Genomic DNA, 72,089 nt, shown 5'->3' on the forward strand with positions numbered 1-72,089 from the left:
AAATATTTAGAACGAAAAAATTAGATGAAATATTCCACCGAAATGTATTTTGAGTCGATTTACTTTTTAACTCAGTTTGCACAGTATAAAAAACGTGACCAAACGGAAAACTATCTTGTAACGGGTCGAAAAACATCTTCAGAATAAACTTCAATCCATTTCCTGCCGCAGTGTCGTCTGAGCAAACGATCGTGGTTTTTTTTTCTCATCTCATATAGTTCTCCAGTGGTTTTAAATTAGATTTTTATCATTCATCCAACATTGGCTCCGATTGGTTTAGCTGATAATAAAATATCCATCCAGCACAGACTCGGCAGAACTATTTTATATGGAAATGTGGCGTGGTTGTACGGTTTTCCGATTCGGTTTCCGTTCCGGGTGCGCTTTCCATCTAAGGCCGCCGAAAAGCCGCCAGTCCGAGTTTGCTCCTTCTTTGCCGTCCTTTGGTTGCGAATACAGAATTTCCGCCATTTAAGATATCATCACCTTCTTGCAATCTGCTTCGGATCTTTTTTTTATGCTCCTTTTTTATGTATTAACGCGATCCTTTCCTACCCCATTTCGGCCATTTTCATACAAAGCGCAGCCCCAAACTGTCGTCACATCTCGTTCTATGTCATGTCCACGGTTCGGGTTGGTTCGAAATCTGCCTTGGTATCATTTGTAGGCAAATCGTTGGAAACGCGCCAAAAAGGATGAAAATGAGCTAGTTTACTGATCCTGAGAATAGATGGGTCCTACTTTGAGTGTTAGCATACGCGTGGATGTGTTTGTGTGTGTTTGTGCATTTGGACGAGGGTTGTGTTTAAAATTATAACATGTTCGACTTCAATGGGAATAAAGTCTCTAAAGATTAGAAAATTTTGAATTTTTACTGATAAAATACAAGAAAAAATAAAAAACTAAAATTTAGCAAAATCCGTCAAAGAAAGAGCGAAATCAGAGCGAATTTGATAACTTTTTCTTATAGTTTTCAAAAACAAAACAAAATGTACAGAACATTTCTTTGCAATTTACACGGCGAAAGTAAAGAAACATCTCATACAAGCTGAAACGATATTGAACAACAGCAACAAAAAAATAATCCACGGGTAGTAACGGTCGTAAAAATAAATGTTATAATAAAAGTTTGTAATCTATCCATCCCGGGCACGAGCGAAACGGATCAGCGAGGGAAAAAGTTTCGCCGAGGTTATGTACTTATTGTTTCAGTGCCAAAGTTCATGCTTCCAAACAGCTTAAGCCATTTGAGGGGAAGCATTGCGAGCGTCGCCATTGAGATAATGTTGATAGTTTTCACACCTCTTGCCACTTTTTCCCGGCGAGCTTTGCGAAAGCTAATGTGGCCCCGTGGAGGCCGAAAAAACCCGATCGCTCGGGGTGTGGAAAGTTTTGCCGTACATGTAACGTAACCATAGCTGGAAGAGTCAACCAGCTTCGGTAGCACTTTCCTTTCCGAATGCCAAATCTGACGAGGATCAGTGCCACGCTGAGCCAAGTTTTCGCGAGCATGAGAAGGCATAAAAATTAACACTAACCACCATCGGAAACTTAAAGCCGGTCTTTGGGCAGCACGAGGACTTTCTTTCCTCGAGCATTGAAGAACTTTGAAGAGAATTTCTTCCAACCCGGTTCACTCGCAACTCGCAAACGCTATTTACATTGCCGAAAGAAAGCAAAAAACTACGCTCAAAGGGATTTGAGCAGAAACCGAGACACAACTCGAAAAGCTCGGTTGGTCGAATGTCTCAAGACTCCAGATTGGTATCGCTGTTCCTGATAAAGTTTTCGGCTTCGTGCCAGGAATAAGGCACGTTCTAGCTTCTTTCAAACCAGGTCTTTATACTCAGAGTGTTGTAATGAGTTCGCGAAATGAAATAAGATTTTAAAAACATCTAAACATACCTCTTGTAACCCGATGGGTTTTAGAAGGTTAGATTAGTGACCACTTGGTACCGACACGTGGTGAATGTACGTGTAATTATGAGGTGACGATATTGTATAGGGAATAGGAATGTTTGAATCAAATATCTTGACCGTTGATTTACCCTAGTGAAACCCTTTAGTTTGATGAGTGAAACAGAGAACTGAAATAACAAGCAAATGGAAGGTAATGCTCCTTCTTCCTTCTTCTTACTTCCACTTGCATATGCTTTCTTTTTCTAACAAGTTATTTTTTAGCTACTAATCATTTTTACGTACCTTGCTGTATTTCTACGATGGGGATATCCAAACTACAATAGTTTTAGCTTTCCAAATGCGCATGCAACGGTTCACTTCATGCTTTTATAGGTTCGAGAAAAAAGAGGACTCTGCGGGCTGTTTTAGAATGTGATTAATTTAATTTAAGGCTCATTCTGATGACGTCTTGTACAAGTGATAAGTCGTCAGTGAAAAAATTGGAAAAGAGAGTTCGATAGTTTCTACGAATAACGTAAGTTAAGTTAGTCACGGGTATAGGTATTGCAACATATGGTGCTACATTTCAAAATAATGGCAAAAAACAATGGGATTCAATAATGCTCTGATTTTAGGGCACTGCTCGTCTATAAAATTAAACCTTAAAATAACTTTATCACACTATCACGGCCTCGGACTAGCAGAGTTCACCCGGTGGGACTACCGATAACGATTTAGATTATGGATCTCACTTAAAAACTTATTTGGATCAAACTGTGTGATGAATGCTATGTCATATCTGCCTCGGAAATTTAATCGTTTTCGTTAAACCCTAGTGGAATGGAGCCGTGACGATATTTGAAACGTTGATCTACGGCTATGGACGTCTTTGTAAACTGTGCGATTAGATAGGAGTAAATCCAAAATATCTGTAAGTACGGCATCGGCCAAACAAGCTTTTTAACAAGGAGATCATTCGTGCTTGCCATATATTAGCTGTAACTAATGTTGATTTCAATACTAATACTATAAATGTTGAGGGCAATATGCTAGGAATTGATGCATTTTTTTTTTTTTGTAAAATATAAACTATTTATTTTATAAATAGATAAGGTGTACAAACAAAACTTTCTTATACTCTATAATCACAAATACAGTGCACACTTAAGGACATTTACATCGATCGCAGCATCATTGTTTCCAATGATGTGGATGATGTAGTTTGCAAACAAACGCAGGACAACCTTCCGCTGCGCAATGCTTATATTCCCAAGCACTGGGAATCGGAGACACTCGAAGGACGACTGACACCCTGGAGCTTCATTCCTGATGCACTGCTGCAGCAGGTCCCAGGCGGCAATAACGCGAGTGCAGGAGGTGAACATGTGTTCCAGGGTGTCACACTCAACACAGAACATGCAGGAAGCCGAAGGCGTGCGTCCCATACGCATAAGCAGTTCTCCGTGCGGGATCTTGCCATTCGCAAGCAAATATAAGCTGGATCTTTGCTCCGCTGTTAGTTTGCTTCGGTGGATGTTGTTCCACACCTTTTTCCAGGTTGCCTTCGGATGGGACTGAATCTTGGCTGGGGGTAGTCTGTTCACTTGCAACCTGCGGAGGGCCTTGGTGGATAGCTGTGTTTTTACCGTACATGGAGTGTACGCCAGTTGCTGGACAACACTGCGAAGGCACGGATACGTAGACGGTATCAATGTAATATCTGGGGGGTTTCCCGCACACAAGATGTGTTGGGCTCCAAATGAGAGGCTCTGATGTTCTGCAACATAGCGGTTTGTGAGTAGGGCTGCTGTCATCACGGCTGGGATGTGTAGGTTTAAGCCACCACGGTCTCGTGGCAGGGCCAGCTGCTGGAGCGAGACACGTATACCCCCAGATCCGTTCCAGAGGAGAGACCCGATCAAACTTGTCACCTTAGCTATGTCCATTGCGCGAGGGCCACAGACTGACGCAACAAACCATAGCTTAGGGAGCAAGAATGAGTTGAGCAGCGTTACCTTTTGCAGCAGGTTTAGATCTCTCACCCTGTGCAGCCATACCAACTGACGAAAGTGATTGATAACAGTATCCCAATTGTGGCCCGCTGTTTCCCGGATACTGTTAGAGAACAGAATTCCAAGTAAACGGAGCCGTTCTACGGTGTGCAGCCATGGCAGGTTGATTCTGTTCTCGGTTGTCACCATTCCGATGTCCAGAGCCGTGGTTTTAAGGACGTTTAACCTCGCTCCAGAAGTGACTCCAAAGGCCTCAATTGCTGCTCTCACCCGCTCGATTGTGGAAGGGGAAGTACTCACCACGGAGACGTCGTCAGCATACGCGTTGATCAGGTCGTCCTGATCGCAGCATATATCTTCGAGTCTCTTGATGAGGGGGTGAAGGTAGAGGATGAACAGGTGCATTGACAAGGGATCTCCTTGTCGCACGGAACGTTGGATGGGAAAGGCAGGTGATAGGGATCCATTTACAATGACACGGGACGAAGATTGCTCACCAATTTTCCTCAAAAGCCGCACTAGTGCGGGATTAAACCCTAACGAATCCATCGTTCCAAACAGGAAGCCCCTGTCAACACGGTCAAACGCCTGCGAGAGATCGAAAGAGACGAGTTTTGCACACTTCTTCTTCCGTTTGAGTTCGAATATTCTCTCCTTAACAGAGAGCACAGCTTGGAAGATATTGCAGGGTTTATTGCTACACTTCTGCGACGGTGAAATGATTTGCCACCTAGCAATAATCTTCTCGAGCCGCTGCTTCAGAATTCTGGAAAGCAGCTTGTAGTCAGTGTTAAGCAGAGAGATCGGACGGTACGAAGATAGTGTGCACCCATCTCCCCTTTTCCTCGCAAGCACTATGACCCCATCGACAAAGGCCGCCGGGAAACGACCGTTGAGAGCATCGTTGAGAATCAATATGATTTCTCTCCAAATTATCCCAAACGTTCGCTGATAAAATTCAATCGGAATTCCATCCGGCCCAGGAGACTTTCGAGGTTTCGATTTTTCAATTGCATGAAGGACATCACCATAGGTGATCTCATCCATGCAATCGTTGTTGATTTCGCAATCTTCGGGGATTACACGATGACAGGCAAAAGTATCGTCAACGTTTGTTGTCTCGTCGGTGTATAACTCCCTGTAGTACGTATGTATATAGTCTGCCAGTTGTTTTGGAGAGTCCAAAACAACGTTGTTGTCACACGTAAGTCTGGTGATCACGGTGCGCTCCCGCCTTCGTTTCTCAAGCTGAAAGGTGGAGAGGTTTTCCCCACACACCCTTGTTTCGTTAATCCTTGTAAAGTCCTCGGAGAAACGCCTCTGAAGGAGTAGCATTTCTCCTTTTATACGGTTGATATTGACCAACTCGATCGGATTGGAAAGATACCGACCGTATGAGGACTCTAACTTCGCATAGAGAATGTTATGCTGCAAGCGGAACATGGAGTATTTTTCATTCGTTTTCCATCGGAAGAACGATTTTATTTTTGGTTTGGCGAAATGAATCCACCATTCCATCCAGGAGCCAAAGCTCCTTCGCTGTTTTGTCCAATAGTTCCACTTACATCTAAACTCCTCCATGTTTTCGGCTGTCAAGATATGTGGCCGAAGTTGCCAATATCCATTTTGCCGCATGCGAGGTATGTTTGGAAGGCAGATGCGCACCGTGAGCGCCTTATGGTCCGAGAAAGACAATACGTGCATGTCTGTTGCACGCAGTTGATCCTTCATGTCCTTAGAGACGTAGCAGCGATCGATGCGAGAGCCCGAACCACGTGTGATGTGAGAGAACTCTACAAAGTTTCCTTTGAGAGCCTCCCAGCTGTCACACAACTGCATACTGTCAACAAAGTTTTGCAAAGTGAGACTCGTATTCCCCATACCCGTGGCGTCCTTGGACTTCAGCACGCAGTTGAAATCCCCTGCAAGGATGACCGGTCCCGGTGCATTCCGCAGGTAGTACGCCAACGAGCGGTTGAAAAAGAGTTCCCGCTCAGCTCTGTTTTGACTTCCCGAAGGAGCGTAAATGTTGCATAGCGTGGAAGAATTCTCAAGCCGGACGCAGATTAGTCGTGAGTCCAAGCTACGCTCGACGTGAGAAAATTTTAGGTTCACCCGCAAGGCGATCGCTGTACCTCTCCTTGTGTGGTCAATGTTTGTTACAACATTGTACCCAGGGAGCACTAAGTCTTTGACAGAAACTTCTTGTAGGAAGATTATGTCTGTGTCAAGAGTGCGTATGAAAGTTCGTAGTGCATCTAGTTTGGTGGAATTGGATATCGCATTGATGTTTATCGATGCGATCGTCACTGATGTCATCAACTCATCCATTTCCACCAAACTACTGTGCGTCCACTTCCATTACCCCTGTCGGTTTCGCTGCCGTGGCATTGGTCTTTTTGGGAGGACGACCTGGCTTACGCTTGATCGGTTCCTCCCCAGACTTGCACGACACGTCGCTGTCCGTCTGTTCGTCCGTCTTTCTCTTACCTGCCACTGTTTGCCAGGAAAGGGATGAAGGTGTAGCGGAAGGTGAAGGGACACGAGGGGCTTTGAACGTCGATGAGGCATCGGCGTCCACCTGAAGTCCGGCGTTGTCCATCTTGGTGCTGGTCGATGCTGCCGGTACGGTCAACGCACTTGCCCGGATGAAGGATGCTACTGCCGGGACGGTCCGTGTACTAGCCGCAACGCTAGTGGCCTGCATCGGGATGATCGTTGCTGGTGCGCCTATTGTCAGGCTCGAAGCACCGGCCGGTGCGCTCGCCGCGACGGTCGATGTGCTCGCCGCGACGGTCGATGTGCTCGTCGGGACTGTCGGTGCGCGGACGGCCGGTGCGCTCTCCGGGACGGTCGATGCGGGCGCCGGGATGATCGGTGTGCTCGATGGGATGAGCATTGTGCTTGCCGGATCGGTCGGTGTGCTCACCGGGTCGGTCGGTGCACGGACGGTTTGTGTGCTCGCCCGGGGGACTGTTGCTGGAGCAGGGTTTTCGGTGCCATTCTGCACCGCTGAGGCATACGACAGCCTCTCGTTGACGCTCGTCTTCTGAGCCACCAGTTTCCTGCCTTGGGTGCAGGTCATCCCATGGTGTGCAGCAAGACGGCATGTTCGACACGTTTGCTGCTGTCCCCGGTATGTTACCAGCGTCTCTTCCCCTCCAATCGAGACGTATGACGGCACCGGCTTAGACAAGACCGCTGTGACGTAGCGGTATCCGTCAGGGATTCCGGCACACGGGTATGGCTTCACCCATACTCCGGCTCGGATTGACCGGACTTCTCCGTAGCGAGCAAAGAAATCCGTAATGCATCTGTCCGTGATGTCCTCGGACAGGTCGTGGATTTTGATGACCACGGAATTGTCGACCATTACGATCGGGATCGGGAATTTCTTCCCGTCGCATTCGAGAGAATGCTTGCCGTCGTTCTCCTCGACGGTTCTTAGAGCAAGGCTCTGGTCCTTCACTCGGATGTGAAGGAAGTGGGATGCCGGCTTCGTCCGGATTGAAACGATTGAAGAGCTGCTTAGACCCAGCTTGGTCATGGCGAGGGTTGTGGCCTCCATCAAGGACGGCCTTTTGGGGAGCTTCGAGAAATCCACCCGCAGGGTGCTTCTCGAAGCAGCCATGATGTGGCTTGCTTTTGCACTTTTTTTTTTTAACACTCTGTTTTGGTAAAAGTGCGTCCGATCGCAACGAGTCTCGGAGAGGAACTGCATTTAATCTACCTTTTATTTAATTGATAGGAATTGATGAATTCAATGTACCAGCAAAACGGCGTATTCTGCAGTGCAAAACATTATCCCACTCCATCCCTGATGGTGTAGTTAGGTCATCACTCTATTTGAAAGCTACATCTTTGTCATAGTCCAATTCCTTCCATTCCAACCTGCAAAGATCTCTTCTTTCACACTTTACCAATAGGATACAATTTTCCGTGTTGTTTTTTAGGTCCGAAAAAAAATGTTATTCCTCAAGCTGTCTACTTGTGGCAGCATTGGCAGACTTTCACAAAGTTCAATTGAAAGTGAACTTAGTGTACAAGATTTGGGCGCTCCAGCGAAACTGATCGCGACGCTCTAAATTAAATCGTCCAAAAACTAACACCCAGAAAAGGGAGAAAGAAGAGTTTTGGTCGGATGTTGAAAAGGGATGATGTCACGCAAACGAGAGAGCGCAAGCGGCTCTATCAACGGGGGAGCTTAACATGAATGCGCTGTCGCTTTGTGTATACTCACAACGCACGTTTCTTCGTACCATAACAAAGGGTTGCGGGGAGGGTAGCTTCTAGGGGTTGGTTCTCGTTTCATCAAAGGTGGAATAAAACATGACAACATGACTCTCCGCCCGCTCTCTTAGTAACACTCTCGTGTCTGCTTACGCTCTTCAAATAGGTTGGTTTTGTTTTGAATATTCAATCGGATACGCAAAACTTATAAGCGATTGGAAAACCATGTTAGTGCTTTTGTGCTTCTTCTATTTTCGCCAGAATTTACTCCAGAACGGTTCTTGCTTCCAGCTGCCTGGACCTTCGTTAGTTAGCTTGAAGATGGATATGTCCTTACTCAATACAGCAACATGAAACCTAGTTATCACTTTTAAAAACTGCTACCAAATTTACAAGTTACCAAAATACCACTTCATTGCATGCTTTGGAATTTTTATGATCGTACCGATCGCCCAAACCTACTCTGCTCATCTGGTATTTCTCTCCCGCGATTCAACAACATCGTTATCACCTCGCCGCGCCTAGCCACATTTCAGCCTACCGCAACATATTCTTCTTCAACGAAAGTGGAAAATACTCGCGCTCTTTGCTTGCCGGGTGCGGCAACGCGCATACCTTTGTTTTCAGATGACGTCTTAGGCAAGCGCCGATTGGCTCGCGAAAATCGCGAAGAGCGCGATTTCGCCGTTGGGGCACATTTTAAGTCAGTCTCAAACCGGCTGTCGGAAGGAACGCTTCGTTCGTGAATCACGTTGCTTGTAAAAACCTGAATTAACCTGTTAAGTGTATCACAATTCTTGTGTAAACTTTGGGATAAAGCTAGCTTCTAGGAAGCTGCTGTAGTATTAATAGTGTGTTCAGCAAGTCAAAGGTAGTATGCCCAGTAGGTGAAACTAACGTAAAGCCGTAAGCTGCTGTAACATGTTCTTTTCCCTCGTTTTCTTATCCTTTATCGGCACTGATTGGAAGGAGCTATTTGCATTACAAAAAAGTAATGCCATTACCAGTGAATATATATTGTTACAGATTCCATTCAAGTAAATTCGTGTGCGTGTGGTCGCGCTCTTCTCTCATACTCTTGAATAAAAAGAAAATAATATAGAGCTGCCCAAAAGAATTCTCAGAAACCGAACGTCTTATGCGGGTCGTTTTAAAGAACTGTTTGCACTGTCAACAAGCATGCACAAACAATCAGCAATCTATAATGTGTTGGGTTTTCCCTACGCGTTGTTGTTCGTTTAGCATTACTTCCTTTTGCTGTCTCTAATACAACACTACAAACAGTGTTTTGGTTTCGTTTCAGTGAGTCACCACGATCATAACTTACCTCACGCGTCTTGTTAGTACAGGTGGGTGGGAGCGGGAGATATGTCTTATATACCATTGCCAATGTGAGAGTGAATAAGAAAATAGTGTATCGAAATAATATCGAAATAGCATTCTCAAGAATCATAAAATCTTGCTCGCACCGCTTTACCCGATTTATTGCTCGATCGACCTATGCGGACTCGGAATTTTTCTGCGCATTGGTTTCTCCTTTCTTTCGCATTATTAAATTCGTTTTATTCTTCTGCTTTTGCGCAGCAACCGTTTTCGGTTCTGCCAGCTCATTAAGGGTTTACTAAACTTTTCTCCCTGTGCGTAAGTCGATAGTCAATTCTCTTGTACATGGGATCAGTTCGCATCATACGGATGGGATCACAGGCGGATGATAATATAAACAGAATAAATAAACAGCTGCTGGCAGCAGCTGTCGAAGGCCCCAGTATTTATGGCCATATTTGTTCATATTTGTAAAATGTTGAGATTATTTTGCCAAAAAGTTTCGTTGCTTATCAAATGCATGAGATGTTTGTGAATTGCCTTTGGAATGAAATTTGATAGAGAATATGAAAATGAGTGAATTATGGAACTGAACTATCTAAACACAGTTTTAATGAATCCTAACTTATACTACAGTAATAAGTGTAATGATTTTACCCAAGGAGAGGGGTATTCAGAACAGTTTAATATGGATATATTTGCATAGAAAAGTATCGCCCCGCTCACTTCAAAATATACAAATAATGCTCAAAACTGTATTAAATCTTTCTTTTTCCAAAGTTTTAAATATAGCAGCAAGCATGATATCGATTGTATATTGTAAAGAAAACTACTTAAATTCTTCTGATTCGTATCTCGATCTGCTCATTAAAACTGATCTTACTGATTTTCCAGGAACACGAGATGGGGATATTTGCAGCGCCTCTGATTCCACTGACATGGCCGATTATTCAAGCCGGAGTTGCAGTCGTCGGATCTGCAGCAATTTTAATAGCACATTCACCTTTACCTGGGATGGTGGCTTCTGCTACTGTAGCAGTTGTGGAAACTACTGCAAAAGTCGTCACTGCTCCGATTCGAGCCGGTATAGCTGTTGCTGAACTGATAGTCGATAGTGTCAGTGACAATAGCAGTGGAAGTGGCGGTAGCAGCGGACATACCAGGAGCAACGGCAATGGAAGCAGCAGTACAAGTGATGCCAATAGAAGTAGTACTAACAACGGTGGTACTAGCCAAAGCAATCGAAGGGAAACCGAGCATACCGGCGCGGGCGGCAACGGAAACGGTGGTGGTGGGAACGGAAATGGAGATCGTAGGAAAACTGATCACGAAATGGATAATCAATTGGAAGACGAAGAAAACAACAATGAAAACCAAACGCAGCAAGTACGAACTTCAAAACGTAAAGTTTGCACTGCGTGGCTTGAGCCTGTAGATTACCCAAAGCCACCGGTTCTTCCCCCAAGAGATCCATCGGAGGAGAAATACTTTATTCGTTTAAAGGTGCCATACTATTATCGTTTAAACGATGGAATCTTCTTTCCGAGACAACGCTTAATATATAGATCGCGTATGTTTTTCTATGGCATCGGTCGTCTACAAAAGCTGTGTAACGAGTTAGGTCTCCATCTGAAGGATATATGTAAATTTGGGACAAGTGTGTACAAAGATGCTCGCCCTGGTAGACTAAATCAAGCACCTCACGTTCACGCTGCTCATGTATTTCCCGTTACCGATTTTAACTTTGAATTAATTCGTGCGAGAATGAGACAGTATAATATGTCTCAGGAACAAATTAATGTGCTTGAAAACATACTCAAGAACATGGTTGGGCAGACAGATTACGTGCACAGAGCTTTCAATGCAGCTGGGACCGTAGGCCGAGATCTCGATAATTTTTTGAGGGATTTTATTCAAGAAAACCGAAACGTCAACTCTGGAAACATACAACAAGTAGTGAATTCTCTGGTTGATTGTTTGAGACAAGCTATTAAACCCGAATCGCAGGAAGAAATTGAGGAAACAATAAGAATTATCCAATCTACCAGCGCTAGTGAGTGGCAGAATCTTTTTAACGATGGTCTCAATGGAGTGCATGATGATCACTACAACCAAACACGCCGTACTATCGATGGAAATATCAAGGAAAGTTGTAAGGATAGCAAAAACCTTGGTAAGGACAGTAAAAAAAATGGGAAAAAGGATTAGAAAAATAATGATACACGGAGAAACAAAGAATACCAGTAATATAAAATATGCATATAATCTAACCTTACTTCCAACATTTTCCAATTTAATAATTTAATAATAAATTTGTAACATGTTGTTCGCAATGGTATCAATCAAAAGGTGTTTTTCATGTTTGCTTGTGTTTATTTCTGAATATCACCAAAGGGTTAGGTAAAATGCTGTAGGGTTTATGAAACTTTCTATTTATTCCACGTTCAAAACTTATGTCCGACATTGTAGCTCTTCATAAGAGAACAGCAATCAAAGAGATTAAATTTCCTTCATGATAAAAACATTTAAGAAAAACTAAAGGTGCGTATCTAGGGTTGTATGGTACTTGTAAGAAATTATGCGTAAATATTCCAAAATTACCTTGCTTCCTATACGGTTGCAAATTAAGCAGTATATTGCTGTTCACTCTCTTAGCAGGAGTTATGTCGGATTTTGCCGACGCTTATCCGCACACTTCGTCAGCGCGTTAGCCGCGCACGAAAAACGCGCACACGACGTGTGCACACCCCTGATGACGTCTATGCGAAGTGCCAAAAGGCAAGCGAATGTCGCCAAGAGCGCAATTTCACCGATAGAGGACATTTTAAGTCAGTCGCTAACCGGCTGTTGGAAGAAACGCTTCGTTTGCGAATCACGTAGCTTGCAGGAACTCGCTTAAACCTATTCAGTGTATCGCAATTCTTGTGCAAGAGAACTACGTGATAAAGCTAGCTGGTAAGTAGCTGCAGCATTGTTTATAGTGTGTCCTGTAAGAAAAAGGTAATATAGCCGATAGGTGATAATAACTTAAAGCTGTCATCTGCTGTTACATGTTTCTATCGCTTGTTTTATGTTCTCTTATCTGCACTGATTGAAAGGAGCTATTAATTTTACCCAATATTAGTGTGATTAAATGTAAAAATATGTACAAGTCAAATTTGTAACATTAGAATATATAGTGTTGCCGGTAAAGCTTAAGTAAATGTCTGTGCGTGTGATCTCGCTATTCGTCCCATGAAATCTGTTCCCTAATACTATTGCGATGAGGAAAATAGAAAATTATACAGATCTTTTTCTTCATTTTGACTCTTCCATTTTGTGCATGCGGATAGTCAGTAGTCCTGTACAGGGAAGAGTCCTGTCTCGGTTAGGATTGGAGCCCACGCAGTCAAGAGGGTGAAGCCCCAGCGCTCATGGGCCAATTTTATAACTATCGTAACCGCTCGGCTCACGTGGACTCTCATGATGATCCTGCGGATGATACATAGCTACCGACACGAATTCTCAGAAACCGATTGTCTAGTGTGGGTCGTTTAAGGAATTAATTATTATTTATTGCAACAACCCGTAATCTGGTAATTATGCCTTGTATTTCCCCTGTATCAATGTATTTCATAAAAAAAAATTTACCTACCCTGAAACATCGTTGTTTATTTAGCTTAACTACTTTTTGCTATTTATAACTCGTGGTTTTTTTTTATTTGATGTGAGGCAGCACGATCATAACTTACCTCACGCGCCTTGTTTGCCCATTACCTTTCATTGAAATTCAAAAGTGGTTGGGAGCGGGAGATATGTTTTATATACAACTGTGACTGTGAGAGTGAATAAGAAAATAGTGGTATCGAAATAGCATTCTCAAGAATCCGAACATCTTGCACGCACCAGACTATACGATTTATTGCTCGATCGACCTATGCGAACTCGGAATTTTTCTGCGTATTATTTTATTCTTTCATTCTAGCATACATATTTGTTATATACTAGTATACACTACTAGCATACTAGTACACAGTAGTATATACAATAGTATACACTAGTATATATAGTCTATAGACTTTTCCCCGGCGTGGGCGTAGTCAGGTGCGCATCCTTTTCTCATTGCCCTACGTTCCTTCCTCCTCTATCTTAACCGCACAGCCTCTTGAATACGCCGTGGCCAAAACTTTAAACCATCTACGTTTGATAGTGTGTTAAAACATCCAGCTTTATCACGGACCACGTGACCAAAGATTTTTTACAAGTACGATTCAGTGAAGGGAGAGGAGTTAAACGGGTCAAATATAACTGAAATACTCCACACTGCTAACCCTCCTTATGCTTCTCAACTACAACCAATCGAAATTTTTTTTTTTAAAACTTATAGGTAGGACTAATTCCAATGGCTAAAGTTTAGGCCAAGGACCGTAAGGCCACTTTACTGGCCGTCCGAATATTTTTTAAAAGTACTTAAAAGATGTAGCTTTACAATGAACTTTGCTTCATTCAATTAACTTGGTTAACTTTTTTCGTATTACCGATGAACATTTGTATATTTTTTAAATGTAAATGTTAAACGAAGCTTCATCATTGTTAACGACAATTTTATCATCATCATATGGGAGGAGATCAGCACTGTTGAGTTTAAAATATTTTTTGGTGTTGTGTACCACATATCACGCCATATCTTGCGTCCGACGCTCCAACGTTAGAATGTTTGCTTGACTGTGTTAATGAGGTTAATTGAGGCTGCGTATGTGAAGTAATGATAAGTTGCTAGTTTTGGGGGATTTTCAATCAATCTAATCTCCATTGGAATGGTAGCCATTGGTAGCTCCTTAGTTGTCGGCCACGTTTCTGGAACTTTCGTCTTATCTGTTTTGATATGTGCAGTTTTTGAACATGTTCGACATTTTTTGTTTGTTCCAAACTAATGCTTAAGACAATGTTAATGTTCGCTTTCTAGATTTAGTTCTGACTGACTGCAAGTTGGAATTATGCGGCGTGGTCAGGCCACCAATTTAGTCACTAGCTAAAATTAATTATCATCACCCTCCTCAAGACCTGTCTATGAGTTTTTTAAACTCTAATTTTTCAGCTGGCATCTCCCCCGCTGGCGATTGCAATCGCAGTTTCCCTCGCACCCACGGTCCACGGTGGCAGGGTCTCTTAGTCAAGGTGAAGGCTCCTTGGTTGGCCGTGTGTCTGCAGGTCCACTGCATGATATGAAGCCCTTTGGCTGAGCACTAAAGTGGCTCCAGGCCACATAACTTTTCACGCACCGGTGTCCTTCCCAAGTTCCTCTCTGGAACAACAAATGAAAAGACCAGGCAATAAACAATTCAATTTTCTCTAAGCCCATAGCCGCAACTCCGACGAGGAAGCAAGGGAGAATTGGGACACAAGACTCTAGCAAAAGTTTTTTTTTTCAATTTTGCTTATAGAGGCTTTGACCTTCAGCCTCATCACAATTCAATGAATAAGTTTTGTAGTAAATCAAATAAAGATATGTGCCGTTAGTGCTACTTCAATATATCCTACTTATACAAATGTCTCAACATTCACCGTTGGTAAGTGCGTAAGCGGGACGCGGAAACAAACATACTAAACATACATGTGCGGAAGCTTCTTATCATTATTCTCTAATTGTTGTGTGATGATGGTCCACCAGGAGAGCGTAACGCCGGTTAGAAAATCGGCCCATATGCGCTGGGACTTACCACTTAGATGGCGTTGGTTCGAGTCGCAACTAGTGTTGGGTAAAGCACCAAAAATCAGTGTGCTGTGCGCTCTTTATGCACAGTGCGCTCTTCAAGAGCATGAATCTTTCACGGGTCTGTCACGAATCTTCTCCATTTGTTCATTGACGCGGATCTTGCGACCAACAAAAAAAAAAGGAGGGAAGGGGGAGGACTTCTTAATGTTGGGTAATGTGCAATTGTACGCAAAACACACCTTTTTGGGCGCACAGACTACCCACGTACACAAAGGGGAAGAGAGTCTAGCAAGCCCTTGATGGGCAGACATTACCATTAACTAGATTGTTGTTACGCCAAGAAGATAAAGAAGAATTATTTATAATATCGATTGTAAATTTTAAAGAAAACATCAAATATGCTGGTCATTCATATCCTACTTAGCTTATTAAAACTAGTCTTACTGATTTTCCAGGAACACGAGATGGGGATATTTTTAGCACCTCTGATTCCGCTGGCATGGCCACTTATTCAAGCAGGAGTTGCACTCGTCGGATCTGCAGCAATTTTAGTAGCGCATGGAAGTGGCAATAGCAGCGGAAGTGGCGGTAGCAGCGGACATACCAGCAGCAACGGAAATGGCAGCAGCAGTACAAGTGATGCCAATAGAAGTAGTACTAACAACGGAGGCACTAGCCAAAGCAATCAAAGGGAAACCGAGCATACCGGCGCGGGCGGCAACGGTAACGGTGGTGGTGGGAACGGAAATGGAGATCGTAAGAAAACTGATCACGAAATGGATATCCAATCGGAAGACGAAGAAAACAACAACGAAAAGCAACAACAACGAACTTCAAACCGTAGAGTTTCCACAGCGTGGCGCGAGGCCGTTGATTTGAGAGATCCATCGGAGGAGCAATTCTTTATTCATTTTAGGGTGCCTGACGGTGTGGAAGAGCGGAACCCATTAAATCATGGTTTGTGGGTGCCTCACGTTGGACCCTATCAACCGAGAAGTCACTTGGTATATAGATCCCGTATATTTTTCTATGGCATCGGTCGTTTACAAAAGTTATGTAACGAGTTAGGTCTCAATATGAAGGATATATGTAAATTTGGTACAAGTGTGTACAAAGATGCTCGCCCTGGTAAAATCACAGATAAATCGGAATTGTATCACTATGCTCATGTTTTTCCCGTTACCGATTTTAACTTTGATTTAATCCGTCAAAGAATAATACAGCTTAATCCTAATAAGACTCAGGAACAAATTAAAGAGCTCACTCTCGGCCTCGAAAACATACTCATGAACATGGTTGGCGTGACACAGTCAATACACAAGGCATTCAATGAAGCTGGGACCGTAGGCCGAGCTCTCGATAATTTTTTGAGGGATTTTATTCAAGAAAACCGAAACGTCAACTCTGGAAACATACAACAAATAGTGAATTCTATGGTTGAGTGTTTGAGGTCAGCTATTAAACCTGAATCGCGTGAAGAAATTGAGGCAGCAATAACAATGATTCAATCTACCAACACTAATGAGTGGATGAGATATTTCAATGATGGTCTCAATGGAGTGCATGATAATCACTTCAACCAAACACGTCGTACCATCGATGGAAATATCAAGAAATTGTATGATAAGAATGGTAAAAATGATGGAAAAAAAGACCAAGGAAAATAATGTTGTTATTAGAATGACAACACAGCACCGTCGCTGTCAGCTGCCCCAGCATTTATGGCGGTAGATTCGAACAGTACCGCCATGCGGCGCGAACGGCTCTGGGGTTTCTTTTAAATGCAGAAGTTGACGTTTTGAGTCTGGTAGTCGAATAAAGCACTAATTTGTGTTCTTTTAGATAAACTGTAAAATTCCGACCAATTTTCTTTAATATCACTGACAACAAAAGATACACGGAGAAACAAACAATATCAATAATATAAAATATGCATATAATCCAACCTTACTTCCAACATTGTTCAATTTAATAATTCAATAATAAATTTGTAACATGTTGTTCGCTATGGTATCAATCAAAAGGGGTTTTTCATGTTAGTTTGTGTTTATTTCTGAATATCAGCAAAAGGTTAGGTAAAATGCTGTAGGGTTTATGAAACTTTCTATTTATTCCACGTTTCTAGTGTATCAAAAGGATATAAAAATTCTTACAATACGTATGGGCGCTGCATATACACTCTGCCCAGTTGCTATAAGACCTCCTGGATTTTCACGATTTCAAATGAAAAAAATATTGTTGTGCTTAACGCTGCGAACTGCTCGAAACTTGCGCAAAGAATTTGAGTTGAAACTGCTGGAGTTGTCCTGTTGTGGTTGCTGCCACCCGCTGGTTGGGCTGGTCGGCGCCACTACCTTGGCTATGCGTTGGCGATGGTCCAGGGGCTAGCGGCCCGACCTCATGGCTTCGGTGATTGCTGCGTCCTCATCATATCTAAACATTTTTGATGGCAAAACAGAGAAACATACTGGTCTGCTTACGGGAACGATGCAAGATAGAGGGTGAGAAAGGTGAATGGTATACTTAAATGGGGGCTTAAATATTCATGCAGTTCAAAGCAGTCGAGCAGTGAGTAGGATGAGTGAGAAATAAGCATCGATAAGACGACCCGGGCTATCTCACGGCTGCTCAGCGCTGTTCACGGTCATATGTGTAAATATCCCAAATTTACCTTGCTTTCTGTACGGTTGCAAAGGAAGCAGTATATTGCTGTTCACTCTCTAAGCAGGAGTTATGTCGGATTTTGCCGTCGCTTATCCGCACACTTCGTCTGCGCGTTAACCGCGCCCGAAGAACGCGCACACCACGTGTGCACAGCCCTGATGACGTCTATGCGAAGTGCCAAAAGGCAAGCGTATGTCGCCAAGAGCGCAATTTCACCGTTAGAGGACATTTTAAGTCAGTCGCTAACCGGCTGTTGGAAGGAACGCTTCGTTTGTGAATCACGTTGCTTGCAGGAACGCGCTTAAACCTATTCAGTGTACTACGTTGAGAGAACTACGTGATATAGCAAGCTGGTAGGAAGCTGCTGCATTGTTAATAGTGTGTCCAGCAAGAAAAAGGTAATATATCCAATAGGTGATAATAACGTAAAGCAGTCATCTGCCGTAACATGTTTCTTTCGCTTGTTTTATGTTCTTTTATCTGCACTGATTAAAAGGAGCTATTAATTTTACCCAATATTAGTGTGATTAAATGGAAAAATATGTACAAGTCAAATTTGTCACATTAGAATATATATTGTTTCCGATAAGGTTCAAGTAAATTATTGTGCTTGTGATCTTGTATTCGTTCCATGAAACCTGTTCCCTAATACTATTGCGATGAGGGTCATTTAAGGAATTAATTATTCGGAAAATAAACTTGCAACAACCCATAATCTGTTAATTTTGCATTTTAATGCTCTTGTATCAATGTATTTGATAAAGACAAAATTAACCTACGCTGAAACATCGTTGTTGCTTTAGCTTTACTACCTTTTGAAATTTATAACTCGTGGTTTTCTTTCTTTGATGTGAGGCAGCACGATCATAACTTACCTCACGAGCCTTGTTTGTCCATTAACTTGCATTGAAGTTTAATACAAGGGGTTGGGAGCGGGAGATATGTCTTACATACACTATGTATAACTGTATAACTGCGACTGTAGAGTGAATAGGAAAATAGTGATTTCAAACTAGCATTCTCGAAAAACAGAACATCTAGTAGCGTACTAGGGGTCCGCATAGGGGGTCAGTGACAGCCGAGCGGTAGCGCCGGGTTAGAAAATCGGTCCATGAGCGATGAGGCTCAGCACCTATACGGCGTGGGTTCGAATCCCAACCGAGACCGGACCCTCCCCTGTCACAGGGAAACAAGTCTCGTAAGCCCTTAACGGGCAGGCATGATCAAGAAGTCGTTACGCCAAGAAGAAGAAGTAGCAAACTAGTATACCCACACAACACGAAGTCGTATTTTTTTTTTTTTTTTTTATGTGGCACGACATCCCCTAGTGGGACAAGGCCTCTCTCCGAAGAGAGTTTGTGTAACCGAAAGACGGTATATTATAGATCGGTGGTCAGCCGTTCGTAATACCGATCGAAGTCGTATTAAATTGAATAAATTGAATCTCATATTAGCTTATTTCGAATCGGAATCGCATTATGCATAGACAATGTACGAGCAATGTATATTCTTTGTTGCATATGATGCCGATTAAGAATGCAATACGACTTTCTTTATGCATACGTATAGATGAACGAGCAATGTACGGCTGATGTATAGTCGTATATGATACCGACTTAGAAAATATACGACTAAACATATACATTTTGAACAATGTACGGTTAGCGCCTCCACTTTTGTACGTATAGGCATTATTTTTGTATCATTTACAATTCAATCATATTGCATAGAAAGTTTCAAGTTGATATTCGATTTACATGCATATGTGTTGTGTGGGTATACTAGGCTATATGGTAGTATGCACTAGGGTATACCCACACAACACGAAGTCGTATTAAGTTGAATAAATTGAATCTCATATTAGTATATTTCGAATCGGAATCGCATTATGCATAGACAATGTACGAGCAATGTACATTTTTTGTTGCATATGATGCCGATTAAGAATGTAATACGATTTTCTTTATGCATACGTATAGATGAACGAGCAATGTACGGCTCATGTATATCGTAAGTCGTATATGATGCCGACTTAGAAAATATACGACTAAACATATACATTTTGAACAATGTACGCTTAGCGCCTCCACTTTGGTACGTATAGGCATTATTTTAGCATCATTTACGATTCAATCATATTGCATAGAAGTACGATTATTTCAAGTTGATATTCGATTTACATGCATATGTGTTGTGTGGGTACAGTATATGGACTTTTCCCCAGCGTGGACGAGGTCACCTGCGCATCCTTTTCTAATTGCCCTACCTACACCTTCCTACCGTACTATCTCTATTTTGCCATGCACTACTCTAATTCCTATCAATCCGGCTGTATGTTGACCGCACTGCCCTAATCCTTATAGAGATCTAACCTTCCTTATATATATTTATATCGCTTTAATAATATCGTGCTTATCACTATCTTATCCAAAAACTAACGTAAGAAGCTTCTGTATATCACAGCCCCTCCTCCCTTCTCCCCACCCCCCCCCCCCCTCCCCTACCACCAAACTACTATCATATGAAAATCCTCGTAAAGGGGTTACTAAAATATGTAAGCCGGCGATTTAACCTTCTGATGTCATTCGGCTTCCTTCAAAGGCTTCCTTTAAAAAATATTTGATGCATCATCTTGGATCATGATCATAAATTTTACTTTACTTCATTATTATCTCATTCTTCGTCATTATATCTTTCTTCATAATGATCATCATTATACGTATATCCCGCCGTATCTTGATTCCGGTGTTCCAACTTTTGAATTTTTGCCTGACCGTGTTAGTGAGGTTAAGCTGCGTAACCAGTTGATAGTTCTAGGGGATTTTTAATCAATCTAATCTCCATTGGAATGCGTTGGTAGCTCCTTATTTGTCAACCACGTTTCTGGAAAATTCGTCTTATCTGTCTTGTCTGCACTTCACGCACAGTGCGCACAAGAGCATGAATCTTTCACGGGTCTGTCACGAATCTCCTCCATTCGTTAATTGACGCGGATCATGCTACCAACAAAAAAAAGGGTGGGGGGGGGATCATGCACTACTTTAATTCCTATCAATCCAGTTGTATGTTTACCGCACTGCCTTAATCCTTATAGATCCCCATCTAATCTTCCTTATATATATTTATATTGTTTTGATAATATCGTGCTTATCACTATCTTATCCAAAAACTAACGTAAGAGGCGAACAGTGCGCACAATCGCACATTACCCAACACTAGTCGCAACCAAGATCGGACGCTCCGCTATGCGAGAGGACTGACTACCCACGTACACAAAGGGTAAAACAGTCTAGAAAGTCCTTGATGGGCAGACATTACCATTAACAAGATTGTCGTTACGCCAAGAAGAAAACGAAGAAGAAGAATTATTTAGAATACCGATAGTAAATTGTAAAGAAAACAACAATTGTAATGGTCATTCATATTCCGCTCAGCTTATAAAAACTAATCTTACTGGTTTTCCAGGAACACGAGATGGGGATATTTGCAGCGCCTCTGATTTCCCTGACAGGGCCACTTATTCAAGCCGGAGTTGCGGCCGTCGGATCTGCAGCAATTTTAGCAGCGAATAGAAGTGGCAATAGCAGCGGGAACACCAGCAGCAACGGAAGTGGCAGCAGCAGTACAAGTGATGGCAATAGAAGTAGTACTACCAACAGTGGTACTGGCCAAAGCAATCGAAGGGAGACCGATGATACCGGTGCTTGCGGCAGCGGTACTGGCGGCAACGGTAACGGTGGTGGTGGGAACGGAAATGGAGATCGTAAGAAAACTGATCACGAATTGGATAATCAATCGGAAGACGAAGACAACAACAACGAAAAGCAACAACAACGAACTTCAAACCGTAGAGTTTCCACAGCGTGGCTCGAGGCCGTTGATTTGAGAGATCCATCGGAGAAGCAATTCTTTATTCGTTTTAGGGTGCCTGACTATGCGGAGAAACCGAACCCATTAATTCATGGTTTGAGGTTGCCTCACGTTGGACCCTATCAACCGAGAAGTCACTTAATCTATAGATCCCGTATGTTTTTCTATGGCATCGGTCGTTTACAAAAGCTGTGTAACGAGTTAGGTCTCAATATGAAGGATATATGTAAATTTGGGACAAGTGTGTACAAAGATGCTCGCCCTGGTAAAATCACAGATAAATCAGAATTGTATCACTATGCTCATGTTTTTCCCGTTACCGATTTTAACTTTGATTTAATCCGTCAAAGAATCAGACAGCGTAATCCTAATAAGACTCAGGAAGAGATTAAAAAGCTCATTCTCGACCTTGAAAACATACTCATGAACATGGTTGGCGAGACAGAGTCAGTGCACAAAGCGGTAAACGCAGCTGGAACCGTAGGCCGCGCTCTCGACAATTTCTTGAAGGATTTTATTCAAAAAAACCGAAACGTCCACTCTGGAAACATACAACAAATAGTGAATTCTCTGGTTGAGTGTTTGAGGTCAGCTATTAAACCCGAATCGCGTGAAGAAATTGAGGCAGTAATAACAATGATTCAATCTACCAACACTAATGAGTGGATGAGATATTTTAATGATGGTCTCAATGGAGTGCATGATAATCACTACAACCAACGACGCCGTACCATCGATGAAAATATCAAGAAATTGTTTGATAAGAATGGTAAAAAAGATGGTAAAAAAGACCAAGGAAAATAATGTTGTGATTAGAATGACAACACAACACCGTCGCTGTCAGCTGCCCCAGCAGTTATGGAGGTAGATTCGAACAGAACCGCCATGCGGCGCGAACGGCTCTGGGGTTTCTTTTAAGTGCAGAAGTTGGCGTGTTGAGTCTGGTAGTCGAATAAAGCACTAATTTGTGTTCTTTTAGATAAACTGTAAAATTCCGACCAATTTTCTTTAATATCACTGACAACAAAAGATATACGGAGAAAGAAATAATGTCTATTATATTAAATATGCATATAAACCAACCTGGCAGCCAAATTCTTATTTCTTGTGGATTCTATTTCCGTAAAATTGTAACATGTTGCCCGCACCAAAGTTGTTTTCCTGTTGGATTGTGTTTATTTTTAAATATCATAAAAGGATTACTTTTTTTATTAATTTCACTTAGGCAAATGTGTGATAAGTTAGGTGATCAAGCTAAATGCTGAAGCAGCACTTTAGCATCTTTCTTTTTGTTTCACGTTGCTTGTGAAGGTCTAATCATTGCATGAAATTTCTTTGAATTTGTTTCCTACATCAAATAAAAATGGTTTTACTTTGCAGATGCGTAAAATAAGACTCAAATTCTGTGAAAATAGATACTCTGGTAGTAGTTCGAAGTCGTTGTGGTTGGTCCCGTCATCGAATTTCACCTCGACGAGGCCGTACCGTATTTGGCATATTTGGTATGTCCGGATCATGTTGAGTTTTTGATGTGTTGAATCCGAAATGTTTCGGAATCCAGATGGCTCTTTACCATATTCTCAACTAGTCAAGAGGGATGATTTGGTTTTCTTTAAGGAAAATATTTCAAATTTTTCATGGTATTTGACAAACTTAATCGAGATAAACTCGACCATAAATATTAGGAGCTTGACCATAAATCAATCTTAGCGACTGGTTTTCTTGATCGAATCACGTTTCCATCAAACACACGCTTCTCAATTTTATGGTTCAAATATTAACTAGAAAATACGGTTGAAAAAAATTTAACACCAACGGTACAATTCAAGTAAATCTGACGGAGAAGATTTTAAAACATATACAAAAAAAAATGTACATTACAAACACTGATACAAAACACGTCGGATAGCGAAGTCTTTCGGTGGTCGAACAATCGATTTTCCATACCCATTTTTCAAGTGGACAACTTTGAAGCGACATCGGCGCTGGTTTCTTTCCAACATGATTGAGCGGCGGTTTGGGTGTGATGTTACGAGTGTCTCTCAAGAAAGAAAGGTCCACCCGTGGATGATCACACACCCGGTGGTAAGTGACCAGACTTTGGGAAAGGATTGAAAAAACACTTCCAAAGGGTTCACTTGAAGCACGCTCGGTTTCGATGAGCAAAGGAGAATCTTGCGACCTAAATTCTCAAGAGGGGAATCTAAATGGAATGTCACACGCAAATGTACCGAAAAATGAATCGTCCTGCATGATGTCGAATTGATAGGACGAAATTAGATTGGGGATTCGTGTGGATGTTTGCTTTAGAGCAAAATCGAAACACTTCTCTTTTAGAGCTGGTTTTATATTGCAACTTTACATAAGTGTAAGAAAACTAAATTCTATCATTTATGAACTGAAAATAAACAGAAACAGCTCCAGGTGATAACGAGCAAAGTCTGATATGAATTGTTATTTGCACAAGAAAAAGCATCGATATCTAACGGAAAAAGTAAGACAAGAGTTCCAACACTCTTTTTCCGAGATGGAAATCCTTACGATGAATAGTTAATGCTTGTTAAAACAATAGAATCGAAATCGAACAATATTCACAGCGCTAACGAATCGCCGAGTACATTCCAAGTGTGTTGAGTGAGCTAGATTCGACGTAAGACAAAAGGAAACAAAACAAAACTGCAACAAGACAAAAACTTTCTTTCCCTTTGAATGCACTTCAGTGCGATGTTTTCCTTTCCGAAAGTGCAATTGTGCCGCTTGTAAATGCAGCTGCTGCCACCGGTACAAAACAATGCGAAAAACAAGCGAAAGGCCATCGGAGGAAGACAGAATTCGTTATATTCATGCAGCTTGGAAGCTCTAAGAACTGCGGAAAGTCTACGGATAGTTCGGCTTCCAACGGGCGCAGTCGTCAGCTGACGGGCAGACAAAATGGCCAACGGTTGTAAGAAAATGATAAAACAGCTACGGTGTCCCTGGCACCGAGCGAGGCAAGATTGAAGTGCATGTTCGGGACCGTTTGTCTGCAAGTTAACTAACATTTATTTCCCGCCCATCCTCGAAGTATCCACCACGCTCCCGTGCCTTCTCCCAGCACACAACACCCAGAGCGATTATGATGTACTAAGTGGCGGTGGCAAAATTCCGCAGCTACCCCGGCAACGGGTGGAATTTGTTTTTATTTTCGCCCCTTCCGATTGAAAGATGCAGCAAGAGCGTTAGCGGAGTTTTTGTTTTACATTGTAAGTCAGTTTCGAGACCGTGTTGTGCTGGGGGAAGAACCGGAAAAACACTACGGTTCGAGGGAAACAGATGTTGCATGGAAGTGGAAAAACGGAAAATCAGCGCCGAGCATGAACTAGCGCCTGGTGGCACAATTGAATAGGTACCAGCTGCATAAATACAGTATTCATGAGCCTTTGCACTTGATGTGCCTTTATATGTTTACAAGCAAGTGGAGGTAGAAAAGCGCGAGCCACTAAATCAGTTTGCTGAATAGGGTAAAAAAGAGAAGTGGGTTAAGAATTATAAATGACTTTTGAAAACGAAGTGATAATATTGTTTCTCAGTTATACGATCAGTACTCATCAATATATGCACATTTGAAAATGAAAGGAAACATGTTTTAATTGATTCGATATATGGTACAAATGCTTCATTTTGACTGCTCGTAAATTAAACCTATAGCATAAATTAGGTATTTACAATATGCAAGGATTTTAATTTGTTACTTAGTTTCCCAAAATCTGGAAAAGTTCAAATATAAAAGAAAATAATGTTCTTCGTAAGCAGTTGAGCAAGATAATTTTTAAGAGCTAAGTACCCATGAAATTCTTTTTTTCCTTAAATATTAATGACTAAAAAATTTAATAATGTACTTTTGTACAGTTTTGAGACACTTCACTGATCTTGATTACACTAAATCAAAAACAGTTTTTGATTAACATCCTAGAATTTGTTCGAGTTTCTTCTTTCAGTTCTCCATACATCTAATCTTGTATGCTTTGCTATAACAAAATAAAGTTTTCCAATAATTTTGATTCTTCTTCAAACTATATACTGGAGTCAATACGATAACTGCTTTGCCATGAGTTGGATAGTACTATTCCCTTCATTTTTCCAATATTTGGCGGATTACTAATCAAACGTCTACCAGATATAATCGGGTATTCGTGGTTTTTCTAGTCAACCTAATCTGAATTAGTTCTAATTCTACCAAAGTATTTCTTTATTAGAAAATATTTCTAGAAATAAGCAAGAAATTTAGCTTTTCTGTTGTTTTCATGAAAAACATAACCTATGTTTCGTTATTGCACATCACGATGGAAATTGAAACAGCGTCGCCATCTAAATGCTAATTTCTTCATTATTGTAAATGCAACAAAAAGTACGATAAATGCTAACAAAAACTGCAACTGAAACAAGCGACGAATCTCCATTCTGTATGTCAACGGTGGCTTCAGTTTGCGACAGAAACTCATCCCTTTTCGCCGTTAAGTTATTGTTAAAAGAACCCGTAATTACGCCGAGCTTAACAACTCGCCCACTCCCAGTTCCGGAATGAAGAGCCCATAATGAATCACCCTGTACTGTTCCCGACTGTTTGGTCGCGCAGGAAGCGCCTGTCCTAAATTCAAGTTTGTTGTATTCCACCGAGAGAAGCCACCCATCGGGTGGCGCTACAGACGCAGCCAGCAGATCTGAGGAGATTTATTGAAAAGTGCATCGATGATGACGGAGCGCTGAAAAATGACGCCGGTCCGGGTTTCCGCTCCAGTTCGCGCATTGTTTGCAGCGGAGCTAAATTTAATTTCAGCTAATTATGTTTTGTGTTTCATAATAATGTTTTCCCCCCGGCAGCTCGTGCGCGTTATGGATGCCACCCGGGATGGATGCGCTCGTAGAAATGGCATCATCATCACGATCGTCATCATCAGCGTTAGAAAGGCCATTATTTTCTCTCTTCCCGGTGTCTTTTCTCGATTCGCCTTTGGGAAGACTCCCTTTGACAGTGGGCTTTCTTAAAGACACTTTAAGCGCGACGATGATGGACCCGAAGGAGACTACTGCTTCGAAAGTTTATCTACTTCGCCTGCCCATCCGTTTGTGTTTTGTCTTTTTACCTCTTCCTTGACTTGGTAGATGTCGAGCACGTCAAAGGAAAACGGACATTGTCCTGGACGTTTTTTTTATTCCTTCAGTTACTCACACTTTCGAGATCATTTTCGAATCCGGGGGGAAACTGGAGAATCCTTAGGGGATTCTTTTTAAATCAGGTCACTTCAGCAGACAGTACCGCACTCGACCGTTGTCTTTCGAGAGTCTTAGACCACACCGAGAATAATTCATTTTGCAATCTTCGCTCAAAGGGAGTAGCAAACGAAACAGAACGTACTAGGAGTGAAAAGTGTAAACAAAATCCAATGCATTTTCGATCGTCACGAAGGACGGAGGAATGAGACCGAGTTCCACCGTCTTCAAACAGTTTTAACCGGGAGGGAGAAAAGAATGCGAGGAAAAAGGCACGTTAAACAAGCGGCAGAAAACTGTCAGTGGATTGAGAAAAAGTTCTAACCAAATGAAGAAAGCAAAGAGAAAGGATGGTTTGCAAAAACGTTAATACAGAAAAAAACACTCAAGTAACAAAAATGACTAAATAAAATAAAACAAACTGCACAACAACAGCAATCCGAAGGAAAGTGCACTTTTTGCCGGGGGAAAGAAAAACAACAACCGCTGTTTCTTGCAGTGAAGGTGGTAGCATAAATCCGGTTACAGACGCAGCGAAATACGGCTACAACGAACGAACTTAATTAAATTGAAATTTAATTTCACTATTGCAGCCATTTTTCACTCAACGCTCGGTGCCGGGTCCGGCAAGGCGTTCATTTAATTTCAGATTTGGCCAAGAAACAAACGCCTTACAAGCGGGCCTCCGCACAATCCAGTAGGGTGCGGTAGCATGAAAATTCAACAAAATCATAGTTAATTTGATAAAAATCATCATGAATTAAAATTCGTGTGCAATGTGCGAGAGAAGAGTAAACTATGAAACAATTTGCTAAGAACTGTAAATAAATAACATCCTTTAGAAATTATGCTGTTTCTGCTAGATTCGTAATTAAAAATGAATAACTACGAGTTGTTTTAAGACGATTGGATTTCAAAAACTTTCCAGCTGTGAACACTTGGACAGAAAACTTTCTTTTGGTGTCGTTTGTTTTATTACATAAAATGTGTCCTTATTAAATTATATCTTATACGACATTTGCAGACTTGTTCGCGCACTCATCCCAAAAAACAAAAGCATAAAAGTTCAACGGTCACAAAACACAGTCGTAAACTTGTTATCCCTTAGCTAAAGATAACGTCTTCTAGCGTAGCTTCAGGATGCTTTTTGGCGCAACCCCGGTGCCGCGTTGTTTTTTTTTGTCAATTTCCTATTCCGTTCCGAAGTAAGGATCCACAAAAATAGAGCGTTATCATTCGATATTTTCCTGGCAGTGCAACTGTCGCAACCGAGCGTTGGGAAATTGTTTTATCCTCGGTCTAATCTTATTTGATCGGTATGTCTGTATATGTTGAATGTTTTTGTTTCAGGAAAAGTTGATTTTCCAAAACTTAACTTGCTCTTCTCAATAAAGTATTGCTCTTCTTCAAAACATATCGAATTTAAAAATGTCAAACAACTATAGCTTTTTTCGTTGATTAAGTTTTGTTATGTGAGTTTCATTATATTTGAATTCTCCGAGTGGAGCCCATACGACTTGAATGTAAATAATAGCTTTTAGTTAGACAGTAACATTGCCACCATGATAGGTAAATCGAACATCTTATGGTACATACCATAATTCTACATTCTTCGAATTTTGTTTACTTGCGTACTGTTAATTTTTTTTCAATTCCATTTTGTTGTATGAAATATTAGCTTCTGTTTTGTTTTTTAAACTTCACTATTTATAAAATTATTTCATTCCTTTGCATTACAGGTGTAACTGTGAGGAATTTTTTAAAACTCTCTTTTATCAGCAATCATTACTGTTGGAAACAGTTCGGACCCATAAGTTCGAACTCGCTCCAACAGCACCTGTCAGACGAAAAGGGAACGATACTAGCGTTAGAAAACCGATAAAAGAAGTGGAAAAGCGGGAAAAAGCTCTTACTCTTGTACAAACACAACCAACGGGAATAAAGAGTAAATTTTTGGCTTTTCTTTGCCACAATAGAAATTCCTAAGAATTCTTTTAATTCCCGCGAAGTAGAAAGTGTTTGCAACAATTACGTTAAAACGATATATCGTAGGAACTTCGAATGAAAAAACTGGAACAAAAAGCATAAAGTCGTGTTCAGATCGAAAGCTTCGAAATCAAGTCAAACAGAGCGCAATCCAAGCGGTGTTTAATTTGCATCGCTAACCAGAAATCAATTACAAGGCCGGACACAAACGAGCACCCTGACGTGTGACGCAAAAGAGTTCATTCTTTCAATTACTCTGACTGTTTGCCGCTTAAATGGTGGCCATTTAATCAAATGGTTAAACGGTCAACAAACAAGCAGAAAATTTTAATTAACACGGCAAGCAGCTACCAAAGCGGAAACATCCGGGACACGTTTGTCTACTCAATTAAGGAAAAATGATATGCTTGACGGGAGGTAATTTTTCTTTTCAATGTAAATTTTCACAAAACCATACAATTACAATTAATTTAAAATACAACTCTGTAATTTTCATTCTGATGTTTTTATGCAATCGACGTTGACAATTTTCCACCTTTTTTCGAAAGAGTGATGGTAAAGCTGATGGTAAAAGGAATAAATCACAATAATTCACATGCAAAGTAAAGCTGATAAATATCAAAAGCTTCATCTGACTTCAGTATTGTATAACAATTGAACATTTGAACAAAAAATAAGACTTGCGTGTAATACAAGTCCTGTTTTACATCAACCGCGATCATCCTTTCAAAATCTTTTAGCTAAGATAAGTCATCAGATGATTTTCTAAGTCACTGTATTTATACATTTTATTCAAGTACGTCCCAAAATCGGCTTATGATTGTAAAATTTAAAAAAACAACGTTCTGGTTCAGTGTCAAACTGGGTTGATGGGGTGCTATATTGTTTGAATTCCACCAACATCGGGGTTCCCATTTTGCCTGGGTGTCTGGCATTTATTGAACGGAAGAACAAAAACAGGCCCATCTATTTATTGCCCTGCGGGCCAAGAGAAGCGACATCCCGAGCCACGTTCCACCAGCATTTCCCTTTACTTTTTCTTCCGTTCATTGGTATTTCCTTCCCGATTTCGGGTGGTGGCACTGTGGAAGCGTAATTCTTAATCGTTTGTGACAAACGATTCGCAAACAACAATCGCCAAGCACGAGAGGCGAGCCGAACGTGGGAAGACATTCGATTTTCCCGTTCCCGTCTCCCCGGGAAAATGGTTAAAAACACCATCTTTACGTTAACGGGGCTGAGTGAAAAACACCATCAACACATTTGCAAGCGGGGCGCAAGGAAGCGAACGGAATGGATGGGATTGAATTATTTGTTTATGCCAGATACAGTTGCCAGCTTGGATTGTGGAACCGGGCGATGCCTATCGAGATAATCTTACGTTATCCGGTGCGTCTTTGGGGCCTATTTTCTTGAAAGATTGTGGAAGAAGTGGTGCAAATAGCATGGATTACATTGCTTTCATTGTCAGTATTATTATGGTAAAAGCACTCCAACAAGCAAAAACAGGTAATCTGTGTAGTAAACTAAAGATTAAAATTTCGATAAGAATTATACACCATTCTTTTTCTTACAATCTACCTGCGTTAAATATGAATGAATTATATTAAATATTGAAATTGAAGCATTTTTTACCATGGTTAAACTTGAAGCTGGAATCAAACATGGAAAAACAGATCAGCTAAACTAATGTTCACAAATAAACGATGAATGAAACAATTGATTGAATCTTAACACAACAACATATTAAAAAGATATTTTTCTATTGACATTTTAGGAAAGAAGAAAATCAAGGTAAGTAAAATCTTTATTTTTCTTATCTTTTTTTATTTGCATGTTTTTCGACGACGATAAAAGATAGATTGATTGATTTGTCAATGATATTTTAATGTTGTGTTTGTTTTCTTTTGAGTTTTGTTCCTGCAAAACATAAATTACTGCTTAATTGTTGGTTCTAAACCATCGTGCTTCTGATTTTCATTCAAATTCTTTTGATTTTCGTGATGTTTGCTTTCACCTTCTCCTTGCTTTCGTGTGCCATCCTGTTACTTAAAACCGCATTCTCCATGCGTCAGAAGCACCGCAAACGTACTCCGCATCCGCTCCTCAGCAAACCGTCGACATGTTTATCAGCCCGACAAGGCAGTGGCAATCACAGCGCCGTCTTGGTGCACATTTTCAACTCGTCATAACAAATATTTACCGAAATAACCACAGAATTTCAAATGGGCTTAGAATACTCCAAAGCATCTGGAGAAGAGTGAACGGCAGAGAAGGTGGCAGGAGGTTTGGAAAAAAAGAAAAGGCAAACAACAGGAGGATCTCAAACCCACCGGAGACATAAGATGCCCAATGTCAATACGGTTTTTGGTGTTGGTTTGCCACCGTTTCCGGCACCGATCGCCTTCCAATCCCACCCGGTTCGTTTTCGTTCTCCTTCGTTTCCACGTTTTCGGCCTGCTTTTCCCAACGTTCTTACTTCCGGTAAACTTGACACAAACACATACGTCTCTCGAGCCGGTTTTGCCGGAGTCAAGAGTGGAAAATGGATTTGGCAGAACCTCCGATGCGGTCTGATTTCAAGTGTCGGGTCGGGAAGCATCTTCACACCGTGGTAAAAATCTTAACAGAACGACGCGAAGGAAAAAAAACCGGTGCCCAAGGCGACGACTCGAAAAGATTGGAAAAGTCGCTCAGTGCGTCCGAAAGCGAAGGGAAAAGAAAACGGTAAAGTAAATAAAACGATGATGATGATGATGCAAGCCCCCCCTCTGCCCGGGCGAGGGTGAGCAAATAAATAATTCACTTTTATGCTAAAAATTGAGAAAATTTATATTTACTTTACACGAAAACCAATTTCTGTTTCGCATGCAAAGCGCACAGGAAGACTTTTTTGGGACTGCGTTGAGTCTTGAAGTGTGAAAGGAATAAGTAATCAGTTTAGTTTGTCTTACAATCTTTTTTGAAAGAAAAAGTCAACTGTTGGAAATGTCTGAGTTTGTTGTACAACTTGCATTTCATTTTGTAGGTGTTTTTAGTTTTTATTAAATTTAACTGGTGTTAATTTAAGAATGTATAGGAAATTTCGTAATGAAAGCATTTTTTATTTTTTGTTTTTTGTTTGTAATAATTTTATTTGTGAACAGAGAAAATGTTTTATTAGTTCTTTTCAAAACCATATCAAATTTCATCGTTCGTAGAAAGGACAGTAAGCACGCGGGCTTTTGCACATGGCAAAGCTCTATGAATCGGTGCTTATTTCCCACAAAATATGCACCAATTTGTGCCCCAACACAACGGCCATTCAATCAATGGAGCGGGGGAGAGAAACTTTCCATTCGCTGCACTTTTCCGCCCGACGAAGCGGCAACTCCCCAAGCGGCGACGGGGTTCGGGGTGGCCAGGCACCGTGCAACTGGCGCATCTTGCGCGAGCGCGAGCTCCATTCAATCGCATTCATTACCGACACCGTGAGTGCATTTGCAAATCGCAGAGCGTTTCTTTTATTTTCCACACCGCAGTCCCTTCGGGAGTCGAGGATTTTGCACGGATTGCGCGAACTGCGAATTGGTAAACGGGGTGGAAAACTTCGTCCCGGCCCAGGGGGGGTGTCGTGTGAAAACCCACCGAAACCTAAAGAATGTGCCGTGCGGTCTTGTCGCACGCGGTTTGGCGTGCGGTTTGGGCAGGAAGGGCGGGGGACGCGTTTCTGGAACACTTCTGTCATCGGCAGCTTTCGTGCGATTCGTGCGGGTTGAAACCGTTGGGAATGGTAACATTGGTCCACGCGAGGATGCGCCTTACTTCCCACACCCATACCCTTTTTGCCCGGCCACAAACCAGCTCGAATGAGCAGCTTATCGATGCTGGTCCAAAGGAGCCACGGCGCCGACGACTCCTTTCCACACAAGAAACGCACAGAGACGTTCCATCGGTCGGGCATACCGAAAACTCGCCCTCGAGAACTTGTCTCCTCACACGGAGGGGGAGAGGGGTCCGGGATCCGAGAGTCCTTCTTTCATGGGGCTTACGACATGGGAATCGTCCCACCGGAAGCGAACGGGATTCATCATGGGAAAAACGACAACATCGGGCCCTGCGAAACCAAGGGATTGCTTCTCGGTTAACCAACAGCAAAACAAGCTGGCGCTACTCGTTGTGCAACTCCTACTGCCTGCTCCAAAAGGCACATGCAGACGCACACCGTGCACACACAAACACACACACGTCGTCGTGAAGTGAGCAAGCTTTTTCCGGTGAAAAACATGTTCATGAAAAGTTATTTATTCAACCATAAAATTGGAATAATTTCACGCTCGTTTCGCTGCCACAGTTGGAAAGGGTTGGTTGGGAACGAGGGGGTGGTTGGTGGGAGAGAAAGTGGGGGACATTGGGTGAAACCCGCACCCGGTGGGCAAATGTATGCGCATTAATGCAAATTGCTTCGGGTTCGGATTTGGAAAGCGACGCACTGGCTGAAACTATTTTCCACAACTACTTCGGGCTACTTCTGGTGCCACTTGCATGGGTACTCCTTTTTTCCCCGGTTTGAGGAGACTGTTCGACGTGGTTTGGAACTTGATCTAGCGACTGGCGAGATAATAATAGCAGACACCACAAAACCAATGATTTCTGATGCCAACAAATGTTTGCTTTCGACGCAAAAACCATCCATCGGACGCCATTGATATCTTTTGACGAATTTTATTGCAATGAAACACTTTCACATTTTCCTACGCATCACTGCGTCTACCGTTGGCAACAAAAACTGGCACCGTAATTTCTCACCAATAAAAAATTCTCAATCCATTTAAAATACCAATAATTACACCCTCAAGCGAGCGATAGTTAAGAGCTTGGATTTTTAACCCTTCAACCGCCACTTCACGTAATGATTCTTTATCAACCTCATCATCGTGCCAATGGAGACGCCTGGTTGTTTTTTCGGTGTAATTAGTTAACGAGCCGGTTGGTTTTCCCGCCGGCCGCAATCAAGTATGCAAATGGGTGGCCTGGACCGCGTTTCCTTGTTCCGCTCGTTGAGTTTCCTTTTGTGGATTTTTGTGATTGATATTCCATTCGGGTGCTCGCCCTCGTCCGGCCATCGATCATCGCGGACGGCCATTACGAATTGCAACAATGCACTCGGCGCGCGTATGTTTGGTGGTTGCAATTAAAAGTTTAATGCAATCAGTAAAATAAACATGGCCAAATGCTAGTTTTTGAGCTGTATTGGAGATTTGTGATGGATAGTAAAAACTGATCAGCGGATCATACCGTTACATAAAGTGTTTACATAAGAATGTTGTTGCCAAGAATGTCGATCAAACATCTGTTTGCTTTATTTTTTCAAACGAACGATAATATGATCGTTGGTATATAAAGAAAAATTTGATTGTAAATAAAAGATTTATTAAAATCAAATTTAAAATCGAGTGAGGTGTTGGAAAGGGTTAAAAAAATGAAAGCATAAAATGGAAAGTGAAACGCGGCCAGCACAATGATTTAGTCCAGAGTTGGATTTAAGTTTCCTTAAGTTTTAAGAAACCATTGCACTACAAAAGGAAACGGAAATCGGTTTATTGTATGTGGAAATAATAATAATAATAGTAATAATTGGACTACTCTTAATCATTTAAAAGCTTGTATAAAAATAATCTGACGCAAAGAAAAAAACAGAATAAAAGAAAGCCTCAACAATTACAAAGTTTAGGAAAATAAATTAACGAAATATGTAAAATGTGAGAACTTTCCGTATCGTTCCAGAAAACATGTGCCGACCCCTGATTCCCATTGCTCCACATGCGATAGATAACTTGCACGCAAATGCTGCGTACAAGTCATGCGTTGTATGGAAGAATAATGTTTTAAAAGAGAGCTCAGAACTAGCAGACAATAAAATCATGCGAATTTTCAAAATAAATAACGTTACTTACGAGGTTAAAAATTTTAAAAAAACCTTACTTATGTTGGGTAAATAAAACTTTGATAAATCACAAAGATACTTTTTTAAATTGTGAAATTTCTTTCGGATGCGCTCGTATAGAATGATTATCTGAACAAATAAATAGGAGGAAAGGATTTGACATTGATACAATTTTGATCAATTCAACCTCTTATACGAAGTACAAAAATAGGTAAATACATTATTATATATATTATATCGTATCATACAGTTTTATTATATGGTTCAACCTACTCTTGCTGGTATTGGCCTCTTTTCGAGGAGAGATACTATGACGTATAGAGGCGGTATATCATACACCAATGAAAAGCCGCTCATGATACTAAATGATTGACTTGATATTTAAAAACACGATTTCTAGCATTTTTGGTCCTCGCAGTACTGTCGCGTTCGTTCAAGACATAATGTAGCACCTTGAGAAACTATTGTTTTAGATAAAGTGAATGCAATGATGTAATTTTACCGTAATAGAATTATTTGGTGTTGGATTTGATCAAACCATGCATTTCAAACCCAGCCAACCCTGTACTATCCAGAAAGAATCACCCCGCCGTAAATCATCGTAAGTGAGAAAATAATTTGTTGATCAATTATGTCGCCGCCGTACCACGATTGGCAATTTGTCGGGACACATTGTTGCCAACTTTTTTTTTACCAGTCAGCCAGGTAGCGTCAGCTCAGCGAATGGTCCGGATCGCGGTTCCGAATCTCGGAGACGAAACATGCCAAATCCGAGTGGCGAACTGCGGAAGATTCGATCCATTTTCCCGATGAAAAACACCGCCGCAGCCGATAGCCTGACGTACTGGCGGGAGCGAAGTGAAATTTATTGCATGTTGTTCTTTACGGACCGTGCACCGTGCGTTGGCCGCGACGGGAAAATGCTGATGATTTAATGTGTACACATCGTAAAAACCGTTCATGCGATGGTTAGTCGGATGATTCGCCATCGCTGTACGATTCGTTGACAGTTTACGATGGGAGTGAGTGTATTATTTTAAGGGAACAGTCGTATAATTACTCGCACAAACGCGGAGTACCGCGAAGGTAGCAACGATGATGGATTTCCCTCGAGATTTTCCACCGACGCGTGATGATGTTCCGCCGTGGTGTGGAAGTAAATGGCATTTTTAAACGTTCTTTAAATATCAATGAAGGTTGCTAACGCGTGCAACACCTAATAGAATTATTTACGCAGGGTGAAAGTAGAATGGTAAAAGTGAAAAGTGTAAAAAAAATGTAGAGAAAAGAAAATAAACTTTCTACCAATGATAAAGGTCCCTCTATTGCTCTGCGATCTCTTATAAGCCCTGACTTATCCCCCCAATTCGAACCGGAAGAACTCAGTTCAATCCTAATGAGCTTAGACCTCAACGCGCTCACCAACATCGCGATTAGCGCAGCCCCTACACCAATGCCGGAATGTTTCGATTGACAGATCATGCCAACACCGACGCAAACATACACCATCATTAGTGACGACGACGGCTTCGTCTACAAAATCGAGCCAACCGGCAGCACGACGCGTGATGCTATCACTCTCACTTTTCAAACACGCTAGACGCGACGCCGAGGCCTTTTGCGTGGTACGCCGAACGGGATGGTGGGGGGGACAGGTAGGGGTGAAATAAAAAAACGCGATCAAGCGCCAGCCGAAATTGTGTCACGCGCAGCAAAACGTGCGTCGCATCCACGCGAATGAATGGAAAAAGATGGACGAAAAAAGTTAAAAATGCTACGAAGACAGCAAAATGAGAAATCGAAAACGAGAACACAGAAAGAAACAATAAGAAATATTTGTTTAATGAATAAAGCAACGAGAAGATAGATAAAGATCAAAAGTAGAATTAATAAAACTGAAGAATACAATTAAAAACGGTAAATTAAATCATAAAGGTGGTGTTAAAAACACCAAATACATCAAATCTAAACTAAAATAAACATAAAAGCATATAACAAATAAATCTTGAGCATAACAATTTTAGGTTGAAATTTATGTAAATCTGTGCAAGAGTTCCAATGTGAATATACTTTTACAGGCTGCAAAAAACCGTTACAATCAACCACACTCAAATTCCGATTCAATCCGTTTGATACTGAAAGTGAAATTATATTGTTCACGATGTTGCGTCGGTGCGTTTCCGTTCGGTCACTTCATCAAAAAAAAAAACAATTATGTTGTGGAGGTGGTATGCCGACCGATTCCATAGCAACGGGAAACACAGGGGGGTGGGCGGGGGGGGGGGGGGGGGGTGACAATATGTGCGTACATAATGTGTGGGCAGACAATCGAACTAGCTGAACACTGTCGTTTTTGTTTCCTACTTCCGTTCGTTAGGGGGTGAAATGAAGAGGGCACACAGACGATTTTTATATCATATCATGACTTAAGCCTGTGTGCGTACACTTTCTGTGACATAACATTTAAAAAAAAACTATCACTAAAGTTACTAATTTGTGTATGCTGATTTCACTTATTATATCTGAACATACTATTTTCTGTAATTTATACTTGCAACGTAAACAATTGTGACCACGAACGTTTTCGCTTAACGTAACGGGTTTCATGGGAAACCATATTACATTAGCACTGCATACATTTAGTTAAATAAGTTGAATTTACTCGTTCTACATTGTTTTGTAAGAATACCGCCTTTTTTAATGAACACACATCGGATTTTTAATATCCAAAAAATGTATTAGTTCCGTTCGCTCATTGCTCCGTAAACGATATATCTGTTTTGAACTTTAAACTAAACACATTGGGTGAAAATTGAAGTTACGCAAACTTTCCTTTTCTGTACTAAATACCGTTAGTTCAATTCAAACGAAATTAATCGAACGCATTGATACTTAAATCCCTCAAAACACTCTTCCGTCCTGCAGTACGTTCGCGTTTCTCTGTGTGACAAACTTTACGCCTTTAACTTGGAACACTCCTATCGAATGACTATTTTGGTGTCTTGTAACCTTTTTTTCAACTTTTACCTTTACCTTTATTGTGAGTGCCGGACGAAAGTGAAAACCGTCCTAAAACTTGGGGAAGATAAAACCGTCCAATGGGTTCGATACCGATAGCGATCCCGGTGTACTTTTAATAGTCTTAGCCCCATTCGAAAACCCATGCTCGGGAAACACGCATCTCTCTCGCGCGTCGATTTAATGATGATTTTTCCCATGCTTTCTAAAACGTGCCGAATGTTTGCGGAGACAAATTGCATCAGCTTCCTGTGTCGTTCGATGCTGTTACAGCTGCCGTACGTAAATTGATCCCAGGGTATTTAGCTTTTTTTAACCAATGTGGTTAGCAACTTCCTCGAAAGACACTGTTATCGAACTCACATAGAGCACCACAAGTGGCGCCAGCTGTAAACACCGCCTGCGTTGTGGAGTCCAGCATGATTATATGATAAGAGAGAGACCATTTCTTCTGAATGGCGCCATGTTTCACTTATCACCAATTGAACCGGCGGTCGGGTAAATCGGTTTGATAAAGTTGCTCGAATTGCGCCGATATTATCACGTTGAAGGAATTTTTTTCTAAGCCACACCTTTCCGGAATATACCAGTCCTAATAAAATTGTTCTACTTCAAGCTAAATCTTACGAGCAAAACTCAATTTATACACCATTGATTTCCCACAACCCTTCTTTAAGAGGTCTTGTTGAAATCAAAAACCTTAATAAATAGAACATTTCCTGTTTCCAATTAAAATTATACCATATTTGAAATTCGTTCAATAGAAGATTTAGTTTTGTTCAATTCCTTGATATTTAGAAAAATGTCGATCTTTTCTAGCATTTAACGATCATGTGTTCAAAGTACGATTTTTCTATGGTGACCACCCCGTTCTTCTCATCGATAACTCTACTCCGTTCGCAAATGCAGTGACGCAATCGACTGCGATCGTCTTCCCGTCGCTTGAAACAATCGTCGATAGTGTGCACGCACAGGATAGGGCCATCGAAGCATGCCATTGGATTTTCCCGTTTAAAAGCACCCAAACTGCCCGATTCGATATGACATCTGGGTATCCAAACAAATCACACGCCCGTCCACAATTGGGCCCTCCTGATCGACGTGATCGACGAAAGTCCCGTGGTCGTGTCTTGGGCCGCGCACGGTAGGGTAATGGGCGATTGGGGGGTCGGTAGTGATGGTGATCACGGCACCACTAGCATTCCTTCAATCCACCAATTAAGAGTGAAAGGTACCGGCAGGAGAAAACAATCAAATCGACGAAAACAATTCCGATCCTAGACCACCAATCAAGTTTCGTAACATACGGGGGGGGGGGGGGGGGGGGGGGGGGGATTGTTTTATGATACGGTGATAAATCTAGAATAAAATAGTTTAAATAGTTGGGAAAACTCGAATCGAAAGTTGTTGAATAATTGATTCCTTTTTTTGGAAAGGAGAGGGTTTATTTAAAATTCATGTTATCTTCAATTTCAATTCGTAACACCAAGAAGAAGTTAGCTTCAATTTGTTCGTGATCTGAATGTGATGTAATTAAATTTGAAAAATACAGGACCATTAAATTATTTTAGAATTTTTAACATAAATATACCAATTTTACAGATTCCAATCACATACATATATTACTTTAGACGATTGTTTTTCTTTTCTCGTAAAATTCGTAGACTGAAGTAAACTCTTTGCTTTATAACTTAAATGATTTTTTTATCATTTAAACGCAATTTTGATTTATTAATCGGATTTATTAAATACCTCTCCAAATTACTTACAGAACATGTCTTTATGGAAATCAGCCCTCGAAACATCATTATCATTTTCTTGACCATCACATAACGCTACATATCACGGTAAAGATTGAGCTCCATTAAAATGTAATTTAGGTCCTTCGATACCTTCGACGGAGTATGTTCGAGGACCAATCTCATGTAAAGCCGGGGGTAGGTAGTTTTTCCCACAGCAAGAAAATTAATTCGTGGGTACGGCGTTTCCCATCCAACAAAATCAATCGTCCCCTCCCCAAACGCCATTAAATGGCGATGATTGTGTTCGTACTCTCAGCAACAAATTGTCACAGCGCCTTAATCCGGCGACCGATACAATTTGTTTAATGTACTTGAAAGCCCACACCGGTGCAGCCCTTGGGCCCCGGTTAAGGATTGATACGAAAGGAGCGAAACCTGCCACCTTCCGGACACGCGTTGCTACTTATCTGATAGCGTGGGGTGCTCTCGGGGGTAATCATTATTAAATTGAAGTACGGACGTTCTCGGACAGGCGGTCCGGGGGTAGAACGATACATTAGGACGAAAGGAGTAGAGAGTGGTTAGATTTCTTGGAGTTGATTTCCGTCTCGAGGTTAAGTACCGTGTAAGGGGTAGCTCTTCGGAAGCAATTCAATTACCGCGTAATTTGTCACAATAAAAAATGGGTGGCAATTATCTTAACAGCTTAAATTGTCATTCATAGTGTTTAAATGTTAGTTGGTCGTTCTTTAAATTTGGTTCTTGAGTCAAAATAATAAGAAAGATATACTATTCAAAATTGACATCCTATTTTTGTCAGCTTGAGTAACCTAGCGACAGCATCAATTCCGGTCCGAACGTGGGAATTTCCCGCATTTTCGCCGTCTGTGAGGGCCTGTGATCGTCGGGAATACAAGATACCGTTAAAAACCAACCACGCAGCAGCCTTCCCTTTTCCTCTCATACGATCATCACCGGCGTGACACATTGACCATGATACTTTATTCGCGTTTCTGTTTTTTTATGCACATGCCCGCGAAAGCTCCTCTTAATTGCGGGATGGACGGAGGCAAGGCGAAATGAAACCCAAAATAAACAGGACCTGAGTCACGTAATGTGGCTCGCGCTAAAATTTCCAAAACGTACACAAACGCACCGAAGCGAGCCGCGCGTCTTGAAGATCTCAGCCGGGGCGTTTTATGCGTGTGTGTTCGAAACGAACAGGTTATAACAATTATATAAAGATTGTCCCAGATCCGGCGTGAAAATATGCTGATGCTCGTTTCACTGCCCCTCCCGGCGCGTGCCACAATTTCGTGAAAAGATGAGAAGGGGATGAGGGAAAAGAAAAGAAATGCACAGATTGATTGTAAGATGAGATGAATCCACTAATCTTCTCCGTACGCCCGACACGTATCTCACACACGTTGTGGGGGGTATTGTGAGTAAATCTTCTCACCGTACAACGAAGATCTCCCTCACCCATCATCAACGAAGTGACGAAGAAAGCTCGCGATCGAAGAAAGTTTCAAACATAAACGAAAGGAAAAACGATGACAGAAAAAGAAAAGTGATGGGGTGAGGGATGGCTTACCTTTCCGCTCGCCCGGCGAAGGGGGGAGGGGGGGAGGTACGACTGTATTATTCACGTTCACGGTAACCTTGAAAAAGAAATGGCCCCATTTCTTCCGCTTCATCCGCTTCGTTTCACTCGACCCAGACACGTTTCAGCAAACCTGTTTTGCCAAGATGGCGAGAAGGGGTGGGCGATGAAGTTGGCGCGCGAAAATGGGTTCGAACAATAATAAAACAGTAGATGCAATGCAAACTCGCCCTGTGAAAAAGTATGACACTGAAAAGTTAACAAGTAATAATCAATCAAGGAACGTACTCCTAAAATTAAGTTTCTTATAGTGAATATCACAAGCGAACTAGATATTAAATAAATAGATTAAGACAAAATGTAAAGTAAGGATTGGAAGACTGTAATTAAGAGCATTAGAATGAATTAGAGTGAAAATGACAAACTTATTTTAAAACAAATTAGTAAAATAACTTGAAGAATAAAAATAAATTCGAAACAAAGAGTAAAATATCAAAACAACGCAGTGAAATTATCAATTCAAAATTCAACAACAAATATGGCGAACGATAAGGAGACAACAAAAGAACCAGAGCGTGAAACAAAAACTTCAATCAATGAATGAAAACCCCTCTCCTAAGCCTTTGGTTGTGTTTTTCTTTTTCATTCAATCTTTGCCCTACCTTTATCAAACTTCCTTTATCAGTTGTCGCGAACTTAGATGAGTAGCTTAAGATACCTGGAATCCCGCGCGTGAATCTTCAAACCTCGGCACGTGACGTCAAACCGGTTCGGCCTCTTCCGGCCACCGGAAGTGTTCGACCGCACCGGAATTTGGCGTCTCGATAAGTAATCTTTTTTTCCGATAGCCATTTCGGGGAGGGCAGCTGCAGGAATGGATGAAGTAATGGTAAAACAAATGCGATACTAAACACAATCTAATCACTATCGCCAGCGGTTTGATGACGTTCTCGCGGTTCCGGTGATAAGGGAAGATTGGCAGCGGCAAACCCCTGCGAATGCTGGGCGAGTCATGCGATAAGTGGTTATTACGTATTGTTCCACGCCGTGAGTCACTTGTTTTTACGACGGTGACGTATCGGTGACGGGCTGATATAGGCTTATCAAATCGGCTCGCTAATCAATGAATGATCGAAGGGATTCGCACTGTGCGTCCGAGGCTGTTTTATCTTACGGGTTTGTTTTGTTTTTGTTTTCCTCTCGTCGGGGCCAGGCTTACTTTTAATCAAGCCAATTTGTCTTGCTCCAAACGCGGTCTCGTGATAAAAAATCGAAGAGAAACTGCTGATATACCGGACCGGGCGTACTTGTGTTTGCGCTTGTTTAATGTTTCTTTTGCTCACATTTTGCGGCCATGTAAACCGTCGATAAACTGACCTACCGATAAGCAAACAACGCGATAAACGATCCCACCACATCAAAGCGTTATCGTCGATGGAGACTTAAATGTTGGTCAGTGGATTGAGCTCCAGCTCGGAAGCGCGGTGCTTTACCTCGGGCGACCTGTTTTCTGGATGACCTGTCTGCATTTGTTTGCCCACGAATGCGGGAAACTCCACCTGGCTTTATCGGCGATGCTTGATCGAACAAACGGGTTCATTCATTTACCTCCCTCAGTGGTCAGTGGGAAAACATGACATAAAAGGGAAGCAAAGAGAAAAAAAAACACCATCGTGAAAATATGATCGGCCAGCAAAACACACGTACCGACTGATAGTGCGATAACGAATCACTGTGCAAATTAAGGTGTAGAAGCATTCTTAAGATATGCACGGTCAAACAGATCACCTTTCCTTCGCCCTTCGGCTTGTCAGCATGACTATGCACCGTGTAGGGTATTTTTCATCGAATGTTTTCGCTATATTTTATGTTTGCACTTGATTTATTCCACGAAATAAAAAATCACACAGGACATTTATGAGCCGCAGGAAACGGTGGGAAAATGTAAAGTGTAGTAAATATTATGATTGTCACTGATTCACTTCGAGTTCTTCAGAATTTGCAGGTGACTTAGAGAAACTTCACTAGGGTTGAAAACAACCTGAGGTTAAAGGAAATTTTTAATTGTAAGAGCAACTTTGAAACATGATCACACATTATTTGTCCAATTTTCATGATTTATCGGTGATTGGATGGTTTGATTACTCATTAAATTGATGTAATATCATCATACTAATGAAAAACTTATTAAGTTTGTATTAAGGAGACTTTCGGATAAATTCGTACCGTTACAACAAAACAATTATTCTTATTTTAAAAATGACATGATAATAAATGGAATCAAGTACGAGCTGTATCAGCTAAAATAACTTAAAAATAAGATGATGTTTCTTGCTGCTATATCTTCCTTTCCTAGACACAATAGTTTGTAGTTTTTTCTGAAAGTTTTACTTCAATGTTTAAAATCAATGTTGCAGTGACGAAAAATCATAACTCACACTGATACTCTTTTCTCAACATTAAACTTTTTCTGACACAAAATTCAACTGATTCTTGGATTGATTTGGAATGTTTTGTTTTATGCTACAGAGTGTTAGCATTTTCCTACGAAAATAAAACTAATTTATGCTGTTTCAAATAGTTTGTACAAAAATAAAAACAGTAGGTTTGCAATATGAAAGGAAATGTCGATCGTTCTTGGGTTTGTTAAACTGAATCACTGAATCGAATAAATGATTATTTTGTTCTTCATTCTGACTGTTTGATTTTCATGTTGTGATTGTTTAATGCCTTCCAAGGAGCCTTATTATCCGTTAAAACCCGTTCAAAAAAACACCAAATCCTTTCCGGGAGTAAGAATCTAAGAACGAAAGTGAAAATGCCTCCATGTGGTACGCGAAAAACGGCGCGAAACGTTAAACAACACAACTGAGCGGCCAAACTTGATTATATCATACCAAGCTAGAGCGTTTAGATGGGGTTTTCCGAGGGTGACCGAAACGGGGGAGGATGGTGTTCGATGACGTCGAGCTTGGCGAGCAGCATGCCACAGGTGTGGAGTCCCGCTTACTATGATGAATCGAGTCGTTCGAAACCGACGTTCAACGCACGTACAACGGGACACCGAGAGAAGGAGAGAGTGCACTGAAGCACGTGAATACGACGCTTCGCTACGATCCCGTCAGACAAAACATAGCGCGCCGCGAAAATCTCGCTATCTGCTAAGGCTCAGCGCGCCAGGACCAGGTGAGAGTGACCAGGCGTCTCCGTTTCGGCATTGTCATCGGCTTTCCCTTTCCATTCGCTGGCCCCAAAGCCATAAGGGCCATCTCACTCACTCACCGCAAAGTTCCCCCCAAAAATGTCGGCTGTGAGATAAGCGAATGGCGTGGAGCACGAGCAACGAAGGGACGAATAAAAAACGAAAGAGAGAGTGACAGAGTTGATGCACTCGAATGCGGTGAAACCGAAAGAGACCGCAAAGGAAAAGGGGAGCCGCGAGTGAGCAGCGTCGACGGGGGGTTTTTGAGCCGCGAGCTCGGCGTCCGAGTGATAGTCGGGTTGCTACACCGCGGTTGGCTCACTCTCGTTCAAACAGCGCAACCGATCGCACACGCGCTGCTCGGCCATCCCCTAACACATTCGTTTGGAGACGAACGAACCGCGACCGCGTGGACCGCGACCCTTTTGGTGCAGGGAACTCCGGAATTCAATCCCCCTCCCCCAGTCCCCGTAAACACCGCCGAAGTGAGAGTGCAGTGAGCTGCAGTACTGGCATGGTGAGTGAGAAGCGTGAGAAACGGTGCATTCAAGATCGGCCAGAGCTCTGAGCCGCCATTCCGAAAATCGTTCGAGGAGTCGGAGCGGACCGTTTTAGGGACCACCTTGCCCCTTCCCTCTCACCAGTCGGTCGGAAAAATTCACCCCAGCAAGGGAGAGAGAAATGTTTTGGTGAGAAAGAGTGTGTGTTAGTGTGCGAGTGAGTTTAAGTGGACCCCCAGTGCGAGTGAGACAGCACTACCGCGTCGGGCGAAAGACGAAGTTTGTTGAATATATAACAAGTTGCATCATAGTCTTAAGACTTCAGTCTTAAGAAAGTGTACCGTCCACAAACATCTTTCGCAAAAAAGCTTCCCCCCTGGTCGGACACAGGCAGCCGCGCGGCCTAAACCGCCTTGTTTTCCCGGGTACGCCGAGGCCGAAACGTTTCCCCACCGACTAAACAAACTTTTAGTCCCCTTTTAGTTTGCGGAAAGGGACATCTCCCCGTTCGGTTTTTGGTTTTCGCGAAACACGGAAGAATCATGGATTATTTCTACTTCTGGATCTACAACAAATGAGGACGTTTTGACGTGAAAGAAAGTGAGGTTTTAGTGGAAACTACCAGAGTGGCTTTTCTCGTGCGATCGTGATCTTTTCCGAGTGTGGACTGAGGTGCAAAGTCTGACGTGGTTGGAATACGGATACAAGATATTCTAGTGTGGTGGAAAGTGAGTGCAATAGTCTGGCCAACTCGAAGAGCAGTGTCCCGTGCAGGCTCTTCTGATTGTTGCTTCCGCAGAACGTTCGAACCAGTGTTCAGTGGCCGTGTGCAGAGTTTTTGGGTTTTCACGAGACAACGTTGGTGCGTGGTGGTGGTGCGTCCCAGTTGTAGTTCCATGTGTCCCCCCGGTTACAGTGTAAGGCAGCAGCAATAAAATATGGAATCGCCTCAAATGTACGATACGAATCAAATCCAAGTGCGCAGTGATATCAAGAAGCTAACGATGGCAGCGAACAATAGTGTGAACGGTGCGAACGGCACGGCCAACGGGGCGTCGCCGACCAACAACAATAACTCCCCGACGGCGATTAACCAGAACACGCTGGCGTTGAAGCAGCAGCAGCAGCAGCAGCAGCAGCAACAACAGCAGCAACAGCAGGTTCAGCAGGTTCAGCAAGTCCAGCAGCAGGTTCAGCAGCAAGTCCAGCAAGTGCAGCAAGTTCAGCAGCAGCAGCAGAGTCAGCAGCAGCAGCAACAGCAGGTCCAGCTGGGGCAGCATCCTGGTAACGGTGTGGTACCGAACCTGCTCACCAATGGGAACCTACTGTCGAAGCAGATGCTACAGCAGATCCAGTACTCCCAGTCCGAGCTGGACGAGCTGACCTCGCAGGAGATCTCGCTCGACCTGCAGCACCTGATCGACGATCAGTTCCGTGACCCGGAAGCGCTCGGGATCTTCACCGAGATGGTGACGGTGGGCAGCACGAACGGCACGATGGCGAACCCGCTCGTACAGACGGCCGCCGCTAAGGCGCTCCAGCTGCAGCAGGCTCGACTTTCGCAGCACTCGAACGGCAACAACAGCTACCAGCGATCTCTGGCCTACATGCCACAGCCCGTGCACACCGGCGCGGCCTACGGTGGTACGTCGAGTGACGAGAACAGCTCGGTGGGCTCCTCGGCCGACTCGGCCAACATCAAGGAGGAGCCCGTCGACCCGAACGAGTACCGTCGGCAGCTGCTGGCGAACGGTGGAGGCGCTCAGTTCATGGGCACCATCAATGGCTACCAGGGACTGCCGGGTTCGGCGACATCCGGTCCCACGAACGGTCTCCCCAATGGCGGTCCCCTCGGTGGCAGTACCGGAGGCGGTGGTGGTGGTGGTGGTGGAGGCGGTGGCACCACTCCAAGCTACGTCACCAACGGCAACGGGAACAGCTTCTCCAGCCTCACACCGGCCGCCGTACTGCACCATCAGGCCCTCCCGCACCTGGCGGCCGGTGCCGCCCACCTAGCGAACCTCACCAAACACAACAAGATGCTGCCGCACGTGGGGCGCAAGACGGCCCCCAAGTCGGTGGACAAGGGCACGGACGAGTACCGGCGGAGGCGCGAGCGGAACAACATCGCCGTGCGGAAGTCGCGCGAAAAGGCCAAGGTGCGATCGCGCGAGGTGGAGGAGAAGGTGAAGACGCTGCTGAAGGAGAAGGACGTGCTGATCCGGAAGATCGAGGAGAAGAACAACGAGATCGCGCTGTACAAGCAGCTGTACATGCACCTGATGAACCACAGCAATCCCGAGATCAACCAGATCTGCCGCAGTGCGCTCAATCTGTCCAACATGGGTGATCACATGTAGGTCGGGCTCAACCCCAGCGACAGGATATGTGGCGTGAGTGTGGCCACTCTGTAAATACGTGGGTGTGTGTGGGAGGACTGAGGCCACATCTCGCCAATATCCTTGGGAATTTGAACGCGCTGAGTCTCCGCGGATTCTCTTCAGGCTCTCATCTCACTCTCTAAGGCCTGAAGGCGGAAAAGAGCTCCTTGGAGCGGGCCAAAACGGACCCGCTGTGCAAGATCAGGCTTTAGTATCCTAGTTGTAGCAACTCGTTGATATCTATGACAAAAACCACAACCCCAAGTGTAATCCCAATATGCACCAAACGCGCTGCGAACTCCTATTACAGACTCCTACCTTGTTACTTGGTTAGTCCCTCCCGCTAAGGAACGTGTACAGTTGGACCAATCGATAGGAAAGACACAAACACCCATAGAGAACACGCCGCGTCCGGGCCAGTCCGCTTTTCCCCGCTTTTGCGTTTACGTTTATGAACCAAAGACAGAAAGAGACTCCGGTTTCCATCCCCAGGCAGGAAAGCAAAAGGGCTTTCGTTGGGCGGGAAATCGTAGCACTATAGTGACACAAAGTGACGAAGCGGAAGGCGGACGCCGAATGGTTGGCGAATAAACACACATGCAAGGCAACTACATACTGTAACAATCTGTGACACTGCGCGTACAGCGAGCTATAGGAACTTAAATACCTGTACATAGACTCTAAGATATTCGTGTTTATTTTTTATGTTACGAGTAATAATATTATTGCAATGCCGTGTGTAGGGAAAACATGTATATGTAAAAAAAGGCGAGCGTTTGTTTCGAAGTTTATTTTCTTTTTCTTTATTCTTCACATCGTGAAATGACATACGCTCACACACACGCAAAAACGGTGAAAGGTGGGAAAGAAATAAGATAACGTCAAGAAACTTTGACTAATACTTAAGAAATTGCACAAAGAAAACCAATGGGGCAGCTGCAGATAAGACTTATTTTATTATTATTATTTCACCGATAAGGCTCACCGTGTACCGAGCCTCTCTTTTCGAGCTACGTTGAATGTTCTTATAACTTTTCCCTTCCTTTTTATTTCCTGTTAATACCAAAAATACAGTTTTTCACACAACTTTTTCGTTCTTTCTATTACTTCTATCTTTTATGTTCTTTTTTCAAAAAGTTGGGTTTACCAGTGTTCTTTTTTTATCAAATAATTTTCACGCATTTTCCGCTTCCGATTACTTTCACTTAACATATCTTTCTTTGGCTCTTATCCACTATCATTTAATATCATTTCTGACCACTCAGTTCACTTTTCACTCCATGACAATCATTTTCGCAATTTACCAAAATCTTCCTTTCCTCTTTGTCCTTTTCTACCTTCTTCTTTATCTTTCACCTTGTTTCACTTACCTATGCATCTTCACTTCTATTTTGAGCTTTTTTTTCATGTTTGATTTTTTTTATATTTGTTGGTACTAACACTCTTCAACACTCAACTCTCTATCTCCTGTATTGAAAAAATAGTTCTTTTCTACTTTGATTTGATTAACTTTTGGCATTTTCGTTTTCGTTACTTCACTTCTATCTTTCCCTCCTCAACCCAGCTCGTATGCAAACAAGGTCTCAACTGCACCCAGCGCGTAAATTGTAATGTGAACCAGTTTTGTAAATACCAAGCCCGTACCGAATGTAACCAAGTGGCTGAGATAGAAAGTTACCAACAATGTAAATTGTGAGTGTTGCAGGGCGTCTTCAATACGGTTTATTGTAGGCCAGCCGGTGTGCCTAGAACTTAGAACGGGGTGAATTATTAAAATTAAGGCTGCCCGACTGACCCCGTGCGGTGCGTGTCCAAGAAAGCAGCCAGACGGTGTCAACGCAATCGATAGAACGGGTAGCGTCGATAGAAGAAGGGACGGGAATATTTGACATGCAAGCGAAAGTGAAAGCGGAAGCGCCGATGAAGTCTGTTTTGCTCGTACAATCAAACGCGAAAACTGTTACAATCCGTTCGTGGCGGCTAGATAAAAAAACTGTTTAAATGAAAAATAAATTATGAATGTCAATACTTATGAAACAGGATTCGAATCGTATTTGTTTCCCAGGGATCGTTGTAGGAATGTCGACAACCAACGTACGAAACTAAAGTTACCACCTAGAGTTAGCTTACCATCCAATCTTGCATATCGCTTCTGCACCGAAGGTAGCGTTAAGTTTACGGACACCTTTTCGTGCGTCCCTTTCCTCTGCCGTTCTTTTAGTTTTTCCTCTCTTCGTTTCTCTGATAAAACGTCCTGTATGTGTGGCGGTCAAAAATTTAGTCATTCTTCCATCACAATGCACATACTCCGGAGCCGATAGGAAAGAACGCAACGAACACCGATCCACCGGAGACAATTTTTATCTAAGCGGTTGGTGAACATTTTTAACTCACCGCCGCAGCAATACCTAGGTTTCTAGCTGATAGTTATGTAGCGCAATTATGTAACGAAACTATGTTTAACACTCTTTTCTCTCAGCTTGTGATGGCAAACCTGTTAGCTGAATAAACACGATAACTTTATATAAAACGGGCTGAATAAATGTAATAAACTCATTTAAAAACTCTATTTATTGTTTGACTATTTTAATATTTCTTTCCTAGAAAGCAGGCCTATAAAGAAATACAACTCATTACAAGAAAGTGGTTGATGAACGGATAAAAATGTACGATTTCTTTCCGGGTTACTCATATACGAAGCACCTCAAGTTCATTGCCTACTTTCTGTTTATCAAATGCCAAAATTAAACTGTTCGTATCTTAGCTTATCGGCACGAACGTGTTACAGCTTCGTCTGTCTTTGCAAAAATTCGCAAGGACAGCGTGCGAAACCCCCTTGCGAATGCAACCAAGAATGCAACGTGCGACCGTTTAGTGGTTGACTGCTAGAACAAATGGACCGCCACTCGAAATCATTCCGTGCGGCGTACAAGATCGCCAACACAGGGAGGAGAAAGAGGATCCCAGGGCCAATGTGAAGGCACGAAGCAAAGGAAGAGCGTGCTGCATCTAATCGTCATTTTTTAACAACGAAAACCAAAACAACACTCCTTTGGTTGTTTTGCCGTCCTTTGATGCCGGTCCAACACAGCGCCTGAGAACGATTCTGATGAGACGCCTGCTTGGCGCTGAGCCATAAGTCGATCGGAATTAGAATGGGAAGAAAATTTAAATTATTGTTTCACCCTCGTCGGGGTGGGTCACGAAAAAACGAAACACTTTCCACTTGATAAGTGTCTCCCCTTGATAGGGGATGGTGAAAAAACAAGCAAGGTGAGTGTTAGACCGGTAACATGATGACCGACGATTGTTGGTGCAGTCGAGCTGAATCGTGTGCACGTTCATTTTGCAGGGTTTTGTTTTACACCACCACTCTCCGAATTGCTTGATGGGTGGAATTTATTCAAACCTCTTTTTCAACAAGTGTGTCTCCCAAATCGCCTCTTGTTGGCATGGGCATCGAGGCGAACCGGCTCTAAGGTCCTGACGGCTTGACAATGGTTTGTAAATCAACCATGCATGAGGTTATCTCCTGATGCTGCACCTCCGATGTCGTTTCATCTCTCCTTAGTTGAAAAAAAGCTGAAAAAAGAAATGTTCACCACACGAGAAAGAACATAACTGCTGAATGATAGAATCCGGCCTGTTGATAGTCGGTGGCGTCGGATGCGGTTGCGAAATCTCACTACGTGGTAAGCCAACGCAAAAAGAAACACTACTCAACTGTCCAATACGATGGCAAAGAAAGGCTGTCTCCGACAGGGTGAAAGTGGGCTGAACTTGAGCTACTTACGTCGTCGGTAGGCGGTATTGTAAGGTTGAGGAGATGTTGTGTGCATTTGAAGAGTTGCTTTTATGTTATTCTCGTTGGATGTGCAGTATAAATCGTAAAACTATCTTTGAAATACATGAACGATACAAAAGTATTGATTAACAAACTTAAAAAAAAATTATACAAATTTTTCATAACTATTTGCACTTTTGGAACAACTCAGACATCTAACTATGAGAGGAAAATAAAGTAGAAAGAAAAACCGTAAATTTACACACTTAGCTTTTCGTGCATGTCAATTAAGTATGTTGCTTGTTTTGTATGTAATTAAAATTATTTTAGAAGACCAACTAAGTGATTATTCTGTTGCAATGAATGTTAAAAACTATATTTAGGAAAAACGAAGCAATCAGAACCAAATCGGTATCAGCAAAACCGTACGAAAATTAACAACAAGTAATGCCCTAACGGTAAATGAAATCATCAGAATCATAGAGGAAAACAATTGGTCAACCATGTAAAACGAAAGTAAAGTTTACTATGTAACGAAATCAGTTGTAGACCTGTAAAACTAATAACTATAATAATAGTTACAATGGGTTGAGCTTTCTATATAATCTTTCGAATAAAACTATAAAAACTAAAAAAAAAATAAAGATATCGTAGGAAGAAATATCTTCAAAAAGTGTCCAGCAAAACACCAGTACTAACAAAAACGGTGGGTACATTACGTTTATTACACGACTAACACAAGCATACGAGCGTGATTGGTAAAACTTTCACTTTCGTGCGTACGACCGTCCATTCCATCACGGCAGGGTTGAATAATTTCGGATGTTTGACAAAAGCGGTCGGCTTTTGAGACCCACTGCACTGGGAGTATCGGGAAGCTTCCGGTCTTAAATTGAGACCGTTGGTTTGCTTTTCATCACTGTGCCTCAACGGTGCATTTTTCCAACTCATGGAAAATCGCTAATCGGAAAAGTGCGCCAGCTGCGCGTTTCGTACGCAGTGCGTACGAAGCAAACGCGTGCAGGGTGCAGTCGCTGGGAATTATTTTTAAAATGACCTTCCTCAGCCCTTCAGGAAGCGGGCCCAGGCCTTCGTGACACTTCCCTCACTGCACGGGGGGAGGGAGGAGGGATTCATCTGGGCCCCCCCGGGAACCACGCGTATTTCACGCCCGACGCGCGCGTAGATGCGTATCGCGTACACATTATGAATGCCGCCAACCGACCCGAGGGCGGGAAAATCGCGGAAAACCCTCCGTGCAGCGTTTTCCTCAGTCGATCAGAACGCAGGGAAAGAGAAAAAAAATCGACCCGGCAACCGTCCTTCTCCCCGCGGTGGTGTTTGACCGTCGCTACCACCACCACCACCACCACTACTGACCTACTACCGGATGCGGCCGGATGCACTTTTTTCCTTGCGCTACCACGTCGCACGCCGCCCGCTCTAGCTGGCCTGGCCCGTTTTCGGGGCCGGATTCGGGACCTAAATACTAAATTTAGAACGGCCCGTCGACGGCCTGCTGTCGGCTAGTTTTTCAGCTGTGGCGTTCCACCGATGACGCCGCGTGGACACTATGCGTTCGCTAGGTTCGTAATCTAATTTCTAAGGTTCTAGTCCAATCTTGCCCGGCTCATCCCTCTCCAATCGATGCCCAAATTTTGAGACTCCGCTTCCGAACGAGATGCGTTTCGTTTTGGTCGATGCTAGGCGCCGTCCCTTTCGTCGATGTTGACCACGATTCGTTATACGGTTCTGCGCTAACAGGATAGTTAATGTTTACTTCCGACAGATTCACCAAAGTGAGTCGAATTCTAATCAAACCGTGCGCTATGTTTCTGACCGTGGAAAATTAGTTCACATCCGGGTTTTCTATCTGTTACTTAGTTAGTTTTCTTTTTTAAAGAAAGTTATAGCTAAGCTTGAAAACAAATTTCTTCAAAAACTGTTCTTCCATTGTGTTTTTTTGTTTGAGTAGTGTTTCATTTTATGTTCAAAAATATTTCAAGGAGTTTTAAAAGCCCAAGTTTAACAGTTTATTACTAATTAAACACTCAGTACGGCATCTCCTATGTTCCCAACGAACAAAATTTCAAAAGGAGGATACATGGTTCAGAGTTATTTTCGCTCAGCACGTGCCACCGACCGGCAGTTTGCATTTAATTGACGTTGATGCATTGCGAGAATTATATCTGCACCATTAATCTGCATCGTTCATGCAAATTTAAATCTAACACTTACAAATACAGAAAATTTCAAATATTTTTGAACTCATGTTTCAATATAAAGAATGCAGTTATTAAAGATGTTAATATAAATCGTGAACAGTATAAAAAAAAAACAATCAAAAGCATCTTGTTTGCTTTCTTTTGATTTATGTTTATGTTTTCCGAATTCTATATATTAAAAACACGTCCACGTGAAGCTGCAGCTACTGATAGCGCAAAAATGCAAGCGAAAGGTGGAATGCTTTTAGCAGAGCCATACTTATCATCGTCTGCAGTTGTGCGATTATATTTTGTCCGCATTTCGCCAATGTTGCCTTTAGCTTAGGTGGCCACGATGTTGCAACGTGAAATTTTGCAAATCCTTCGAAGTTAAAAACAAATATAGTCGTAAAACTCATGGTTTAAAATATAAATAACGCACGTTTCTGACTTTTGACCGAGAAGTACAATTATGTAACGGAAAGAAGAAATGAAGTTATTTGGGTGAACCACCGTTGCCGTGGCGCTATCAACGCCACAACCTGTCGGTACGATAACTGTTGTCTGGTGGAGATTAATCCAGGCTAATTAACAGCCATAAAGCACTATGTTTACAATGCAAGGCTCAGCCTCTTCATCGACCGTTAATGAATGGAAGTTATCACTGGCAAAACGAACAACCTGTCCGGCAATATCGCAACACCATCGCAAACCATGACCCAGGTGAGGCAGAACTGCATTGGCTACGCTTCCGTTTACACCTGATGCGGGCCAACAGAAGCTGATGGGATGAACCCAAGGGATCAGAAGCCTGATCTGGAGCGGTGCAGCTGTACCGGATTCGTTTATCACATACAGTATAGATAACTTCCCGAGGTGTTGTCGGTGGTATTCCTTCGTGCAACAACCACAACAGAGGTCCATCTAATCTTTCTCTTGTGCCTTTTGACATGCCCGGCTACCAGCTGATAAAAACCTCCGTTTGAACCGCACCGAAACGGGCATTCTTTCCCTTCTTTCTGCCGATTCGTGCAATCGCTAAAAAATAAAACAACTTTTTGTTCAACACCCGAAAGTTAAAAAAAACCTCGGCTCGAGAGTGTTATGTTTCCCAGTTTGTTTACGAACCAGTGCATCGGAGATGCATCCTGTCTAGCGCCTAATCATCGCCGTCTTGACGGGGCTGTTGATCAGTTCACCTTTGCCACCGGTCGATCCGGCACTTTCGGGCTGATAACGCGAGGCTTTAGCGGACGCGGCTAACCTTGAAGCAGCGTCTGGTTTAGGCACCAGGTCAACGGCGTCGATGGCCGAAAATGACTTTTTGCAAAAAAAAAAAATACTTGTAGCAAATTATTTTCTACTCAGATCTTCCACTTTTCCCAAAGAACGCCGCTTAAGTGTGCCATGACAGCGGAAGTAATTTATTGCTGACATCATAGAAATCATTTATACTAATTCATTTAATTTCACCCCATAGGGGTTGAGAATGTTAAAGCAATTGCTGATAAGGATTGAGTTGTTTTATTGTCTTGTCTTCTGCCAGATCTCACGAACATCATTAACGACAACAACGAATTTAAATAGACGGCTTTTTTCGCCCGTATTCTCGGACTCAATTAGACAATGAAGTATAATACTAATTGAAACCTTATCGCAGCGATTCATTATTATTGAAATTCGTATTATACATCAATAAAATGATAATTTGTTTTTTAATTTTAATAAAAGTAAAACAGAGACATTTTTCTATCATCAACATCCAATTCGGTTTGTTTACGAAGCTGCTTCATCTTGCATATTAATTCAAATGGTATTTTCAAGATTTCGTATGTTCGTGCCTTTTGTTTTCCCAAACCGCACCAGCTAACCCGCCGTAGGGCGTGCTCCACTGCTCCACATTTTCGGGCGTCGACGTGGACAATTTGTTTGCCTTCAATTTAGCTGACCTGCCTCCCGCGGAGGCGCTTCCACATGATTCTAGCGAGCATGAGCGCCATTTGTTGAGGGGACAACAAACTGAAAAAAAGAACTGCATCCCAAGTAACAGGTCTTCTTGATTCATTTTCAGTACTATCCCACGTTTGAAGACGACGACGACGACGACGGCTGAAGGAAGCAAAGGGTGAGTGAGAAGAATAGCGGAAAAAATGTTATACACATTCGGTTACGAGCGGCAAACCCCGAAGACGAGAAGCGCCTGAGAAGAAAAAAGCCAATGCTGCACGAAAACAACAAACACGTCGCTCAGGGAAAAACATAAATAGGTCAAAACTATTTAAAACGAAACTACTTCAAACCTCACCCTCGCAGAAGGAACCCTCGGAGCCAGGGGGGCGCGGAGGGGGCGGCCATCCGAAGGGCTCAACGTGGTGTGAGTGCGTTGCGGGAGAAGAAAAAAAACCTGCCCAAATGGAAATAAAACATCGCCAGTCCGAATGCCCACGCGAGATAACACGTGGGGCCCTTTCGGAATCTTCGCCGGCAGAGGGTGATGGAAGACGCAGCCCTTTAGTAAACACACCCCATAACACAGGAACAAACTAACACAAACTTCACTTTTGGGGGGGTAAAAGAGAGCGCCAAAGAAAGGGACAGTGGGTTAGATTAGTTTTCGGAAGGGAAAAAACATCGGTTCGATCGCGAACACATCGAAAACGAAAGTGTTCCCCGAAAAATGCACCCTCGTTCCTTAACCCACACGTATGCAGTCTGAAGATGCTCCCACCAAGATGGGCAAGTCAAAAGAAGAAAACAAACTAGATAGGGGGAAAGAGAGCGAGGGATTGAAAACTAGAACAGTTCCCTCGATCACAAAACCCTACGGAATGGTTCTGGATGTTCCTAAGGGCACGGGAGGAATTTGGATTTATGTGTGTTTGCGCTCGTCGAATTTGTCTTCGTGTTTGTACGTGTCACGTCGCAGCCGTGGAGCATATATTCCGGGGCCGGGACGTGGGGGAAAGAAACAAACGAAAAAAAACTTCCAAAATGAATTATGCACTTGACCAGTGCGCTCCATGCGTTATGAGTGTTCGTCTTTTCCTCCGACTCGCTCCCCCTACCGGAGTAATTTGCTATCAGTTAGAAGATTTTTAGACAACCCACGGTGGTGGAAAGACCGGAGGTAAATGGATGATAGTGGGGAGAAGGCGAGGCCCCGAAAGAAGGGCAGTAAAGTCGCACTGTTAACCTCTTAAAAAGCGTAAGGTTCTGGTTCTGGGGTGCCTGGTTTTCTGGAGTGCTCGATTGAGGCGGCTGCGGCCCGAAACTAGGTCACAGTGTGCCAGTTTCCGATGCATTTGACCGTTGTTTTGAGCATACGTGAATGGTCCACACTGCTTCTGCGATGCGTGGATAGTTTTGAAACGTTGCAGTTATTGAAATATTTATCATCAATATGGTTTAGGTTTGGCGTTTTTGTTATTTTGTTATGACTTTCCTTAGTCCTCAAAACTTACGGAAAAGGTATGTAAGCTGGTGTATATTGATGTCTTTCTGTCTTAATCTTAAATATTCCTAGTTTCTCATGCTAAATAATAAAGATCTCATTCGGCGGATAGTACTTAGTACATATACTATGCAGACAAAAACAATAGAGCAAATAATATATATACTCTGAACAAGAGTTGTGTAATTATGATTGATATTCATGAATTTGAACGATTCTTTGCTTCGTTTTCGAGATTCATTAATTTAATGAGAGATTCTTGAAACCCTGAAATTAATTAGTGTTAATAAAAGTAGAAAAGCAATGCCCAAACAATGGGAAGGCTTTTTGGTCGCTTGATCCACATCAATGCAAGAATAATCAATAATCGTGAAAGAACCATGGACGTTTCATTAGGATTTCGAAAGATTCATCAATGTCTTAAAATTTTAATCCCAAAAGATTCATGAAGCAGTCTGAATAAATCTTTAGTGAAAGATTCGTATGAAAAAATCTCACCTAAAGATTGATAAGGTACAACACTACTCTGAACATGTCTCTATGAGGAATAGGGAAAGATCATGCCGTAAGAATTTCACTATCGGATATGAAAAATATAGTAAAATGACTAATTTGGTTCTAAAGATTTTGCTTGAACTCGTATTTATCAAATAAAAGCAAATTCTCTATTTTCGTAATTTTTTAAGATGGCATTTAAAGTAACTTAAAGATACTTTGTAAGAATTCTGACAAGATCGGTGAAAAGAGAGTCCATCGCTAAACTATTTTCTTCTCCACCATCGTTTTGACAGATCCAAAAGTTTTTAACTAGCATTATTTTTTTCTTAAATCCTCACAACAAGCTCTTAACCGATATAGGCTACCGGCAATTAGGGATCGTGGAGTAGAGTTCCAGTGGTTGAAAATGCTCCTCGTTTCGTCTCATTGGGATATTGATCATTTTGGTTGCCGAAATCAAGTGTGAAGATCCTCCTTACGTGCAATCTTCCTCCAGAACATATACTGAGCCCCTTTTTTTTTTTTTTTAATTAGTGGAATATAGGAAATTTTCTGTTTAACACGGATTATTCAGGACGATCACGAAAGGACACAAAATCCATACTAACTATCAAAAGTATTCAAACTCTTTTTTCATCGATCTTGGATTCAGACCTTTATTGTTTCGTTTTGCTATATTTTATTGTTCTTTTAGAAAGTGTGCTTATTACATTTGACTTGTGCTAAACTTTAAGTTGACATAATTATGTTTAAAATAAACAGATGTTTTTTGCCCTACCGATGCATCTCACTCCGTTTCCCCTTCCGCTTGACGAAGTTTCATTGCCGCCGACACTGAGTTTTACGGATGTCACCGCTCGAAACGCCACAAGCGAACTCCTTTTCCCATTCGTTAACACCATATTCCACCGCGCATCCCATTAATCATCGATCACGGGTGAAACCTCCCCAAGCGCTTCTTTTACCTTCGACACAACTACGGAAATGTGTCCAAAACCGGGCGAATCCCAACACTGTCATACGGCAAAACGCTACCTGGCGCGGAAAGCGAAAGTGATTTCTCCTGTCCACCCGACGCGCGGACAAAAGGCGCGAGAAAGCGGAAGAGTGGTAGCGGTGGTGGGTCTACTGGTAGTTAGCGACTCCACCCCGACCGACTACCCGTTCCAAGGTCGCGCCCGTTTGGTGGCCCATCGATGTTTGTTGTTTATCGCCGTCTTACGACTTATGCAAAGCGATGGCTCCACGGGAACTCCTACGGTGTGAGATCTTCTTCTCATGGCGGGTTTGTGATGGTCACACCAAACTCGGGAGTAGCTTGAAGATGCAGCAAAATCCCCACGCAAGGCAGCCCCGGGGGTTGGTCCCGAAAGTGATCGCTTAATGCCAGCCCAATGCCCGGTCCCGCAGACCTAGTTCCTCCAATATCCCGACATGAGCCATCATGTTTTATTCAATCGTAAGTATACGCACAATACCCTAACCGATATCGGATGAATTTGGCTGACGTCTGTTGAAGGAACGTGCGTCGATTTTCAATGATCACTTCGACAACGACGCGGATCGGCGTATCGTCTCACACACTGTGGTTTATATTTTAAAATGCAGAAGTTCGTCAGTTCACCCCCGCCAGGTCCGAGGCTCAATGTCCGACTTCGACTACGTACGTACTGACGGGCCAGTATTCGGCGAGGGATGGGTTTGACTTGTCGAAGGCGTAGTTGTTCCTCGCATCAAACATCACAGGGTGCATCCAAGCAACGGCATGCGGTCGGAAAGGGACGGCACCCAACTCCGCAGGCCTAGAAAAGGGATGGAAGAGCGATCGCTTTCGAAATTGCATTACATAATGCCGGTACCGGCGAGGTGGTCGTTTTCTTTGTGTTTACCGTTCGCGCCACAAACAGCGACCGCGGGCCACGGCAGATGGATCGGTGCGCGGTATCAGTGGTGAATCTTCACTCTCATCTCCTGAAACTCCACGAAGAACCCATCGACGATACGGCACCGCTTACCGCTTTGGGATGGTGTATGTTTGCATTGTTGTCGTTGTTGACCAGGACATTTGAGACACGCAACCCCGCGACCCCTTCCTGCTGGTGATTATTCAACGCGTGGGGCCACCTTGGGAGACCGAAAGCCGGAAGGAAGGGTATCCTAGCCAAATTTGTCAAGTGAACCATTTGTCTTGATTTGTTTCGACTCTTCGCATGAAATGTAGTGCGTCTCCAGTAGGTACCTCCTCCCAAAACCCAACGGTCTCTGTTCACGCATATATCCGTCCCCGAGGTGCGTACCGTATGCATACGAAATCAACCAAAGTGGTGATCCTCGGTAGTCATCTCGGGACTAAAGTATATGTACGCTCCCCATACAGCTTTACGGTATCCGCACAGCCGAGGGTTTGGTCGGAGGGATTAAAATGTAAATCGATTTAAGCGAGCTACTTTTCGGGACGCCGCCGTCGTCGAGTGGAGTGGAGTCCACTTATAAAGCCTACATATATCCGAGGATGTTCTTAGGAGGTTACTTGAAACTAGGCCACTCGACCCACCATCGCAGATGGGTGGCCACCTCAGCTTTGATAGATGGCAGCGTTCTCTCAGCGTTTCCGTCTGCTGCTTTCCGTTGCTGCTTTAATTCGCAGTGGGAAGGTTTGCTAGTAGGTGGTCGAAGCAAGCGTCCCACCGAGAACCAAACGGATGAAGCAGCTCACGCGAGCGGATATGCAGTCTCATGTGGAGTTACCTTTTATGGGAATGGGATGCAGCTGAACAAGCAACATCCGACGTAAGTTCAGCAACAAATGCTTCTATTTAAACAAAAACAAAATCTTATTAAGGTTTAATAAGAGACAAAAATATTACTTTAAAGTCAAAGTGGTCAAAAGAAAAAAACTAAGTCAGAAAATCAAAAAATCTAAGTAGGCCAAAGTGCTACGTGTAGAAATTAGAATATAAAGAAAATGAAATAGGTTTTTGTACTATTTGTATTCCTCTACATAGCTTGAAACAATCCATTTGATCGACACTTGTTGATGATTTGTATCTCTCACGATCAGATTCACATCTTGTGGCTAGTCAAAAGTTATATAAAAAGCCTCTTGCCGCCAACGTTTAGTCTTGGACTATCGCCCCTCCGATACGGGTTAGCCATCGATCAACACAGTTAACCATCTGCCAACTCATTGGATGCCGGTTTATCATTCAGCCACATTCCCAATTCCCATTCCACATCGACCATCCACAAAGCCGACCCCGATTTGGTAAAGGTCGCGACGCATCTTCATTCGGGTCTTCAAACACACGCCGGAGCGCCGTCAAATTTTATCAGCTTCCATCGGTTTCTGCACTGATTGGATGGTTGAGGATTGTTTGAGCCTCAAGCGAAATCAAAAGCGTGGTTAAGTTTCTAAAACTGGAGGAAAACTATTCAGCTCAAGAAACAATACAATAGTTTGTTTAGCAGAAAAAAAAGCACGTGTATCGTGATCATTTCTGTTATAAATTCGCGTCATTACAACCGAGAGCGTGTTCTGTTTATTGTTTATCAAATGTGCCTAAGCGCCTCCTGAAGCTCCAATTAATCAGATGCGCTCGATGCAAATGGGAGCCAGCAGGCTTTGTTCTGTAGGGAGACTGCACTGTTTATATTTGACTTGGCACTGTCAATGGGCTTGATTTGCATAGGCAAACACAGCGCTGCGCCAAACGCTGCCGTCCGGAGTTGACCGACTGATCGTTCGCAACAATGTTCGCAAGCGGCTTCAGTGAGTGTCAAGTTCAAGGGATGCTTACTTTCTCTGTGAATTTATAACTTCTCATTAACTAGAAATAGAAATAGACCACAGAAGGTAACAATAAAATACTTCTGAGAAGAAAATGTAAGTAACAAAAGTTGTTCTTTTGAAGCCCCCATCAAATCACACCTTAGTCTCAACTCCAGTCTGAGAGTTCGATCAATCCATCCCTCAACTTCCGATGGTGTAACATTAATACCACCTTTCCCTAGATTGTTTGAACATACACCAGCCAAAGCAAACACCATCTCGACTCCACCGGTTTGCGCAGGGTGTCACGCACGCAGCTCCGAGGCTTAAATCTGGAAGATCTAGACTTGAGGTTGGGTGGTGCACAAGGGACTTAGTTCAGGTAACATATTCCACTGGCCCCTTATCAGCGTCACAGTATCGCGCCGATATGCTTGAGCTAACAAGATTACAGCGCATACGTGTCGGTGTCGAGGTGCAATGAAGCCGGAGGACCGGGTGAACTTCCTGGGTGGGACTTCCTTGGGTGGTGAAAAAGTGAAGTTCCGTCCACCCAACATAAACCAGCGCGTTTTTCTTCCAGCCACGGGTACGGTGCGTAGCATGTGCAGACAATGCAAACATACTGTTCTCCTCTTGAGGCTGCAAAGTAGGCCAATTGAACCACTTGACACTTGGTCGCTCCCTTTTCCGCTCCGGGCGTAGAAGAAATAGCAGGTCCCACATGGTGCCACATGGAACATACATCGCGAGAAGTTGGGGCTCACAGGGTTTTTTTTTCAAATATGGAATCGCGTCGGGGTCTTGGGTGAAACTAGGCCAATGTTAGTGTTGCTGATAAGTTTTTTCACCACCACCGAAGGCACGGAGGCCGAAAGCATAGAGGAAGGTTTAAGTTCCAGAAGGTACCCTAAAACTACATCGGTGCAGGAATAGGAAGTAAGTAAGATTAAGTGATTAGGAATTACTTAAAAAAGGAGGATTATAAAATGATTGTTAAAGAAGAGCATCTACAAATGAATCAAAAGACATAACCCCTTTGTAATATATTCAATGAGAAGAATGCAAATCATGCATCCCTAAGTTTGAAGGCCTCAAATATTGTCCAGGTCCTTCTTAGTTCAGGAGATCGCATAATACTAGTTTGCAAAACAAATGAGTCATCTCTGCAACTTTGTAGCGACAAAATACAAATTATCATCTTTTTTGACAAATCTGCTGTTCCAATTGGTATGTTCTTTAAGACCATGATTAATCGACCCGGTTGGTCTATAAATTTTAGCAAACACTTTTGTAGCACAGATGTCCCAATCGAGCCGGTGGTGTCCTGCAGGAGTTGTGTCAATTAAAGTAAGGCTTTAAAGCACTACAACAGACCCAGACTTAGACGGTCGCGCCGCAGTCTGCATATTATCGGAGACTCGAGTTTAACCATGTTCCGTTGCGAGGGGGTTCACAAATCTTTGCCAGGAAATGCATCAATGGTGCACACGGCGTGGGCGTTGGAAGACACATTAACACTAGCAGGAAACCTAGCTTGTTCGAAGAAAAAATTGGCAACTGTAGGCCAAACTTTCCGTTTCGAAGCGAGGAGTGGCATCCGCTGTGCAGTGTTACATCTCCGGGATCTCAGAAACCTCCCGTCGTGCACATACACTCACACATGGAGGATAGGTCTTCCTTAAGCTTCACATACCAAGCTGAAACGCATTAGATGATGCAGATACGCCAACGCCACCACGTCTCACGCCTGACAGTGCCTGCTTAGATGTTAGGGGGAAGCCTTCAACGGACCGTCATTCACAAACGCATCGCAATTCAACATCCGCCATCTGCGGAGCTCATATATGGGCCGTGGTGCAGCTCGCAGCAGCAGCATCTGCCCACCGGAGCAAAGTCCCGATCGCACCGTGGCCATGGGACTCCACGTAGGCCCCCTATGTCTATGTCGATGCATCATAATTGGATTTCTTCCACTCCCAACCGCACTCACCGTAGCCCAGCGAACTCCCTTCGCTGTAGCTAAAGTCTCCACATTTGGCCCGCTTGGCGAGATATCATAAACGAGCCGTCTTATTTATTGCATTCTCGTGCTTTCCGAACTTTTTCGTGCCCGCTAGCATGTGGGTGTCGCTCAATATCCAGCATCTAATTGTCACCTCGCGGTGTGTACGCACCCTGTTCCGTGCAGGAAACCGTACATGCGGATGAATCATAGAAAGTGAAACGCGTGTTTCGCTGAAGTTCGTGGGACCGCTTCGTTTTGGGTGGGTACTGTTTAGTGTTTGTGAATGAAATTCCAACGATGAAAAACTGAACGGAAATAGACCAAACAGTACTTTGAAGTCCCTCAATGTTCCACACCGTTCTCATATGTTATATTTCACTTTCATGTTTGGGACCTCATCTCCAAAACCACAAAAGAGGTATAAACGGGTTGAGTTTTCAAGTAGTTCAGTTTAATATTTTAGAATTTAGGTTATTAGCAATAAAAAATTGATAAACAAGATGATCAACCTTATGAGCTAAGGTATATCCATCCACTAACATGAACATCGATAAGAATACCAAATTAATTCTCTTTGTATTCTTTTCATAACTTAAGCCTAAAATCAAACGGAAAAGTCCTGGGTATAATTGTAAAGCTAAACCAAGAATAATTCATCAACACAAAATATTCCAAAATGCTTGGAAAGGTTGTTCAACTGGAGACCAACTATTGAAATTATTTCATAAAACGATAGATGCAAAGAAATGTAAAGTTTGTAACTTAATTGAATGTTTAACTACAGTACTTTAAAAACGACATGCATAAGAGATTGAAACAATAAATGCAGATACTCCAGATAAGATCTTCAATGTTTTAACTGACATAATTCTCGTTGTATTCTTCCATAACTTATGATCTATACCAGAATAAATATTGATGGATTTTACCTATGGGAATACTAGTCAAGAACTACCAAAAATACCAAAAGTTTAACATGGAAGTCGATGCTTGTTAAGACGGGAACACTGAGCATACACTTTGGAAACTGTCTATAAAGTCATAACCCAATTAACGATAAACCCATATTACACCTGGATCACCAAATGTGATGGCACTGGGAGGTCGTGCATTGACGTGCTTTAATGCAGGAATCACGACTCAACAAAGACATCCTCAGAACCGCGTTTTCACTTTCCTACAGCGTGCCGGTTCCTGCCTCGTTGGTCCACGTCCGCATGGGGAGTATTTTCAGTACACCGCGTTGGGGGATCGTATTCGATCGTGCTTGAAGCTGGCCGCTGAGCCGCTGAAGAAAGAAGGAAGAGATCTGAAGAAAAACAAGTTTTCCCAAACCCCTAACGCCCGATCCCGATCCACCCGACCTTTACAACGACGTCCGCCTCCTCAACGCCAACAGACCCCCGGGGGCATTTGGTTAGTGGTGCGATGTAAAAATCTTTCCTCCGAACCTCTTCCCGGCCATCCCCACCGTGGCTCCCGCCTCCCAGTTACATCCTACCGCGCGTAGACTAACAAAAAATCACCAACACCAACACTGTGGTAGTAGTAATAGTGCGCACGATGTAATGGAAATGAATTGACCTACTTTTTTCTCGACCGAACCGACCTATCTCGTTTCTCGTTCACTCGTGGCAAGCTCGTGGTCGTTTCTTGTGGTCTTTTGGGTTTTTGTCACACCATCATCCTCCAACCCAATCCCTTTACCCCTCTTTTCTGCCTACAACCAATGATAGTGTGGTGGTATTAATTCGTGTTGTTGGTTTTTTTCTCTTCTCGATCGTTTTTGTCGTCTTACATCCCGTGCCACACTTCAGCGAAGTCGGCAACGACAACCGGCAGCATCACGTACGCATTATAACACTTTTATTTTCATTTCCAACCAGTTGTAAGATACCTCTCACCCCCCCAACCCCCCTCAAATTTTGCTGCATCTCTCTTGATCGGCTCGAGATGGTGTGTGTGTTTCTGGGTAGTAGAAGAAGCCGCACACTTTCGTTGGTCCGCCAGTGTTCAAGCTGGTTCGATTCTTCATGCCGGCCAAAAGAAATACTATCCCGAAGTTGAGTGGATCCACCGAAACGAACACATGCGAATGTGGCTAACCCTAGGAGGTCGCATTTGTTGCCGGATGAGTCGGTCGATGAGATGTAACTGTGACTTTTAACTATAATTTTACTTATAAGTTTTCTTGGGATTTACTTTCGTCTAAGGCAAAAGATGTGACCTATTTGGGATTCGTTTCACTGAACACACTAAGTGAGTAATTTTTAGTCATAATGCGTTACCCTTAGGAATTTTCATTAATTGCAGACAAAGATTTGAACTATTTCTAAGCCAACTCACTAGTATTGTGTTTTCTTACCATACACATTGTTTTTAAGTCAAGCAAATGAAACTAACATGAAAATAATGTTTACATCGTATTGTCAGAAACTCTTTTTTAAATTAAGATTAATACGAATTCATAAACGCAGGAAAGCATTTTTAAATAAAACCGACTAAACTAAATTTAAAAGCTTAGTATTAGATAAATTAAAATTAGTTTACATTGGTTCAATTGATTTTAAAGAGTTCCTATTGAAGTGTAATTTGATGAAATACAGTAGTATAAAAATAATGAATCCATAAAATTAATTTAAAAAATTTAGTGATAACTAAACGAAATAATAAAAATCCTTTGGCCTCAAAATGACTAAATTATCCAAACTTTGGGGTAAAACAATCGATAACCCGTCTAATAAGTAGGAATTTGCTGATCCTCGTTGCAACAAGACTTAATGTTGAAATAAGTTCAATTGATCAAGTTGTAATAAAACCATGACAATGCGTTAGTAAACCATTTAATATGTAATACAAGCCATCAACAACATCTGCAGTACTTAAACTTAATGTGTGAAAAGTTTCAGAAGCGACTGATCAGTATTGGTCGAATTTTTAGTGTACACAGAACTGCATACATAAGAAAAAGCTAAAATATGAAGTAGATTTTACTTTAAGCAGTAAGAAAATCAATAAATGATGCCTTGGTTTCTTCGAAAGTGCATCAAATCAATCAAATGCATCAATTAAGCGAGCATTCACCGTGACAACTGTGAACAGGTAATTTCGCTGAATTGTTGCGTAATTTGCGTCGCGCACAGCTATGCTCCATTTTCACGTCCGCTAGGTACTGGTTCTTTTTGTTCGGTTTTTGTTTGACTCGTCCAAAACTGAAACCCGCAACTCGTTTATCATTCATCCGCTAACTGACCTGGTACACTAGATCTGACGTACGATGCAATCACTTCCTCTTGGGCTGCAACGCGACCGGGAAACCTGCCGAGCAGGTATTTTTGAGGTGACCGTTTTCGAGTCGGCTCTACGTTTACCCCTCGTGTCTGTACCCGCAAAAGTACCCCCCCTTCCAACGGTGACAGAAAGTGCGAGTGATCGAAACAAGAATCCAGAAGCTTTGACGTTGCGGCAAGAAGCAAAACCGAGAAAGAAAGAAAAAAAGCAACAGAAATTCAATCGATCTGACTACGATGGAACGAAAGATTTCCATCACAGCATTCCTTCCTCCTCCGGTGACCTCAATTCGCTTCGTAGTCCCCTCCCCAACCCGGCGCCTTCCCTCCAATCCCCCCGCCTATCTCAGTGGTCGGTGGTCGTGCTTTTCCCTTTCTTGCTTTCATCGTCCATCGGAGTTTCCTTCGTGACTCCCACCAGGTCCTAGCGCACCCCCTTCCACCCGCTGCACTTCTGCCCGCTGACCGGAGCGGACAAGAAACCTGTCTATCATATGATCGCCGGGCTAGTGTTGGTTGTGTTGGTTGGCCGTACTCAGTTGGGGATCATGAAGTCGCCAACTACGCCAACCGTGTCGTCTCGTGTACATGAAGAACAGCTGAACAACCGGTAGGAGAGCTAAAGGTATTTGCATCCATTGGCTAGGTGGAGCGGAAGGGGTGGTGAATTGAGAATCTGGCAAGGCGAAGGTATCGATGAAGAATCACCCCAGCGGTTTGTTTGTTCAATTTTATTTGTGTTAGTCGAGGGAACATTCTATATTGTGAGGATTACCATACACTTTAAGTTATTGTATACAGCTTCAATTGTAAAGTCAGTTATTCACGAATCCGACCTTAATTTTCTATCAATTTAAAATGTAAAAAAGTCAAACTTTACTCGTTAGGATTGAATTTGATCCCAGATAATTAATTACGTTTGTCTATCATTGACACTAAGTCCTTCCTTTTGCATGTTTTCTTGATAAAGTTCATTTTGATCCTACCTGCAGATGTTGTTGTTTTTAGGATTTTGAGAAACTTTGTGCCTTGGTGGCTTCTTTCGTTTCTATCCTACCTGCAGATATTCCTCATTATTTGGCAGACATTTTAAACGATTAAAATACAAGCAACAAATCGAAATGTTCGAATATTTCACATCGGTAGAATATAAGGTTTTGCCCAGAATATTTTTGAGAACTAAATATCTGAAAAATGTGAAAACTTATTCAAATGGTAAAAAAATACTCAAAAAATAAGGAGTTTTAATGTTTGATTTCTACTACAACATTTTTCAATGTGAAACATAAAAGATCAGTTGACTAAATTTATTAAAATGAACAGTAAAAACTTGTATAAAAGATCTTGAAAAACCGTTCTTTTACAATTAACCTAAAAACAAGGTTGGTTACTGAAAAGTAAGTAAAACATCTTCAAACCCCCTTCCCCAAAAGAGGTGGAAACTTCTCATCTGGTTCTAAGAAGCAGCGTGTTGTGATTATGTTACCATCGTGCCAGCTGTATCTACTTCGTGTGCGCCAACCCGGCATGAAAGCTCTCCCGTGGCGTTACGTAACATCTCTCTCGCATCCTCCAGATACCAACCATTTTCCATCGTGAGCTGCATCCCACACCGGACCACCCCTCCACCCCAAAAGCGCTGACAAACGCCGACGAAAAGCGGCGCTAGGCTGAGATGCGACACAACAATGCCCCGATAGATAGAATTGGAACGAAATCAGAAACTAGGGCTATGGGGTTGTTTTGTCAGACTTGAATGTGTTTTTTTGTTTGTTTCTTTCCATTTTGCGAATTCCCATCGTCTGCCGGTGAAACTAAAAGTGAATAAGAAGCAAAACTGCCTGAAAATAGGCAGACCGTCTTCTGGCGCATCGAATCGGGGGAAGCATGAGCTGAATAAAAATAAAAATAAGGGAGCCAACGGGCACGATTCCAGCCGAAACAATGGGCGAAGGGATTCGGCAAACAATCGGCCAAAAGTGCAAACCAAGTGCAAACGGCTCCTCGCGGTGTCGCGGGAACCCGCCGTGCCGTGAATGGAGCGTGATCTAGAAAAAGGAAAAATGTCTGCGGCGGAAAAAACAAACGCTTTTAACCACGCCGCTCGCCGGCCGATCGGCGACCGGAGTAAGCACATTTTTGCGCAGGCGCCTCCGATTCATTGGATGTGCCATGGAAAAGTAAACAACATTTCCTTCGCACTGTCCAAACGCCCCTAGTCCGTCACTCAAACTCCCGTTTTCCCGAGACCTGGTTTGAAAATAATAAAATCAAACAAATTTCGTGCTAATTCCTCTTGTTTTCCAGCATGAGTTCTGTTCAGCAAATATATTCTCCACCCTTCGATTGTTACTTTTCCCAATTTCCCAGGTTGAGGTGCACTGTTTTTCTTTAAATTTTCTTTTATTGTTAGTTCCAATTCCAGGAATTGAAAGAAAGACTTCTATGCGAAAGTTCTTCCACATACCGTTAGGTCGTTGGCTTCATTGATCGGTTGTTGGATGGTCGAGAAGGAAGTAAACATTCCACCCGGAACGGAACCCGATGCTCGCCCGGTTCGAACGGTTCTTTGACCGAAATGCAAAGTGAAAATAATAAAAGTAAATAAAGATGGGGCATGTTTAAATAAATCTAAAAGTAAAACTTTAAAGAAACGAATAGAAGAAATAAAAAACGCACACCAGGTATAATCATCAATAAGTTGGATGACACTGTGCATATGCGCGATGCACCATACCGCCTTCCATAAGCTGATTATGCAATTTCGATGCACTCCAAAGTCGCGTTTTGTTGTCACTCGTCCGTCAAGTGAACGCCGTGTGTCTCGTGCGACGAAAGAGAAAGACAAACCCTCCACAAAAAAAGCAAACCAAAACATGTTTGGAAAAAAAAAAGTCACGCAAAGTAACGGTAGGCCAGTGATCAAATTACGGCGAAATGAAAGGGTGGTTTTAAGTGTAAGCATGTTTTCAGTAGCATAATTACCGTTAGCAAAGGAAGGTGCATGAAAAACAGAGCATCAGGCTGAACCTCAGACAAGAGGAAAAATGTAAACGACGCTGTTGAACTGTTGTGGCCGGTTCAGAAAAAAAGGGATCGTTGAGTTATTATGGCTGGTTTCTTGTTTTCGTTTCGTTAGCGGATTTTTTTACCACAGTTTGGCGCTAAGCATTAAGTATGGTACCCTTCAGCCAAGATCGTTTTTTTTTTCAAATACACTAATTTGTTGAAAAATTGTCATTTAACAAATAGTATGATTCTTGTCTATCAAGTTTTGTTTCCAATTTTCCAGAAATCAGAAAAGTTTAGTTCATAATTTATGTCGGTTAGAGTCATTTCAGTTCTGTGTTATTTTAGATTTACTTACCAGTTCAATACTTTAATTATTCATTTTTAATTTGACTCATTTAATGCAAGTACAAATTTACTTTGATCTACTGTTTGATGGACTGCTTTGTTATTCTGAAAAGTAGGATTAATTGCATAAAATGGTTTTTACATTTCAGAAGTTTATATATCCCATTGTTTAATTTATATCGCTATGTATTCTATTGATGACTTTGCATTGGAGCATTTTTCATTTGTGTGAACTTAAAAATTACGTTCTTTCTATTCGAAGCATAGACATTTTCCTTTTATCTCATAAATAAGAAGGCACATCAACGACATTATCCCTACCACGAGCGTCAATGTGGAAGAGTTTGCTCTTAGACCACGAATAATTCTGTCTCACGATCAAAACCGCCTCGAGCAGCTCACAACGAATCGCTATGGCAAGGGAACTTTTAGCGGAAAAGCGAAGGGTGCAGTGAAATGCATTTGTTTCCGTAGGCCATCGTCGCCGAGGTTCTGCCGCGCTGTCTAGTCCGTGGCCTCGGTGCCACCGTTATGTCACTGTCTTTTTGCAATCTCGACCAAACTAATTCCATCGCCGCGGAGGGTCAATAAACTCTAGTTCGACATTTGTTTCGGAGTGTATGTTCGCTTCCTTCTTCGTTGCAGTTTACTGCACTGGAACGTTTTTCTTTGGTTTAATTTAAAGAGACATCTAGTTCCAAATTTTCTATAAGGTTAAAAACCACCAAAGTTGAATAGATTCAAATTTGTAATTAACCATTTGTAAGTAGAATACAACATTTTCTACATCTTGTTAATTTTTCTGAAGATAGTCAACAAGTTGACGGGTGGGAAAAATTCTTGACTCTGCCAACGACCTTTTCCCATGATCCCACGATCGTTGGAAACATCGCTAAGCGAAAAAGCCCTTCGAAACAGTTAATCGTCAACGCTGCCGCCAAACGTAACGCCGTGAATGTGGATCCATCCGTGCGATAACGGATAAGAAAGAAATTTACGAGCTCAATTCCAGTGATCCCCGTGTAAAACCGGTCCCGCAGTTCATGGCGCTTTTTCTTTTTCCCGAAAAAAAAACGGGGTGCATAAGATGGGGTTGTACCGTTTCGGTCGTTCATCAACACACTGGACACACCGCTCAAGACCGGTCCGGCCGTCGAAGGTGCCAAAGGTTAATCATAAAACGCAGTGAAAACACAACGAAATTAAAAGAAATGTTATTCGGTGAAACATCGCCGCAGCGGTTCGTCTTCACGGTACCCCCGGGGCTAGGGCGAACAAACTGTATGTCGGCTTGGTTTGGGTAAGAACCGTTTTCGGTGTTCCGTCAAAAGTTAAATTAAAGATTGAAGCAAAAAAAGTCATAAAAGTATAGCACAAATGTCACCAACTGTGACTCCTTACAAGCCCGAGTGAACCCTTGAGCTCTTGAACGAGCGAAGATGCTGGCGGCATAGTCAGAAGCATTATTTACCGCAAAGAGTTTGTTTAAGGTTGTGTAATTCATCACTTTTGAGGAATTTACGATGAAAGATAATACAAGAATTCCCACAATTTTATATCCATAAATTGAATGAAAGTAAAGCTCTATCCTCAATCTTGTAACTGTCACAATGTTCAAATCTAAAAACTTTCAAGTTTTGGTTGGATCAAATTTTGAGGTAAAATAAGAAATATAATGAGTTAGTATAAGATATTAATGAAAAAAATAATTTAACAAACACTAGTTAAATATGGATAGCTTTTGATTTCTGCATCCTTCAACAAGGAATTTTAACATGTTGAGTACCACGTCACCTAAAAGTGGGTGACAGCAGCAACTAGCTCTAAAAAGTGTGTGACCCATAAATAAATGAAAATGCCACATAAAAACTATAGTTATATTAAAAATAAGTTGTTTGGGAAGCTAAGTCTTTGCTTGGCCTTCGAAAACCATCGGTTTAACAAATGTACCAAACCAAATTTATTTAAAAAGATGGTACTAAAAAGTGTGCTAAACGTGTTAAAGAGCATACTAGAACATTCTACAAAAATTTAACGTTTGCGATCAAGAAATAGAATATAATAGAAACAAAAACAATACTTAAACAGCTTGGTAGAATAGTTTTTAGACAAATGATTTTTTACAGTTACTAAATACCTGTGAAAAATAAAACTGATGCTAATGATCTCGAAAACCTTTCGATATTTCCACAAACTAACATATTATTGTTGTTTTTTAATTGCTGCAGTACGTCTCCTTCATATTCCTTTGGATTTTCTCCAAGTTTGGGTTTTCTTAAAGTTCTGCAAGCTCATTGTGAGTTAAATGCAAACGAAAGTGAATTCAAATCCAATGGAACGCCAACAACAGGGGCTGCTCCTTGCGCTCCGTCAAGGAAAGAAAATCGACCGACTTGTGCACGAGAATAAACGACGAACCCCACTCGA

General features: G+C 42.4%; 2 protein-coding genes across 2 annotated transcripts; both read left to right on the forward strand.

Moving 5' to 3' along the window:
* The first annotated feature begins 10,478 nt into the window (after window positions 1–10,478).
* On the forward strand, window positions 10,479–22,683 carry LOC131268809 (putative lysozyme-like protein). Its single transcript, XM_058271092.1, has 4 exons — window positions 10,479–10,850; window positions 15,615–15,999; window positions 21,335–21,670; window positions 22,673–22,683. The coding sequence occupies exons 1-4, from the start codon at window positions 10,479–10,481 to the stop codon at window positions 22,681–22,683; spliced, it is 1,104 nt and encodes a 367-aa protein (XP_058127075.1).
* A 23,175-nt stretch (window positions 22,684–45,858) lies between these two features.
* Window positions 45,859–47,280, forward strand: LOC131259200 (CCAAT/enhancer-binding protein). Its single transcript, XM_058260639.1, has one exon. The coding sequence runs from the start codon at window positions 45,859–45,861 to the stop codon at window positions 47,278–47,280; it is 1,422 nt and encodes a 473-aa protein (XP_058116622.1).
* The last annotated feature ends 24,809 nt before the right edge of the window (window positions 47,281–72,089 follow it).

Source organism: Anopheles coustani, chromosome 3 (assembly GCF_943734705.1).
Source record: "Anopheles coustani chromosome 3, idAnoCousDA_361_x.2, whole genome shotgun sequence".
Classification (NCBI taxonomy): Eukaryota; Metazoa; Arthropoda; class Insecta; order Diptera; family Culicidae; genus Anopheles; species Anopheles coustani.

Excerpts from the sequence above, each read along its gene's own strand:
- LOC131268809 (XM_058271092.1), top strand. The coding sequence starts at position 10,479 with ATGGTGGCTTCTGCTACTGTAGCAGTTGTGGAAACTACTGCAAAAGTC. Across the intron at positions 10,851-15,614 it reads ATGAAAACCAAACGCAGCAA|GAACACGAGATGGGGATATT; the intron begins GTACGAACTTCA and ends CTGATTTTCCAG. Across the intron at positions 16,000-21,334 it reads ACAACAACGAACTTCAAACC|GGCCACTTATTCAAGCCGGA; the intron begins GTAGAGTTTCCA and ends TTTCCCTGACAG.
- LOC131259200 (XM_058260639.1), top strand. The coding sequence starts at position 45,859 with ATGGAATCGCCTCAAATGTACGATACGAATCAAATCCAAGTGCGCAGT.